This window comes from Primulina eburnea, chromosome 5 (genome assembly GCF_022965805.1).
Source record: "Primulina eburnea isolate SZY01 chromosome 5, ASM2296580v1, whole genome shotgun sequence".
Classification (NCBI taxonomy): domain Eukaryota; kingdom Viridiplantae; phylum Streptophyta; class Magnoliopsida; order Lamiales; family Gesneriaceae; genus Primulina; species Primulina eburnea.
In genome coordinates, this window is record NC_133105.1 from 7,136,021 (window position 1) to 7,199,517 (window position 63,497).

Sequence of the window (63,497 nt, forward strand, 5' to 3'; positions counted from 1 at the left end):
GGATTTGAAATCATATAAATGCTTTAATCTTAGTGCACCCAAAGATTATATGTACTTTGAACATTCATAGTTATAATAAAAAGTAATATTGGTTTCAAATATATTTGAGTTGGTAGAGTATGTAAATGTTTGACAATCTGATCAAAAGTTTGATTCTTTATACCAACAATTTTTTACTAGTCTATCATACCATGCTTGTCTAATGTTGTTTATCTGACTAGTTTAGTTTTTGCGGTTATTACGTTAGTTCGAATATTTATCCAATACACATTGAAAGATAGATATTGTGGATTCATATATCATAAAAAAAATTTAAACACAAATTGTCTTGTGAGGGTCGATCTAGAGTCGAAAATGGTATAGATGGGGGTTTGGTAGATGCTACTCATTTGGGTAGTGCCTTCATCCACTCAGTACATAATATGTGTGATGAGTTATGAATCATAATCATTCATTCATACATCATGATTGAATTAGTAACTATGATTTATTTACACAGTATACACGCATGTCATGTGTTGAGTGAAGAACGACACTATTCATTTGACTAGTATAAACAAAACCATAGAAGGATATAAATATATTTGTTTGCATGCAATGGAATTATGAAGAATTGGAATATCTTTTTTATTGAAATGTTCTTATTCGAATAAACACCATATTATAATATAAAGTTTGCTATCGAAGATCAAACAAAAAAAATAAATAGAATTTCAAATTCATAATAACAAATCTATTTGGTTGTTTGAACAAATTTGACAATGAATTTAAAATCTTAAATAATATTCTTGAATAATTGTGGTGAATTTTAAATTTATTCCAACGGGAAGTCATTTCAATTTTTTTCTCAAATCCAAATTCTCAGTCCAAATATAACATGTTTATGGTCGACCCAATTCATATTTACAAATAATAATAATTTTTTTTTCATATTTAAGTTGAGCTGGAGATCTATATCACAAAATTGGTCAAATTTAAAGGCTATTTTTTGAAGCAAAAACTTGTGTGAGACGATCTCACGGGTCGTATTTTGTGAGACATATGTCTTATTTAGGTCATCCATGAAAAATTATTATTTTTTATTGTGAATATCGGTAGAGTTGATCCGTCTCACAGATAAAGATTTGTGAAACCGTCTCATAAAAGATCTACTCATTTTTTGAACGCTCTCATCCAAAATATGTATAATCGCTGGCCTTAATTTTTGAAATCCTTTGATTATTCATAAACATTAATAAAACCCAATTATTGATTTTAAAACACCCTCACAAGCATTTTAATAATAGAAAATAATATTATTTCATAATATTTAATACTTTTGATATTTTACTTACACAAAATGTATTTATAAATGCTTAATATAAATAAACGCAAATTGCATATAAACGTGTATCTCTATTTAAAGTATAATACTTTGGCAAAAATTTGTGTGAGACGGTCTTACGGGTCATATTATAAGACGAATATCTTATTTGGATCATCGAGGAAAAAATATTACTTTTTATATTAAGAGTATTACTTTTTATTGTGAATACGGGTAGGGTTGACCCGTCTCACAGATTAAGATCCGTGAGACGGTCTCACATGAGACCACTCTAATATTTATTGAATGACGGCTCGGATTCGAAACTCAATTGTAAGAATCTCTTCTCACAGCTCAAAAAACGTGTATCTCTATCTAAAAGTATATGAACATTTCATTTTTCAATGATATATCGAGAGTTAAAGAGTATTAAATTAAGTGAGATTTGAACTCAAAACCCTGTTAATTTTCAAGTCTCATCCTTTTACACTGGGTCAAAGACATTTGCCACAGTTAGCTTAATTAACCATGGTTAAGAGATTTGACGATTGCATTGGTATAAATAAACACCCCTCCGAATCCTCCTTATTCCATCACTTCCCCCTGTGTCACCCGAAACGTTCAAACTCGATCATCGATCGCGTATTTGCATTTGCATGGTCGGAAATCTCCACCGCAGTCGAAGTTTTCGATTCCAGTAAGTCTCCGATCGCCAATTTCTTTTGTAGAGTTCATGATTTTTAGCTGTGAAAATCAAATTTTGCGTAATCGAAGTCGATTTTTATTATTTTATTTATTTTTATGAACAGGTTGTGAAAATGGCGAGTGGAGAATCTAGGTTTAGCAATTGGAGTAACGGATTGCCGAAGATTCAGACTGATAAGAGGAGCGGGGAAGAAATGAAGGAAGATCATGAGATCTGCCACGACGACACCGCCCAGCCGGTGAAGGCTCAGACGATCCAGGAATTACACTCGCTTCAGAAGAAGAAATCCGCCCCCACCACTCCTCTCACGGGGGCGCTGGGCACCTTCGCGGCCGTAGTTCCCGAAGAAGAACGCAACAAACAGCAGCTGCAATCAATCAGGTATCCGTATCGTTATCGTTGTTTTCTTCGAGTCAATTGATCAATCACTCCGAGATTTATGATTTGACATAGATCAAGTTTGTATTCGACCCGTTTAGAATTAGTTTATATGGAATGAATCGTATTCTCCGCGTGTACGTAAGTACTGCAGCGCGTCATTGGCGTCTTTGACTCGGGAAACAGGACCGAAGGTTGTGAAGGGAGATCCGGCGAGAAAGTCGGAGACACCACACGTGCAGCCGGCGAGTCATCATCATCAGCAGCAGCATCATTTCGTCCCCACTTTCAATATCAGCAGTGACAGTGCCCTTAAGTTCACTCACATCCTCTATAATCTCTCGCCCGCGGGTAAATATACACAAACTCTGTATCTTTTTTTACGAAAAAGAGACAATTATATATTGAATGTGTTAAGTTGCAATAATCGCCTCTAGTAAATTCTTGAGCCGGTCGAGTGACACAAAATTCATAATTACGTCTTGAAATTTTGCCTTCTCTGACCATACAACTTCTAGCAAGTATTGAAAACATTATGTCAAAAACTCCAGTTTATAATCGATGGCTTAGTTTGGCACTTAACAAAAAAAATTTGATCGGGAAACAAATCATTAATCGATAGTTTAATGCATGTTTTAACTTTTTTATTTTATAGTCAACAAAAGGATTGAACGACAGATAAAAAAATCGATAGTTTAATATTTGACCAAGGGATTGGACCTCATGTGTAAAATGAAAGTTTAGTCCTATTTTTAATAAGAATAGCTCCTCAAATGTAGGTTTTTATGATTCCCCGAAAAATGTTTTACTTGTATACAAGAAAATTCAGATGTATGAATTTATTGAGTTTTTTTTTTTCCTTTTAATCTGTTCTTATAAAATCTAAAAAAAATAAATCATAATTACATTCAGAGTTATACGAACAAGCCATAAAGTATGAGAAGGGATCATTCATCGCGGCAAGCGGTGCATTGGCTACCTTGTCGGGGGCCAAAACTGGACGCTCTCCTAGAGATAAACGTGTTGTCAAGGATGAAACCACAGCCGAAGAACTTTGGTGGGGAAAGTAAGTGCACGCCCTTTTTTATATTTCTTATATGAAATACTGTATGTTAGGATATAAAATTTTCTAGTTTTTTTTCCTTCTCAGTTGGGTCTTTCATCATAAAAAAACATTTATAATTATTTATATATTATTAAGCAAGAAACCACTGGTCTTCGAAACACACATAATGTCCTTTCCTAATATATTCTTATTTTTTTGGATAAAAAATAATAATATATCCAAGAAAATAAGAATAAACAAAATCAACTATAAAATTTAATTAAAAAAATTTGTTTCAGCATATTATGCTATCCACAAAAAATTTACTATACATAAAGATATATTTATACTAAATTTTAATGTTTATGCACAAATAAATGTGTCCAAGAGTAACTAGTTTACTTGAAGTTGGAATTCAAAATTGAAATGTTTTATACAAAATTCCTTCCCAAAATACCAAATAACAAAATAAAAACTCAATCATAAAATTTGATTAAAAAAATCAAATTATATACTATACGTAAGATCATATGTATTTTATACTATACTGGCCTAAAGTCAAGGGTGTCACGAAATTTTTGTGATGCCCAGGGGATCACCCAACATTGAAATGGACGAGCAAACTTTCATGATCAACAGGGAAAGAGCTGTGGATTACTTGTGTTCCTTGGAAAAGGTATTCACTTTACTTTATGGTCATTTACTACGTGAATCTCATGCTTTCGGAGTTAGTTCTCTGAAAAATCTTCCTTCTTTCCCGTTTTTTTGATGGGGTATATCATCACGTTCAGTTTGTCGACTTTTTCAAGGGAAAGTCCCTACAGTCTCTCAAGTCAACCACTTGATTATTTATATGGGAAAATATATTTTTTTGTCCATTAAAAACTTCTTCAATTTTTAGTTTCGGCCTATTAAATTGCCAGAGTTTGGTTTGATACACTAATTTTTTTATTTTCAGCTATTTTATTCCAATTGTTGATGTGACATCTGACAAATCAACAATTTTCGATGTCATGTAAGATTCTTCCGGTGTCACATCTGCATTTTCAAGTATCATATCAATAATTGAACCAATATAGTCGAAAATTAAAAGTTAGTGAATGATGTAATAAAACCAAAATTTGAAAACTTAATTAACTAAAACCCAAAATTACAAGTAAGTGGAAAAAATTGTTTTCTCTATTTGTATTTATATTATATTTACGGGTTTCCATATTCCATCAGGCATCTCATGCAAAACACCCAATACAATAAACTATATAAATTCTCAAGTAAAAGGCTATTATATTTTTTTATGGATGCCAAAGCATGATTTTGCTCGTATCCTATGCAAATGAAGCCATATTACAATAGCATAAAGTTTTAGATTTGTTGAAGCATAAGGCAGTGGAAGTAAAAAAATTCTATCGATATGGACTTAAAATTATGTAGTTAAAACTACTGTAAACCTGTAATGTTTTTTCGTCATCAAGTTGATAAATTTAGTCACTGGTTTGAGTCAAACAACTCCAACAACTGGTGGTTGCTGTCATTTCTTGGTGTACTGTGATATTGCACTTGCTTGTCAACAACAGACAACCACGTTAAAATGAACTTTTACATCAACTAAAACTTCAACAGATGGGGGCAACTGGTAAAAAAAGTAAAGGTAATTCAGCGTCAATTGGGGAACCTCAGCTTTTTTGCATATTTCAAATTCCATCCGGCTATTTGATACATTAACACGTCTAGTAGGTTCCCTTCCAATACAAGAATACTAATTAATGATCTCCTTGAATGTTCAGGTTTTTGTAAATGATCAGTTCCTTAACTGGGACCCGGAGAATCGCATTAAAGTCAGGATCGTCTCGGCTAGAGCCTATCATTCTCTGTTTATGCACAATATGTGAGTAACTTACAGAAACCAACCTGAATTTTCTATATAAATGAATTTTTATGCCAAAAGATCCAAACTTTCACTCTAGCTTTTTAAAGGTGTTGCCCAAAGTTGTGATATCATGTAATATGAGCCTAAATATAAGGTAAATCGAGGTGGGTGACAGGTGCATCCGACCCAGTCCAGAGGAGCTGGAGAACTTTGGTACTCCAGACTTCACAATATACAATGCAGGGCAGTTTCCTTGTAATCGATTCACACATTATATGACTTCCTCAACTAGCATAGACCTTAATCTTGCTAGAAGGGAAATGGTCATTCTTGGCACGCAGTATGCTGGAGAAATGAAGAAAGGTCTTTTTAGTGTGATGCATTATCTCATGCCTAAGCGCCAAATCCTCTCTTTACACTCCGGCTGTAATATGGGAAAAGATGGAGATGTAGCCCTCTTCTTTGGCTTATCAGGTATAGTTACAGCAGCCACTGTTTCTGCACCTAGCCAAAATGTGAAATCTAATAATATTTTCATGATCGGTATTGGCTACTGGTTAATCTAGCCAACAATGTGTTATAGACCATTAAATTTTTTTATGTTGGTGTTCATATTTTAGGTACTGGAAAGACAACATTGTCTACCGATCACAATAGGTATTTGATAGGGGATGACGAGCATTGCTGGAGTGAGAGTGGTGTATCGAACATTGAGGGAGGCTGCTATGCTAAGTGCATAGACTTGTCTAGAGAAAAGGAGCCTGATATATGGAACGCCATCAAGTTTGGCACAGGTATTCTTTTCATACTTTAAACATATTTTTTAATTTTCCCTCTATTACTTAGACATTGGTTAGTTGACAACACCTTCTATACATGGCAGTTCTTGAAAATGTGGTCTTCGATGAACATACTCGAGAAGTGGAATATACAGATAAATCTGTGACAGGTAAAATTTTGAGTTCTCTATGCTAATTGACATGGTAAAAAGGTGAAGTTAGAATGTCCTCCGTATGAAATTAAACAAAAGAGAAAAAGAGAGAGAGAGAGGAAAAGAGTAGAAAAGCACCGATAAAAAACCAAATGAATTGGCTTATAATAACACAGAATTTTCCATCCTTTTATTTCAGAAAACACTCGGGCTGCGTATCCCATAGAATACATACCGAATGCCAAGATACCATGTGTAGGACCTCATCCGAAAAATGTCATTCTTTTGGCCTGTGATGCCTTTGGTGTGCTTCCCCCTGTCAGCAAACTGAGCTTGGCGCAAACCATGTACCACTTTATAAGTGGCTATACAGCTGTGGTAAGTACCAACAATTTTCTATATGATGATTAGGCTCCTTGTTTCAAATTTGCTAGCACTTATTCGCTAATAAAAATGAGCAACATTAATACTATGCAGATGGCTGGAACCGTGGATGGTATAAAGGAGCCAACCGCAACATTTTCTGCATGCTTCGGTGCGGCATTTATAATGTTTCATCCCACCAAGTATGCAGCCATGTTGGCTGAGAAAATGCAGAAACATGGAGCAACGGGATGGCTTGTAAACACTGGCTGGTCTGGTGGAAGGTATTCATAAAACATTTAGGCATCACTAATCTTAACCCAATACGTTTGAAAGAAATAGAGGTCAAATTTTACTAAGATGTTTCATTTGCAGCTACGAAACAGGCAGTCGTATCAAGTTAGCTTACACGAGAAAAATAATTGATGCGATACACTCGGGAGCCCTCCTCGAAGCAAACTACAGAAAGACAGAAGTTTTCGGGTTTGAGATCCCCGCTGGAATCGAAGGAGTGCCTTCAGAAATCCTTGATCCCGTTAACACTGTAAGTTACAATACAGAATATGGATTACTTTTGGTCATCAATATCATATTATCCTAGGTTCTATACTCACTTGGAATAACATTTTGGTATGACAAATGATTTCAAAATAGCCTCCATTCATGGTTCGCTTATAAGGTAGCCGCCATTTTCTGTCGCAAATCAGTCTCGTATTGTCCCATGCCTTTTCACTTATTTTTTTTAAGAAACAGATTTGTATTTGGGTCACAGTATAGAAAAAAGTCTTCTGTCATCTTTTAAAGATAAATGAAACCATAACTAAAAAAAAATCACTTATAGTGACATCTAATTTTTCTAATTGTATTTTAAAAATTTCTCGATCCATACAACATCTTTTTCTCAGATTTATCTGTACAAACACTAATGATTTTTCTTCGTCTAAACGAACCATAGTTGGACTGAGTAAAGCGCGAAGACTCTATTCGAGCTCGCCTTTAAAATAACAACGTTTCTAAAACCCTACTATTATCATATTTGAAGTTCTAACTATGTCATGTTGTATGATGTGTGCGCTTTTTAACATTTGGTTTCAGTGGAAAGACAAGAATGCACACAAGGAGACACTGCTCAAGCTGGGAGGACTCTTCAAAAAGAATTTTGAGGTGTTCTTGAATCACAATATTGGAACCGATAACAACCTGACACAGGAGATCCTTGCAGCTGGACCAAATTTTTGAGCACCAAATAATTTGAACCGTTTTATTTTATTTTTGAAGTAATTATTTATTATATTTTTATTACAGTTTGTTGTTGTATTGAAGACCTATTTTGTATTTGAATAAGCGTATGTTTCCTCTTTCACATGCACACGATACAATTATGCGGTCTAATTACACCAACTCCTCATGAAAAATATATATAGAACCCTATTAAAAAAATATTAATAGACTTTTACATCCTTCATATTTTTTAAAACAAACATATTCCATTTCCATGTTATAAAAACTCAGACATATTCACCCTCTCTGATATGACCAGGTTTTATTTCTAGTTTTTAAAAACACGTTATATAGAATACTATTTCGTGAATAAGTAAATTTTATATTTACACACTATTTGGAATGTTCCATCTATTTATTTTATGAAATTCAATTCTAAAATTATGTCAAATATTTAGTTGTGATGATTTGAGTTGCGAAAATATTGACTTATGATGTGTATAGATTTTTGAGTTTAGATTTTTACTTTAAAAATCTATTTCTGTGAATTTTGAGAAAAACAATCAATTAATCAATTAATTGAAATAATATTAGAATTTTGGGAAAAATAATCAATTAGTATAAATTTTTTAATAATATCAGATTTTCTAAAAAAGCTTATAAGCATACAAATATTACAAATTCCTAATAAAATTTTATTAGACAATATAATTAGAAATTAAATATTTTTTTAAAATAAATTTAAAATTTATTTAATTCATTTATTACATCAATTTTTTTTTATTAAAACTTGATTTTTTTAAAAAAAAAATCCCAAAAAATTCGGTTGATTCGGTTACCGACCGAAATAACCGATTTTTCCGATTTGGTTCGATTTGTTTTAAAAAAAGTTCGGTTAATCGAATACTCACACAATATCACCGTCTAACACGAAGTTGATGTTAACCATATATATCACGGTGAAATAAACTAACAAATCAAATCATAAAATGAACAAATCATCTGTTCATCCGATAAATGGAGGAAAGGTTCCTGAAATTGCACGAATTTTAACTTTCCAAGCTGGATGTTCCCAACCAAATGAGCCAAATTATGCAATCATCATCATCCACTAGTGTAATCCCTACAGTGACACATATTCAATTCAAACATGGAAAAAAATTATTTGAAACTGACTTCGATTTATCAAATCTACATAATTTTAGCTTCCCACTTGGGTGTCGTCGTTCGTCAATAAATTTATCAATTCCCCAAGAGCCTTCGAACTTGGTCTCGTTATTGCTGCAGCAAACAACAAAATTACAAGTTTAGAACCTCACCCCCCCACCAATTTTCAAAGCCCTAGGAAACCCCCAATTGAAAAGAAACCCCCAATTACCGATTTCTGGGAAGTTACTCTTGATATCCCTTCCGTAGCCCTCAATTGTGACATGGCTGTGGCGCCGGTGCGGGAGCAGGCTCTCCCACTGTTGGCGGCTGCGAATAACCATGGGGATTTGGCTGTGAAGATTTCGTCTTTGAAGCAGGCCAAAGATATTCTTTTGTCCGTTGAGCCTTCTCACGCCGCTGATCTTTATCCATTCTTGCTTGAACTTCAGTTTTCCCCCGAAACCCTTGTTAGAAAGCACCTCATTGAGTAAGATATCGCTATACAGAAGCTAATTTCTTCCGATATCTGGTTCTTTTCGATCTGTTAATTTTTTTTATATCTGTTTTCTTTTTTCACACTGCATTTCCTTTAACATAATTTTCCAATTACTTAATCCTGTTATCATGATTGGAATTATGGTTTCCTTGCTCCGGTTGTGGATGCAAATTACAGGTGTAATTAAGGGTCTGACATGATTTTTTTCAAATCGAAATTTCTATGAATGCAGCCGTTTCTATTTGCTTTTATATGGAACCTGCGAGTACTTATTGAGATTGTGGTTCTCAGTTATCAAATTTAAGCAGAGATGGCTCCCTTATTGACTAGTAGTGCTGTTCATCTACTGTTTTTTTCGGTTTTGGATAAAATTCAAGCCACCAATTCAAACCAAGTTTTTGGTTTGGATAATCAATTTTAGGTTTCGAGTTTCATAGTTAATTAGTGCACGACGTGTTTATTCGGGAAAAATAGAAATTGACACTAGATAGAACTTAGAGGCGGGGTTAAAGTTATATTTTATTATAGATTAAAATGATTATAACTAAGATATCATAAATTAAAGCGCATGTTACAGATTTGTGAAATTTATTACCTAAACTTTTAGTTTTATGATTATTTTTATCTAAATCTTCAACAAATAAATTCTCTATGTAATTGGACTGTTTGCAAGACTAATAATATAAACATAAACAAAAATTTAATAAAATATTTTTATATCCCAAAAACGCATATTAAATTCACAAGAGGGAAAAACAGCAGTTGGACCACTTTTCCGATCATTCTGGTCCACTCGGCACTGTCGGATCATCCACTAAGGCCGACTTTTGTCCCTGCTCGACGGGTGGGTCTTACAGTCAAGCTCTCTTCTGCTTTTGCACTCGAGGGCCAATCTCCGTCCGGCCCGAGGATTGCGAGCCTTTGGCGATTGAGAATACCTTCATAAAGAACATGTTATAAAAGATGATTTTATTTTTTTAACAGTTTGGGGAATAGAAGCTGAATTTCCTTTTTGTTCACCCCGAAAGGCATAATTTTTGTGTTTCGATTAATCCGTTTGATTCGGTTTAGTTTATCTAAAATACTAAAACTTGGTTTGGTTGATTTTATAACAAGTTCACACCGTAATTAACTGAAAAACCGATCCAAACCATGTGGATCCATACCGTGAATGATTGCAAATCAATCCAAACTATTTGGATCCAAATCATGTTTGATTGAAAACCGATTCTCATGTGGTTCGGTTCGGTTTTAAAGTTTGGTTCGATTTCTGAACACCTTTGTTATTGATACATGTAACTTTTATAAGTGAAGAAAGAGCATAGTTGTCAAGGGCGCAAGGCGCGCCGAGGCGCACAAGGGATCTGGAGCCTGAGGCGCAAGGCGCAAGGCGAGGCGTGCGCCTTACCGAAGCAAGGCGCACGTTTTTTAATTTAAAAAAAATATTTATCTTAGATTAATATATATTAAAATATGAAATAATTAAGTTACAATGTCACACAAAGCAACAAATAATTAATAAGTTCATAATAATAAGTAACTTGATTAAAATTCTTCCATCATCCAACTGTCGTCGCGTTGTTGGTTGTAATTCTGTTGCAGTTTGCAAAGCTCTTGTCGCTTATTTAATTTGTTAACTGGGCTGCTAGGGTTTGGTGTTGAGGTCGGCCTTTTACATTTTAAGTTAATACTAAAAAAAAACAGAGAAGTTACATTTTAAGTTAATATTACAAAGGCGTGCCTAAGGCGCGCCTGAGAGCCTTTCCAAGGCGAGCCCAGGCGCGCGCCTGGGCTCGCCTTTGTAAAATGTTGAGCCTGGGATTGCCCCAGGCGCAACACCCGCGCCTGGTGGCGCCTCTCGCCTTGAGGCGAGAGGCGATCGCCTTTGACAACTATGAGAAAGAGTACAAGAAAGAAGAAGATTGCTACTGGTCATGAATTTTGTAATGTTGTTATTGAAAACCGATTCTCATGTGGTTCGGTTTGGTTCGGTTTTACAGTTTGGTTCGATTTTTGAACACCTTTGTTATTGACACATGTTACTTTTATAAGTGTAGAAAGAGTACAAGAAAGAAGAAGCTTGCTACTGGTCATGAATGTTTGTAATGTTGTTACTGTTATTTTGAAATAATTTTAAAGCGCATAAAAAGTTATTTAGGTGATTCATAACATGTGAATCAGTGCGGTTTGAGGACTATCAGGTACTTTTGAATACCAATGTATTTTTGTGGGTGGGACTTACTAAAGAACTTGAAAACTGACCTGAAACACGTTTAGTTTGGCCAAACTTTAGACCCAAAGGGTCCTTGACCTATGAGACCTCCAATGGAGGCGAAACATCTAAATTCTGATCCCAGGATATTAATTTTGCTACTTTGGTTCACCAATGTGCAATGGCTTGTGTTTTTTACCCAATACCCACAAACCTAACATGAACATGTTCAGAGAGGACTTACTTTGTGTGTTTATAATAGGTTAGTTTGTGGTTTATTCATTATTCCTAGCCCGGTGTTGGAAATATGGACCAACTGTTCATTTTGAAATTAAGTCACATTGTATTTTCTTGTGGACTTGACTTTGCACAAGAAGTCAATGTCTCTAGAGAGACAAGCCTCTGGCTGTTATGTGGTTGTTAATACAATTACAAGCAATCATGCACAGTTTTTGTGATTAGAAGTGTTTGGTTTGAAACCCCGATTCAAACAGGAGGACCACGCCATGCTAATAAGCCTTGGATTATCTATACAGCCCCCACCGAACACATTGAACCATTCATGAGGCACAACGATGCAATTTTCAGGGGTGTGCTCTTCCACTGAGCTAATGGCCGCCTAAGAAAAAATTAGTTTCTATTTGTTTTTAGTTTGTTTTAGTTAAAAAGAAAAATTTCCACAAATTTTTAGGGGAAAATCTACTTCCCACTAATTAGTGACCCTATACTTCTAAAATTAATATTTTTTCATATACTTCTAAAATTAATTAAATTTCTTATTGATAAATTTTGTATAGTAATTATTTCCACAATCACCCTTTATACTTTTTATGTTAAGTGTTTTTAACTGAGATTATTTATGGAAACCTATATTTGTATGCTTCTATGTTAAATGGAATTTGGGGTTGTGTTTTTAAAGGTTATGTTTAGATTTTCAAAATTGATTTTAATAATGCCATTTCTCTGAAAATTGAAGAAAAAACGTAGAGAACCTTACAAAATGATCCGTCACAACATTTTGTTTTGGAGGCCCAAATGTGTTTTTGAAAGGTACTCCGTCATAGTATATGCAGGAAGATGTTAAATATTAAATATCTAATTATTTCTGACAAATTTTACGATAAGCTTTGAAGCAGACACCAACCATTTCAAATGCTGAAGCAAGTTATTTTTCGTTATGAGACTTTTCTTTGGTAGGAATAAGCGACGCTATTAGTTTGTGAGTCACTCTGTATGGTTGGGATGTTTATTTTCTTATCTTGTTAATTTTATGCTTATTTACCCTAGAGCGAATTCGGTCTTTGGAATATTCGTTTAAGCAGTAGCGATTTTCTTCAAATCGTATTAATTGAATAACTTACCAAGTGGTATATATCCGGTAGTGGAGGTTTTAAATGAATATTATCTGTTGTTTCCCCTGGATTTTCTAATTTTTTCATCTTATTTTATGTGTTTGTTTTGCAGTTTACACTTAATTGTACGTAATCTTACTTGGTAACTGTCAATGAAGCTGTTTCAGCATTCTTAACGTTGTTGAGCTTGGTTGACAGGGTAATTGACGAGATTGGAGAAAAAACAATGGAGCATCTGTCCGTATTTTTACCCGTGTTATTAACATTCTTGAAAGATAATAATCCCAAGCTTTCAAAGCAAGCTATTATCGCCGGCACAAAATTTTTTTATCGGTCATTGGAGGAATTAGCATTTCAGGTCTATTTCTCACTGTAAATGAGTATGTTGATTTGTGACCACATCTGTTTCTCTCTTCCTGATTGACCTATATGTCACGTGTTACATTAATTTTAGCTCATGATTTCTCTTATTCTAAGTTCATTGCCTTTTCTTCGGAATCTGTGCTGTTGGCAGTGATTGTGAGACATATGAGTAACGTTGATTTCATGTTTTGTTACAAAGATCACATTCATATGAGTTAGTGCAGGAGCATATATCTGACTCGAAAGCGACTCACAAATTTCATTTTGTGTATAGCGTACAATATGAACTGAACATCAAGTTCGACCAACCTCTTTTTTCAATTCTTGCATTTTATTTTCATTGTTTTCCTTGTATTACTGTTATTTCGGGTAATGATTATTTTTGTTTTTATGTATGAAACTTTAAAACTGTGTTTTAAAAATTATAGTTTCAACGGCATGGTATAGTTGAGAGGTGGCTTGAAGAGCTGTGGACCTGGATGATGAAGTTCAAGGATGCTATTTTGGACATTATTTTTGAGGTATTTATCAAGTTGCAGGTGCAATGTAGTTTATGATGCAATAATCACGATCTTTCTTCAACTAGTGCATATGTCTCATTTTCATTTGTTCGGGGTGAGCATTATTGGGGATTTCACCATGCCTAAGATTAAGATTATCCGAAGTAGTACATTGATATCTAGCATCAAGAGTTAGATGGTGGAGATGAATTGTGTTAGTTGGGGGACCTTAATGCGAATGATGATTTCAGGGTGTTCACACTTCACATTGTCATAGCCCTGGTTTACTTGCAAGCTCACATTATATATTGTTTGCTCTATCTGACCTTCTCCGAGGAAATCATCAGAACATTTCACAGCTTCATCAATGGCAAATGAATTGTTCTGTAACCTGCCTTTCATGTTGGATTGTTCTTGAATACATGCTTTACATGAAAATTTTCCTGCATTTTGTTTGTAGGTTGGTACTGTTGGTCCAAAGTTGTTGGCGATAAAGTTTATGGAAAAATATGTTTTACACTTCACATTTCATTCAAATGATCCTGGAACATTCAATCCAGAAGGTAATCCATTTCAACCGATGACTATAAGCATGGTTGTGTTGGACTTTTTGAGGTTAATTTCTGTGTTATCTTTTTAATGGGGCTGTTTTAACCCATCATGCAAAATGCTTTTAAGATTCTGATTAGTAATTGTAATATTTCCATTGATTATTTTCCTGTAGTTATGACAAGACCTGGAAGTGAGTTCAATATCTCATGGATCATTGATGGTCATCCTATTATTGATCCGTCAGTTTTTGTCAAAGATGCAACTAGATATTTGGGCATCTTGTTGGATATGCTACGGTCAGCTAGTAATTTCCTTGGTTCGATGACGATAACTGTCATTAATAGGTGAGCTTTGTAAATAATTATTTAATTCCCTCTCTTTTTGTAAATAGTTCTTTAATTCCCTTGGGCAGTTTAAAAAACTTTGACTTCTAAAATATTTTTTATTCATTATAATCATTATTTTTAAAAATTTATAAGCTCCACCTTAATTGGAATATCTTTTGAAGGACATATTTAACGTGCCAACTGAAGTGGGACTGCTTATGTTAATTGGAGGTTATGAGCATTACTTAACAGATTTGAGTGCCATAATACTTATTGTTTGTTGGTAATAAACATGAGTACATGTTGGCTGGTTTCATCTGGTGCTATGACGGTTACCACGTACCACTGGAAAAGCTTATGTCCTTTAGGAAATTGCTTACTGTGCCTTGTTTGTGAAAGAAGCGTTTGGGTTTTGAGAAAGTGTTTTGTGACTGGATGCTGTAGATAATGTAACCAGAAAATTTTGTTTTCTATATGTACTTAACTACTTATTAATTATTGTATAGGTTGTGATATGCATTTGAGGTTTGTTGAAAACTTTGAACTGTATGCATGGTTGAACTAACTTCTGTGGAATCTGAACACATGATTCTCCTTATTTGAATTTGATTTAATTATCTTCCTGAAGAAAATTGTGGTTTATACTATGAAACCTTGTTTTCTTGCTCAGTAAAATATGAAACAAGCAAATAAGTATGAGACAAAGTTTGTTTTGGATCTTTGAATTCATTGGAAAAGGAGAAGGCATCACGAACAGAATACCATAACACTAATTATGCAATTAAAATTTTTTCTCAGCAAATTGTTTGCGTGTGTATCCCCATGTTTCGTTGGAGGAAAGTTCCAAAGGTGTTTATTTATTGATCCTTTTCATGTTATCTGTTAGTTTTACAACCTTGTTAGGCACATTAATGTTCATTTTGACCTCTGATTTCGCGTGCTTTTTTTATTTCACGGCTGTATTGTCTAATCTGTTGTTTTGGACTGGGTGTCACAGCTTGCATTGTATTTCTATATGATTCATACTGCATTTACCATGACTTCGAACTTTTAAGGGTTGTGGTGTGTATTGAAGATTTGGTTTGATAGCATACACTTGATAAATCATCCAGTATTGATTCGTCACTCGTCTAACGTGTGCTGATTTTGTGATTGTGCAATGCAGATTCAGCGAAAACTGTTCAACCTGCTACCCTTGCACCTCACTAAGTTTTAGCTATTTGTTGCTTATGCTGTTTTGTTGAATAATGAAGGAAATATAAATCTTTGTTCATTTAGAATTTTGTTTGCATTTAAAGCTATGAGATGATCTGCTATCTGGTAATTCCCCTACAATGACCTGTTCTTAGATGTATTTAATTGAGATTTTCACTGAAGCTCGGAAAATTCTTCTGTGATAAAGTTCTACAGCCTATTGTGCTATCAGTGCAGCATGCTGTGCCGCGTTTTAGCAGTGGAGTTAAATAGCAGTTTTCCAGGGACTGCTGAATTGATGGTCCAGATAAGAGAAGTAGGAGTTAGCCGATGTCAACAACATTTGCGGTTGATAGGGTCGATTTAGCACTGGTTGTAAATGTTTTGATACAAAACACTTCATCTTTTTAGCTTGAATTTTGTATGAACATACAGTTGCGGCATGTGGGGCTTGTAAATACTCTTTACTAGATGATTTAAATGCCATGAATTTTTATAATAAGTCATATTCGGCTAGTATTCATTTTGTTGTTGGTTTTCCTCTGTCGTGCATGTTATCTTTCTTTTGTTGTCAGTATTTATATCCCTTATCTAATCCATGTGGAACTAGCACTTGTTCTTGGGCTAAAGAGTTGGCTTGAACAGTTTTTTAAATTCCGCTTGATAGAGCCTGCTTACTTTTCTTATGGGAAGAACACCTATGAGGGTTTTATCTTGATTTTAATTTTTAAAAGTGATATACTTATTGTGTATTGGCAGCATGATATCCCCCAACTGCAAAATTGAGCGAGATGAGCAACTTGTGTGATGCGCATAAAGCCTCTTTTCTCTCCTTGATGATTACCCTGTGACGTGGGGTCTGGAGTGTAGTTAAGTAGTTTTTGCGAGCAGTGCCATTTAATGCCTATAGTAAGTGGAAACGAAAATGATGAACATCAATACTAAGTCGATTGACCACTCAATCTTCAAGGAATTGAAGAAAAGGTGGAACACTCGATGCTAAAAAGTTGTAAGATACAGGATGTTGTTGAGCACTTTTGAATGGGTTGTTATCATGTTAGAGATCAAACTGTTAGTACAATGGAAATGTAAATGACATTAGTGTACTGTCAGGCACATCATTTTAATCAGACTACTTAGTTCAATGCAGCATATCAAGAAAAGGTTTGGAGCTGATGGAGACTCTGAAACCCATTAATCTTTGCTTTAAAATTTTGTTCCGTTATATGACTTTGATTTTGTTTATGATAATTTTTCTCCTTGAAGTTGTAAATTGAAGGCAATATAGTGTCCAGAGTTGGACCCTGGTATAAGTCTGGATACATTTCATAAGTTGGTGTGCATTGACTTAGAAGGATGTAAATCATAAGTGGATACGTTCTCACAAGTCTGTGTCAATTGAATTACAAGGATGTAAATTTTATATTTTGCTTATAATAGAAGCAATTAATTGCATGTTTTTAATGAATTATTACAAATTTGGGGGGTTGGGTGTGGGGGTTGACATTTGTTATCACCATACTCCTGCAAATTATGACCCTGATAATTTGTGTGTTTCCCAACTATTTTTTGGAAATTGTGGATTTGTTGAAAACTTCCATTGTAATATCTTGTGATCCATTTCTTCCTTTTGTATATTTTTCAACCATTTTTTTTCACAAACTGTGGGATTTATAACGCCTTTACAATATCAAGTGATTCATTTCCATGTCTATTGGCCGCCCCATGAATAATGGACATTTCACTATACACTTGGTGACTTGGGCATATTTCTATGATATCTATGGAAGTTCAGTATCCAACTTCAGGTTGTCTGTGCAATTGTATGCACATTAGATGAATGGGCAAGCAACTTATCTGCTTTTGTAACACCATAATTAGTTTTTTTCTTGGTAAATTGTAATTAGTCCATCATATGTTGAATTGAAATTACATGTCATTTAATGTTTACTCTTTGTTACTTGCATTGGAATGACATTCTCTCCGAGTGAGGATTGCATGCTCTTTGTAGTATTTGATCTTATTTGTTGTTCGTCATTGAGGTTTTTTGTTTACTTGATTGTGATAATATCGTTCGTTTCAAGGCATCTATCCCTTTTTTTTTTTTGAGAAAATAGTAAGGCGAGTTTGGTACATTTTTTTCTAGTCATGATTTATCTTCCAGTGAAGGATCTTACTAGTGATGTTTTCAAGCTATTTTTTTTTTTTTTTTGTCTTAGTTCACATGATTTGGGAAGGGGATAATTTTTAATTTTTCAAACTGACAACTTAGTTATGTTTGGGCATTTAATTTCTGACAATTTACTTGTGGTAGGTAGGGTAGTATTCTACTGCAATGTTCTTCTAATTTGGCCATTTGGCTTGATGTTGTGGTTTTATTTCATTTATTTAGTTTCTAGGTTTCTTACTCAAAGTTGCTTCTTACACTTGATGTTGTGGTTTTATTTCATTTATTTAGTTTCTAGGTTTCTTACTCAAGTGTAAGAAGCAACTTAGTATTTTCTGCTGCTCGTTTTCAGTTTTTGTGGGTTTTTTCTTAGTCAATGTCGTGCACAATGTGTTCTATGAAGGCATGTCATGTCTAATCATTAAACATTCTAAGTCAGTAACTCGAGTAACTGTCGCACCAACTGTCATGTCTGGAAGGGGACAAGTGTAACTGCTGCATTCATGCAAACTGTCTGAATGCCACTTGTTTATGCATGCTGCCAAGTGTCCACAACTGAACCCATAACCGTCCAAACTATCAGAACACGCCACATACATGTCTGAAAGAAGCCCAACTCGAGTTGACTTGGTGCACCCAACCAAGCTCAACTTTGCCAACACTTTTTTGCCTTAAACGCATCTTCTCAACGTGCTAACTTGCTTATATACTTAGCCAACGGGCATAAATTTTGACAATTTACTTGCGGTAGGTAATGTAGTAGTATTCTACTGCAGTGTTCTTCTAATTTGGCCATTTGGCTAGACGTTGTGGTTTTATTTCATTTATTTTGTTTCTAGGTTTCTTACTCATGTATAAGAAGCAACTTAGTGTTATCTGCTGCTCGTTTTCAAGTTTCATGGGTTTTTTCTTAGTCAATGTCGTGCACAATGTGTTCTATGAAGGCTAGTCATGTCTAATCATTAAATCAACAACATTCTAAGCCTAAAACTAACTGACGAGGAAACTAACTGACATCCTCGTCAAGTAATTGTTTTTTTAGAAAATGAATTGTATGTTACACCATCGAATTGATGGTCACGCAATTGGAAAGGTTGATGATATTGCACTTGGTCTGGCAGAAAGATAAGATGTAAGTGTTGTGTGTTGGCTGAAAGTGGACGAAGTTCATGATAGGTCCCTTTGAGGAGTCGGTCGCGGCACAAGTGGAATTCTTTTGTGGAGTAATCATGAGGATGAACTTAATATTAACTGATCTATGTGAAGGTCTTCCTGTTGTTTAAGCTCTCTTGGCACCTCATTTGCTGAAGGTGGTGGTAGTGTTACGCACAGTATCCACAATTTTCGGAAAATAAAATATGATTGTCGTTCAGTTTGCAAGGATACAACAGCGTTGGCCTTTCCAGTTGGGCTTTACACTCAAATAGTTTAAGTAACACAACCTCACATTCAACTCAATTGTTCAAAAACCATTAACATTCACATTCACATTCACATTCGTTTTTATTCCTCTTTCAACCATTATTGCACCTTCTTTGCTTTTTCATATACTCGTTTGGAATCATCACTTAATTGAATATTACAACTTTTAAAATCCGTGGCCGAATTTCATTTCCCAAATAGCACAAAATTCTTTTAAATTTTTTTGGGTTGGATTAAGATGAAGACACAACGATTACTACCTTTGCTTCTTATCTAATGTCTTTCTTTTTTTCTTTTTGGTCTGATGGTGAATGTGGTTGTTGAAGTCTCATGGCAACCAGTATGTTGATTTATCAGGTGCCATGATGTCATGCTGGTCGTCTTGGTCGCCATTTGATCAGTTGACAAAAGTGATGTGTTACTTTCTTTATCCATGTGATAGTATGTGTAGGCATTTGCCTTTCCATTGAGATGATTACTTTTTCACATTATCGACTCATACAAACATCTAAAATAAGTGAATCAATTTCTGCTGTCCAAGAGAGTATATCCGGCATTTTTGTTGGGAGAGAGACATGTGTGTTTCACATGTTATGTATGAAACACTTTATTGGATAGTTCAAAATTTTATGTAGATCATTTGGAAAATATTAGAAGTCACGATGATCTGTCCTTTTCTTATAATTGGACCACCAATTTTCTCAGAGAGAAATATGAATAGGACATGATTTTTCTGGGTGGTATTTCAGTTGTGAGATTCAAAATTTGCTTCTTTATCTTGTTTGGTAAAAATCACTTTTTTATGAGCTAGTTGGGCTTCTGCCGTGCTGCTTTTCAATAGTCTTTCTTACTTTTTTAGCTTTTGCTTCATACATTTTTTTCTTTTAAGTTTAGTAAACATAAAAAGATGATGTCAGTCACGTGCTGCCTGTTTTGTGAACTGGAGTTAATTGTCAAAGTGAAGCTTGAGTAGAAGAAGAGAGTTCTTTATAAACAAACAATGATATCTTTTGAAAAATTTACTGAATGGGATAAAAACTGCAGATAATTTCAGCTTCTGTGTTTTGTTGCTATTGCTTTATTCTGATAATAAAATGTCACTATTGTTTTATTTTTCCTGTGTTATGGTCTTATCTTTCATCATGACTCGTTGACCTAGTGATTTCTCTATGTGTATCATCCTCCATTTTTTTCGTTTGTATCTAATTTAATGTTTTGTATTTTTTCTTTGTGCTTCTATGGGTGTTATAATTTTAATTGGTGGATGCTTTCAGTGTTTTTTGATTGTGGCGCTTCTTATTTTCTGTTGGCAAGCGTTAGAAAATTTTTATATTTGCTGCACGTGCTTCAGCTTTATAGATGATCTAACAGTAGATCTTTGTTTTCAGTCTTGCAGCAATTGCACGGAAGAGGCCCGTGTACTACAATTCTATCCTTACTGCACTGCTTGATTTGGATCCAAACTGGGAGATGGTGAAGGGTCGCCATACTGTCAGCATTCAGTTTTCTTTGAGAACTGCATTTTTAGGATTTTTGAGGTGTACACATCCAATCATTGTTGAGGTAAAATATTACTGCTTCAGTGGCTACAGTGAATTTGGATGTACTTCTGTGGATCCTCAATCGAATAATTTTATTTAATGCCAGATTTATCAACCATTAGCTCTTGCATTCATTTACGGTTTTATTTTTTATGCAGCAACATACAGGAAGTAGAAATGAAATTAGTCCTCTATACTGTTGCCTTTTTATATCATGAATGGATACATACGTATCAGGAAATCCATTTCAAAACGTGGGAACTTTTCTGTTTTAACCAACCACAATAATAAATTTGTAGCCCAGAATTTCATGCACCTGTGCCTCATTGATCTAGACAAAAGTGATATTACACAAGTACTTACCTGTTATGCCATCCTTACATTGAATATATAATTTTTATAACAGTCGAGGGAAATGTTGCTGAAGGCTTTGCGAGCTATGAATGCTGGAGAAGCCGCCGATCAAGTTATCCGACAGATGGATAAACTAATGAAAAACAATGAGCGTGCATCACGAGATTTGAGATTGAATAAGGTTATAGCTGTTCAATAAATTGAATGTTGTGGTCTTATCTCACGACTGATGAATTACTGATCCTATATATTTGTTTGCGGTTGTGGTGGTAATCTGGACTTTTTCTCAGGATGATCAGATACCAAATCAGTCGCATATTGCAGGAGATGTGACAAAGAAAAGGTTTGCGCCGATGGAGAATGATGATCAGAATAATTGCCAGGATGTTTCTTCTAAGAGAATTCGATATGGTCCTCGTAACACAACTGCATCAGCAAATGCTGTTCTCAATGATGCTGGACAGGACCCTGTCAATGGGATCTCCCCTAAACTTTCTGTAATAGATGAGAATCTGAGTCCTGTTGAACAAATGATTGCTATGATTAGTGCTCTAATTGCAGAAGGTGAAAGAGGGGTCGACTCTCTGGAAATTCTTATATCCAACATACACCCGGATTTACTCTCGGATATTGTTATAATGAATATGAAGCACTTGCCAAAATCTCCACCTCCTTTGTCTCGATTCAGCGACTTGTCTTACAGTATTAACGATGCTTCAAGCGATCCATCTCAGATATCTCCATCAAATGGTTTGACTACTTCTTTACCAACTTTAGGCCCTTCAGAAGTATCTGCATCTCTATCAAACACGATTAGCCTGCCATTTTCAGATATGTCCACTTCCACCAATCTTTCTGCAGATTCCAAACGTGATCCTCGAAGGGTAAGATTTTTAAAAGTAGAACAGTTTATGGGCCATTTTACTCTTCATGTTTTCTTCATTACTGTAAGTTTGTTCCCAGATATCTTTTAATATTTGATAAATGGTCAGGATCCTCGTCGCCTTGATCCAAGACGCATGATGGTACCTGTAGATGTGACACCGTCATCTCATATGGAAGATAATGTTGATCCTATCCATCATCATGTTGTACAGTCTGATTTAGATGTTCCTAGCTCCTCTTGCCCACTGTCATTGATACCTCCGTCTAATTCTGAAAGTATTTCCATCGCTCTGGTTCCCAAAGTTGAAACTATCTCAAATCCATCTGAAACCCCTTCAATCTCAGAAGCTAATAGATCAGTTTTGAAAGATGAAGTTCCAGATATGGAAGCCATGGAATTTATTACGAGTGGGGAAATAAATAATGCTTCACATCTTTTGCCATCCTCTGCCAGCAAAGTTGATGACACTCATGGGGCTGTACCACTGGATTTTGATCCTCCAGATGGCACTTATTCCCCATCATCAGAAGACACTGACCAGCTTCCACCCAATATTTCGAATGTTGAAATATCTGAAATTGCATCTACAATGTTGCCAGTGCTTCCCCAATTTATTGAACTAACTGAAGAGCAGCAAAGAGAGGTGAAGAAAGTGGCACTGGAACGGATAATTAATCTGTACCCTAGTTTGGAGATAATGGATTCTAAGAATGCACAAATGGCGTTGGTTGCCCGATTGTTTGCCCAGGTAGGGCCTAAGATCCTTTCATTTACTTTTCTATGTCACAAGATTTTTAATGCTTTCGATTTTCGTAGGCTTGGCTTATGTCAAGATTTATACTTCAAACAAGCCTATTGAGATGTGCTGAACGAGAATGTTTGCAGGAATACACCTGTTTTTCTCCAATGATGAAATTTGTTTTGATTTTGTGCTTTTATATTTTTTCAATGGTGAAATTTGTTTTGATTTTATGCGTTGAGAGTTGGGTAATTAGAGAGTTAATTTTGTTCTCTTTTTTTTATGTACACTGATGCCTTGAACAGGAAATTTAGGAGCAATCCTTGTATTCTTTCAAGCCCACCTTGAATCCCAAAGGAGCATGAACTATCATTCTAGACACAGAGGATTCAATCTAGTTTGAAAACATTGGTTTCAGTTGGATTTGGCCAACACTTTTATTTGTAATGTATGCGGATAAGTGAACCAAGAATTATGTTTCATAATCTTTCATATGAAGAATATTTCTGTTTTTATGATGTGTGGGAATGATGAAAACAATAAACTCAATTAAGATATATAATACATACACTCTCATATAAATGCATACATTCTAAGACGGCGGTGGTTTATGCCAAACCGGTCGCCTAAAAAGGCGAAAATTTTAAAGTGTGTCTGCAGAAAATATATTGTTCATGTTCAATGAAATAGAGAACGTGGGATTCCCTTACAATATTGGTGAGGAAAAACTGTTTCAACAAGAGAAATCAATTTGAAATGGTATCATAAATCCAAATGAAATTTAGGTTAAATAGTGGATGTATTTACTACAGTTCAAATATGTGGATATCACTCCAATCATGTAAAATATGTCAGAATCCAATTAGGAACCTTGAAGAAAGAGACGAGACAAAATAAAATTGCCAATAAAATAAACTCATCAATTGGTAGTTGAGACTCACATGAAAAATATCAGATAATAGAGTTAACGATAATGAAAACCAGCAGAGTTTCGACAATTTTGTACGTCTTCTGGGTTGATAGACTGTCATCCATTAGAAGAATGGTTGAGGAAGGAAATTGATTCTATACTTGATGAAAGATACGAAATTTGTGGACGACACTAATGAAAAAAGTATTATCATTGCTCGCTCTCAGGAAGAATACTTCAATATTAAGTGGGTTGCAACTCATTTTGATGCACTTTATGGAATAATATATCTTGTTTAAACCGAAAAATACTTTTTTTTTTGATGAAATACTAGATTATATTAAAATAAGTAGAAATTACAAATTACAAGAGAAAGCGGATGAGTGATCCGCGATAGTTACATAGTTACTCTGCTAAATTGATCTAAAAATTTTACTTGCATGCACTGCCTTACTTTCCGCAATTAGATTTGTATTCCTGGCAACATTACCTTCAAGATAGGGTTACTGAGGAATTGAGCTTAGATTCTTCTAATTTTTTCGGTGGTTATAGTTCTGGAATAAGAATGATGATCTCTCAAAGCCCTTGGCTATGTACAATTGTGTCTGTATGTTATCCATCTTCGAGTCTTAAACTATTGGTTTGCCAATTCCATATTATGACCTGAACCTGCCATGATTTAATTATTTTTTAACATTCAGCATGGATCTGATTTTGGTACAGGATGTTGTTTCTACAGACTGATTGCACGTAATGTTGTATATTGTGCACCAGTGCAGGACTGTTTTCTATTCTATTCTGAATTTTCTTTATCTGGATTTTGTAGACTGATGTCAATGATGTCGCTGGAATGGTGCAAAAATATATTATGTCAGATTATGATCGACAAAAGGTCTCTTTCTTCTTCTGCATGTGTTGTGATTGGTGCAAGCCATAAATTAACTGATATATGCAGTCTTAATCCATCTGTGATTTTTAGTCCCTTTTTCTTTTGAGAAATGAGCCAACTGCTGTTTTCTTTCCAAATGATCTTATTAACTTTTTGTTAGTGTCCTTGCCTTAAAACTCCATGATAGATAAGCATGTTAAACCATTACTTATGTTGTAATGTATAATTATATGTATTACAAAGATGCATAAACTTTCCGACTTCTGAACTTATTTTCATTACTTACGTATTATATTTTGTTTTATTTTATGTACATGTCAGAGTAACTCATTATTTTGCATTATCATAGATGATACGTGATATGTTGTTGCATGTTGATGTATATATTGCCTTTGCTGAAAGCTCTATACTGAATGAGACACCCCGTCAAATTACTTTGAAATCACCGTATTGACCTGGTATGGAGTTTTCATATTTTACTCTAAACCATAGTGGGTTGAAAGTTGAGAGTTATCAATAATTTATGTAAAGATACTTCTGGAAAGAAAGTTATTTTAAAGAATAGAAAATACTATTGTAAAAAAGAAAAAGAAGCATGAATTCATTTTGGGGCAATGTGAGATTTGTGTGTGAGTATATTAATTGCCTAGAAAATCACTATTACCTAACTAACAAATTATCTGTTTTGAAAGATTTACTCTCTTTCATTTTAGCTGCAACCTTATCTAAAGTAATTTCAATTCTCAGTTATGAAGTGTAAGTGGCGTGAGGATCTCATTCAAAATCAGGGTCACAGCCTTTATTTTATGATATGCCTACTGATCATAGATTTTTATTACCTAAATATTGTGTTGGATCTATTTGTTAGCTTGTTGGCATGTTGGTCATTAAAAACTCATATATCTTAATCTTTGAGATTCATCCCATAATAAACTAACTGAAATTTTACTTTATTATAAAATATTCTCCAGTATCATTTCTTTGACACTTGGAGATATTCCAGCTATCTTTTTTTCCAAATTGTCGTTCGACGACTCAAATGACCTCTCGCCTTACAGTAGCGACTTCTTGAAAATAAGTCTTAAAAGTCTCAGTTTCTCCTTGTCCGTTTTTTATTACCTCATCTTTCTCTCTTTGGTTTTTTTTTCTCAGGGACACGAGTTGGTTATGCATATTCTTTATCATCTGCACTCTCTTGTGATATCAGATTCAGCATCATCTGCTGCCATTGCATATGAGAAATTCCTTCTGGGATTGGTACGAAGTTTCTTAACTTTTAACCGTTGCTACAGTGTACAAAGTATTAATATTTGAACTTAAATTACAGGCGAAAGCTTTAGTAGCTAATTTACCAGCATCTGACAAGTCTTTTAGCCGACTTCTTGTTGAAGTTCCTTCTATACCTGATTCTGTGTTGAGGCTGCTGGAGGATCTATGTACTGAGAGTCATTCTGAGGCAGATGGTCGTGATGGTGATCATGTCACTCAGGGTCTTGGTGCAGCATGGAGCTTAATTTTGGTGCGGCCACCCAATCGTCAAGCATGCTTGGATATAGCTTTGAAGGTACTCTCAGTGTGAGATTGCGTTATTAAGCTATTTTGGTATTTTATTTCAATGGCGTTCATACAGATGTGAATTTTTTCTCATCCTTTTTTCTCGTTTGATTTGTTTGGTAATCCTGGATAAAACTGCCTTTCTACTGGAATAGTTGGCACTTGGCATACATTGTATATAGAGCATTCATCCTACAACTGATTTATTCTGTTCAACTATCTGCTTCTGGATGGAATGGAATGAAAATTGCTGTAACTGACTATCCTCACAAAATTGTGGATGATGCTAAGTGGAGGAGTTTGAAATAATTGGAAGGGTAGAAGTTAGTTGGATGATAACCTTTTGCATCAGAATCCCAACTATTTGTAACCTGTGGGGATGCAAAAGAAAATTTAATGATTCAGAAGAATTGTTGTTTTTACGCCTATCTTGTTGATTATGTGATTTGGTCAAAATGAATGCCTTTTTTATTAGACAATGTCTTAGAACAATTCTTGATTCTGTCTCAAATTTGTGACGTTTTTCTTTTTATTCGCTATTTTTTTTGCATGAAATGAATCAAACAAAGAGTAGAACGAATAGAATTTCTTATTATTTTACAACTGATTACAATGGTATATATAAATAAGAGCGTAATCTTCTAAATCTAGTAATAAGATCCCTACAAATCTGAGATAGAATAGTCACAATATAACTAACATAATCTGCATGATTTATCTACTATAATAAAAGATTAAGTCTAATAATATATTATCTACAGAATCTGACACTCCCCCTCAAGCTGGTGAATGGATATCGCCCATTCCAAGCTTGCTAACAATATTTGCGAACGAACTACTGGATAACGCCTTTGTGAATATATCTGCCAACTGATCCTTGGAAGAGACAAATGGAGTGCATATTAATCCACTTTCCAATTTCTCTTTGATGAAGTGTCTATCGACTTCAACGTGTTTCGTACGGTCATGTTGCACTGGATTGTGAGCTATACTAATCGCTGATTTATTGTCACAATATAACTTCATGGGTGTCTTCCACTCAATTCTCAAGTCATTAAGAATTATCTGCAACCATAGCAATTCACATATTCCCAAGGCCATAGCTCGAAATTCTGATTCTGCGCTTGATCTTGCAACCACATTTTGCTTTTTACTTCTCCACGTCACTAGGTTTCCCCCCAAGAATGTGCAATAGCCGGAAGTGGACCTTCGATCGTCCAAGGCGCCCGCATAGTCGGCGTCTGTATAGGCTTCAAGAATCATAGCATCCCCTTTTGTGAATAATAGGCCTTTTCCTGGACTGCCTTTCAGATAATGTAAGATCCTATGGACCGCCTTGAGGTGTTTTTCCTTCGGATTTTGCATATATCTGCTAACTATACTTACCGCATACGAAATGTCTGGTCTAGAATGAGTTAAATACAGTAACCTCCCAACCAGCCTCTGATAAGAACCTCTATCTACCACTGGGTCATTTGGTGCATCACATAGTCCGTGATTGACTTCAATAGGGGTGTCCGCCGGCTTGCACCCCATCTTTCCCGAGTCTTTCAACAAATCCAGCACATAATTTTGTTGGGAAATGAATATCCCATGCCGTGAGTGAGCCACTTCAATTCCTAGAAAGTATTTTAACTTTCCAAGTTCTTTGATATCAAACTCTTTGAGTAGGCGCTGCTTCAGGTCCTGTATTCCTGCTATATCATTCCCGGATAAAATCATATCATCAACATATACCAGCATAATAGTCACTCCCCCTGAAGCCGAGTGCTTCATAAACAAAGAATGATCCCCTTGGCTTTGTCTGTATCCCCAGCTAGTCATTGCTTTACTGAGTCTTCCAAACCAAGCACGTGGTGATTGTTTGAGGCCATAAAGTGCCTTTTTCAACCTACACACCAGCCCGTTTTTAGATTCAAAACCCGGTGGGACATCCATATAAACCTCTTCGGCAAGATCACCATGAAGAAATGCATTCTTAACATCAAATTGGAATAGATGCCATTCGAAATTTGCCGCTAATGACAGAAGGACTCGGACTGTGTTCATCTTTGCAACAGGTGCAAAGGTTTCCCAATAGTCAAGGCCATATGTTTGGGTGTATCCTTTTGCAACTAGCCTCGCCTTATAACGTTCAATTGTCCCATCTGATTTATATTTGATAGTGAATACCCATCGACAACCAACCGGTTTAACATCGTGTGGCAATCTAACCAGTTCCCACGTTTTGTTTCTTTCAAGAGCTTCCATTTCTATTTTCATGGCTTCTTCCCACTTCTTGTCTTTTAATGCCTCTGATAGATTTCTCGGAATGGATATATTGTGGAGATTGGTCAACAAGGCTCTATGGTTGTGGGACAGGTTCTGATAGGTCATAAAATTATGTAAAGGATGTTTAGTACAGGTTCTAATTCCTTTTCTTAATGCGATTGGCAAGTTCACTTCCTGGTCAACAGCATCTAAGGTCTGAGAATCAGTCAAGATTTCGGGTTCAACGAATATTTCACTCTCGGGTATGGCTTGGCCTTTTCCAGCTGATAGCGTGGAAATTTCAGGAACTCGTGCAACATTCAGAGGTGGTGGTGCTACTGTAGAGGCTGGAATTTTTTTTCTGGAATAAGTTTTGAGTGGCTGTGTTGGGGTTTCCTTTTTTTGATCCACAACCAGATCACTTTGTGGGGCTGATTTGGCTGTTTGATCAGGAAGTATAGATGGTGAGTTGTGTAGTAGTGGCAGTGTGCTAGACTCAAAGGGAAGATCAAGTGAAAGGCTTATATCCTCTCCATCCCTATCATTTTTGTTTTCTGGAGATTTTGAGGGAAAATAAGACTCATTTTCGACAAAGGTGACATCAGCAGAGACAAAAGTTTTTCGAGTGGAAGGATGAAAGCACTTATATCCCTTTTGAGTAGAGGAATACCCGATAAATATACATCGAAGAGCTCGAGGATCGAGTTTTCCTCTATTTTGAGAATGTATGTGAACGAATACTACACTTCCAAAAATTCTAGGAACAAGATTATTAGACGCAATACAATTAGGGAAAAAATTTGTGAGAATTTCTATTGGTGTTTTAAAAGCAAGAATACTAGTGGGAAGTCTATTGATGAGGTGTGCAGCGGTAAGGACAGCTTCTCCCCAATAGTGTTTAGGAACATTTTTGTGAAACAATAATGCTCTTGTGATATTTAGGAGGTGGCCGTTCTTTCGTTCAGCCACGCCGTTTTGTTGTGGTGTATTGACACAAGAGGATTCATGCAAAATTCCTTCCTTTTGAAAGAAAGAGGAAAGGGACAAATTGAAGTAATCTTTGGCATTGTCTGACCTAAATCTTTTAATTCTCACATCAAATTGCGTCTTAATCATGTTATAGAATTTTGGAAAAATAGTGCTAACTTCAGATTTATTTTTCAAAAGGTAAATCCATGTCACTCGAGTGCAGTCATCGATAAAAGACACAAACCACTTGGCACCAGAAATATTTTGAACACTAGAGGGACCCCATATATCGCTATGGATCAAAGAGAATGGACTAATAGTTCTTTTATTGCTTGCTGGAAATGAAACACGTTTGTGTTTTGCAAATTCACAGTCATTACAATGGAAAGACTCTAATTTATTTTCTTTAAACCATAAAGGAAACATTAACTTAAGGACCCTAAAGGAAGGATGGCCTAAACGACGATGAAAAAGCCAAATTTTATTCTCAGTTGACAGAACAGACTCAGAAAGGAATGACGTGGGTCTCTCCATCCTACTTTCTCCATTTTGACTTTTCAGATAGAAAAGACCATTCCTCTCATTAGCACGTCCAATCATCCTCTTCATTTTCAGTTCCTGAAACTCACAATGGGAAGAGAAGAAGGTCACACAACAATTGGAGTCCATGGTTAGTTTCTTAATGGAGATTAGGTTTGCAAACAATCTTGGGACATGGAGGACATTTTTAAGAACAAGGGATGGGCTTATATAGATATCACCTTGACCAGCAATGGTAGTGAAAGATCCATCAGCTAAGGTGATTTTCTTGTTGCTAGAGCAAGGTGTGTAGGTAGAGAATGATTTGGAATTATAGGTCATGTGATCAGTGGCTCCGGAATCGATTATCCATAACTTTGGAGAAATCTTTTCAGAGATATTAACATAGCAAGAAGTAGGAGTGATACCTGAAAAAGCTAAGGAGCTAGTACCTGACGAGGAGGGCTTTTCAAGTGACACTAAGAAATTTTTCAGTGCCTTAATCTCCTGCTCACTTAATCCTGCACCAAGGTTTTGGTCGCTGCCTTCATTCTTCGATGGTCCACTTACCATATGTGCCTTGCCTCCTTCATCAATGTTTCGATTAGGCCTACCATTCGATGGTCCACTTACCATATGTGCCTTGCCTCCTTCATCAATGTTTCGATTAGGCCTACCATGCAGATTCCAACACTGATCTTTGGTGTGACCATTCTTTCTGCAGTAGGTGCAATATAGAGATTCACGACTGTTGAATCTTGATTTGTTGTGTTGATTGTTGAACTTGGACTCTTTTATCCCAGCCGTTTTAACAAACTCTTTTATCCCAGCCGTTTTAACAACAAGTGCAGATCCTTCCTCTCCGCGTGTCTCGAGCATCACCCTTCTACGGCCTTCTTCTGCCCGAATGGTAGAGATTGTTTCATTTAAGGAAGGCAGATCTTCCTTCCCTAAAATTTGCACTCTGACTGCATCGAACTCCATGTTGAGGCCAACCAGAAATTCATAGGTTCGTTCCCTTTCAATAAACTGCTTTAAGACTGTAGCATCTGATGCACAAGTCATCTTAATGCACTGGTATTGATCCAGCTCTTGCCACAGTCCTTGTAAGAGATTAGCGTACTCTGTTGTGGTCTGATTTCCTTGCTTTGTTGTTGCGATCTTTGACTTAACTTCGTAAATTTGGGCTGCGTCATTAGCCCTGGAGTAAGTCTGTCGCATGGCCTCCCAAATTTCTTTGGCTGATCCAAGGAACATGCACGTATCGCTGATCTCTGGCAGCATCGAATTCCATAACCATGACATTACCATGGAATCTCGTTCATCCCAAGATGCAAATTTGGGATCTGTCTCCGAAGGTCCGGTACCTGTTAAGTGATCCAGCCGTCCTCGACCTTTCAGGAAAGTCTTGACAAGTTGGGACCATTTCAAGTAATTTTTTCCATTCAATCTATGAGCAGAATGGAGATTTTGTAATTCCCCTGTTGATGCTGTATGTTCGACAGTGGCAGCATCAGATCTAGGGCTCATTACAGTACTATCGGACATTTTGTTGGAGATGGATGAACCTCGCTCTGATACCAAAACAAAGAGTAGAACGAATAGAATTTCTTATTATTTTACAACTGATTACAATGGTATATATAAATAAGAGCGTAATCTTCTAAATCTAGTAATAAGATCCCTACAAATCTGAGATAGAATAGTCACAATATAACTAACATAATCTGCATGATTTATCTACTATAATAAAAGATTAAGTCTAATAATATATTATCTACAGAATCTGACAGAATCTTATGTACATTCAACTGTTTCATTATTTTGTTTAGTTGCCTCTATCTCTGCATAAATGGTTGTGAATATTTATATCAAATAGACTTGATGCATGCAGTAGTTGATAAGAAGCTTAATGTGTACGTCATATCATGCTTGTCTGCTACATGTGCACTTGCAGTTCCTGGAATACATTAACTTTCTATATGTGGAAACTTGTGCCAAATTCTAACTTTTCTTATTGTGAGGTGTAGTGTTCTGTTCATTCGAAGGACGATGTTCGTGCAAAAGCCATTCGCCTGGTAAGGCAGATAGCTACTTTCTTTTCAAGGGCAGAGTGACAATTGGTGTTGGGTTGACCACTAAAGTACTCGCTGTCCATAGAAAAAGTATGGATTGAAGGTGTTATATCTAATTTAAAGTGTCTTCCTCGTGTCAGGTGGCCAACAAACTTTATGCAATTAGCTACATTTCGGGAAACATTGAGCATTTTGCAACCAAAATGTTCCTGGCAGCTGTAGATGAGCGTGTTTCTGATACAGGGATTTTTAATTCTGCTGCAGTACCTGAAAAACAAATTGAAATACAGGTTATTTGATTGTATCTTTCTGTAACTCGTGTATTTTGCCCTCTTGTAATTATTTTTCTAGCAAAGTGATTTCATTTTGATTGTTAATGTGTATTCTGAGTATTTACATTTTATTCTCTTACTGACATATCGTACAAATATTTTCATTTCTTCTTTTTTTTCAAATGCGTCCATTCAGCACGGATTACTCATCCGCATTTTCTTGTAATCTCTAATTATTATAATAAAAATTAGTCTTTTATAAAAAAAAAGTTTCTATTCTTCACCTAGATATTTAAACTTTTTTGGTATTTTGTCATTTCATGTATTTTTTTGGGCATTCCATGCATAAACTGAATTTATTTAGTGTTTGTAGCATGTATGGCTAAAGTGGCTAAAGCTGCACATTTTATTATTCCATTATTGACGCTATTTCAATTTTGTATTAGGTGGAAAGCCAAGATACATCCATAAGCGATTCTCAAGTTTCAGAAGCTGGAAGTTCTCAAAATGACTCTGTTAAGGGCTCACAGGATCAGTTTCCTAATGATTCTTCAATCTCATTTTCTCAAGCACAGAGCCGCATTTCTTTGTTTTTTGCTTTATGCTCAAAGGTTTGTTGGATGCTTCTTTGATAATTGAAGAGAATGACATTTTCTTGTTATTTTGTCTTCATGATTCTTGATTCCGTTGCTTCTGTTTCCTCACAGAAACCAAGTCTTCTTCAACTGGTGTTCGACAATTACACACACTCCCCCAAGGCTGTTAAGCAGGTCTCTATCTGCTATTTTATTAATGGTGGCTTAAAATAACTTTTCTTACGAGGCTGTATGTGCTCTGGAGAGCATAATTATTGCATTCTTTGCATTTTTGTGGGTCGAAATTAATTAGCGGAAATATCGCGGATTACTTATCCGCTGATTGTAATTAAACTTTAAGTATCTTTAATATAATATATTTGTTTCTTATCAAAAAAAAAATATATTAATGGAGTCAGGAATCACACAAACCTAATTTTTTTGGTTTTTTACATAGTGGTGACTCAATATGCATTTGTAATTATTTTATAACGACCACACAATGCTGTTCAATCTCAGAGGGGACATAGTAGGATATAAATCGTCACAACGATATGGCGAATGCTCTGTTGCAAGAGATGCCCAACCGTTTGCATATCCTGCTTCATTTCTTTAATTTGTAATCGTACCAGTGATCTGAAGCATTTAGCAGTTTGTCGAATTTCTATGTGGTGCATCTTCTCTTGTTCTTTTAGGTCATGCATCGCATATAAACTGATCAGGAAGCTTAGCTGTCAGGGGTTTCAAGTCTTTTGATCAATCTAACACTGCTTACTGTTGTTGCGAATTGGCTGCCAAACTGTATCAGTGACATTCCAGTCAAACGAAAAATGCTAAAATTACCCATCCATGAAGAAAAATGGTCTAATGATGTTGGCTTGTGCAAAGAAGCACGTGTTACGATAAGAAAGTAGACAATCAGATTCTAGTGACCCGTGGTTGTTGCTTTCCTTGCCTAAAGTTTGTGTGAATAATTCATTGATTATGTTTAGTTCATTTCCAATAGCTGAATTTCTGTCTTGTTCAGGCTGTGCATCGTCATGTTCCTATTCTTATAAGGGCTCTTGAGTCACCATATTCTGAATTGCTTCAGATAATATCTAACCCACCCCAAGGAAGTGAAGATTTACTGACACAGGTTTTATCCCATTCTACTCTCTAACATCAATTTTTTCTTGAAATGTCTTTCGTAAAATGCTGACCATTATTTTGGTTCTACATGAAGGTGATTCATATATTGTCCGAAGGGACAATACCTTCTCCAGATTTAGTTGCGATTGTCAAACATTTATACGAGACTAGACTAAAGGTAGTATTCTAGCACCTATTTGTGCCTACTTTTGGCATTGCTCATTGTTGATGTTTTGGTCCTCACGCTGTTATTCTTTGCAGGACGCTACTATTCTTATACCAATACTATCAGCTTTTTCGAGAGATGAGGTTTTTGCTTTTATCTATCATGTTTATGAGCCCCATTTGTCTCTTATATATTGGATACAAAAGTATGAATTACTTGGCAGAACCAGTAGAGTTTGACATAGTATGTTGTTTCACAATTCACCAAACATGGAGCGACTTACGAGAGGACGTTGAAATATTAGACTCGGAAACATGATTAACTAGACTTGTGAACAGGAAATTGGGGTTTTGCTCTGCTAAGTTTTGCAAAAAGAATAGGATCAGCAGATGATATGGAAGATTATAGGTTGATTGTGAAAAATATTGACGTTGACTGTATGATATTTCGGTCAATAATGAGAGATACTATCGTAAGTATCTTTCGAACTCTGTGAGGAAAATAATTAAGCTAGAATCTTAACATAAATTGAAGGATTCATAATAACTCAACATGAATAATCTAGAATCTTGGTATAAAAGGCAATACCAAAATGTAAAATAAATAAAAAAAAAAAGCTACAGCTAAAGGTATAATTCCAAGAGAGATGAAAAGATCCATTCACTTTGGTGCGAAACTGCAAACTTTTGAATTCTGCTAGTCTTGTTACTCCTCAAAACTGAGAAACCTAGTTCATTCTTATTTTTCTCCTTATGTTTTCTCAGTTTTCAACGCAAGCAAAAGTCCCCCTGGTATTGTACCATTAGGAGAGTTCTGCAACGAAATGGTTTCAACTTATTGTTGCTATTCTTTTAGTTAGTTTCCCTGTTCTTTCGCTGAAAAACATCATTACTTTTTACGAATTTGAAAAGTAAACTTGTTTGTTATTGTATGAATTCAGGTTTTACCTATTTTCCCTCGACTTGTTCACCTTCCAATGGATGCATTTCAAACAGCACTTGCTCATGTTTTACAGGTATTGGCTGTAGAATCTGTGAATCACCATCTTCTCAGTTTTTTTCCCTTTTTTTTTTTTTTGAGTTTTTGGTGCTTGGATTTCATATAATTTGTCGTAATACAGGAAGAGGTTACCATGGCACCTAAGTTGTGACTTGGACCCTTTAATGTGAAAGAACATGAATCCTCTTGTTGTAATTTTTTTTATTCTGATGTATCCTAGCATAATCATCGCTTTCAAGTCAAGAAAAACATATCGATGATCTGTTATGTTCTGTGAAAGGATGTATTTATCTTCCACCTTGTTGGCTGTTTCGCACGAACGTGTTTGAAATTTTTTTGGGGAAGTTTATTCTTTCAAAAGTTTAGATGGACTTTGACCAGTTTATATGTTTTTTAAGATTACTTTATGTACTTTTGTCTTCAGGGTTCTGCCCATACAGGTCCTGCCTTGACACCTGCTGAAGTCTTGGTTGCAATCCATGACATTTCTCCTGAGAGAGATGGTCTCCCTCTCAAGAAGGTGCTCATCTAAGCGCTACTATCTTTTCATAAGCAGAAAAAATCCTGTGTTTGATACCCAAGGCCATTTGTTTTTTGGAGGCTGCGCAATTTGATATACACTGGTCATTAGCTTTAAACTCGAGTTGGACAATATGGACATAACAAACATGTAACAGATATAAATGCTGGTGCATTTGTCACAGAAGTTTTTATTTAGCATATTCTGATGCACCGTTGTAGTGTTATGTTCTATTTTCCTGTATAATTACCAGACTATTATTTCTAGACATATCTCTGAAAATGATTAAATTCATTTGTCCATGAGGCGTGATCACATTCTAGAGTTCTGTTCTAAGTAATGGAATCTGTTGTCTTCAGATTACAGATGCATGCTCAGCTTGTTTTGAGCAACGAACCGTTTTTACGCAACAAGTGCTTTCAAATGCCCTAAACCAGATGGTATGCCATAGGTTCTTAGAATTAGCATGTATTCGGAGATTTCGTTTAGCACTTTACTAACCTTTCTCATTTTGGATTAGGTTGATCGAACTCCACTTCCTTTGCTCTTCATGAGAACTGTAATCCAAGCAATTGATGCATTTCCAACACTGGTATGTGCAGTTGTATCAACTTCTTATTTGATTATATAATTTTTCCAGTGAACTCGGTTGTAAGGGACAATGCTAGTTTTTTTAATCTGCCATGAGATATTTTACTCGTTTTTGCTCAAGTCACACTTCCATTCTGATGAGATACGTGTTTTGAGTTTGTTTCTTAACTTTTGATTAATGGTTGAAGCTGAATCAGGCTACTTCCTTCGGTGTAAAGACATACATTTGTGCTTTAAAAACGCTTCTGCAGTGGCAGAACTGATAATGTGTTTCACATTATCATTTTATGTCTAGTTCACATAAGAACATCTGAATTTTACACTGAGAATAATATTGACAAAGTTTGGGTGTAATGCCCCAGATTCGACGATTATTCTCACTGTACCAAGACAAGTCTTTCCACCGTGCTTATGTCCTTATTCACACGTACCCTAGGTAACTTTTTGGGGGATCACTTATCCCAAAACTGCCCCAAGTCAAGCATGCTTATCTTTGGAATTCTTATATGATGAGCTAACGAAAAGAAGATGCACTTTCATGATATGAGTTGTACCAATCAGATGTTTTAAGCCTTCTTCAACTGTACAGTCCATACCTGAACAGTTTTGGAATCCCTCTTATTCTGATGTGAGATCGGGTTATCATGTTTCCTTCGCCTAGAAGCCTGCCAGGAGCCGCTCATCCGTGCAACCTCATGGCACCGGCGATAACCCCCGCCCTCTTTGGCCCCGAGCCTCACATGTCCATCAGCTTCCACTTGGTTCGTCCCCGAACAACGTACTGGGAGAGATCAATTGTAACGCTCTAGATTCGACGACTGTCCTCCCTGTTTGAAGATGAGTCTTTCCAGCGTGCTTATGTCCTCAGTCACACGCATCCCAAGAAACTTATCTGGGGTTCACCCATTCCAGAATTGTCCCAACTCAAGCTAACTTAATTTTGGAGTTCTTATGTGATGAGCTTCCTTGGGAGCATGTGAGTAAGGACATAAGCACATTGGAAAGGCTCATCTTGGTACAGTGGAGACAGTCGTCGAATCCGAGACGTTACATTGGGAGTATGTTAAGAAAAAAAGTACTGCAACAAGTTTGAACATATTAAAAACCAATCTAATTCTTGAAAATAAAGGATGTAAGTTATGACTACCACCAGTGCTCGAGTCTATTCTGGTTAGTTGATCTATAAAGCTTTACAGATTATTTTCTCTTTGTTTTAGGTGTTTTTGTGATTCTAACCTTATCCTTTTACGCCGCTGCTAAAATGTCATGGTTTTCCCGTGCATAATTTTACAATTGTCATTCTTTTGCTCAGTATAAACTTGAATTTAAACCCTCTAAAAAACACCGAAAGAGAAACATGAAACGAAGATATGGTTACTTGCCCTAAGTCACATACACCATGCTGCTTTAGAAATGTCTAATTTGTTTGGTCTTCATTTATGTCGGTGTTTTAAATGTTTCTCGAAGTCCTCATCTTTCTGTGGCAAAATTGCTTTTATTGGCTCGTGTCATGTTCTTACTGACGGGTTCCGATCCTAATCCTTCACTTTATTTGTTGGTTCCAATTTTTCCAATACGTGTCACTGAATCAATGTTTAAAATGGCTTCTTTTGTACTGCTTGCCATATTTCAGCATGTTTGAATTTTGTCATGGCTTAATATGCTGATCGGATCCAGTTCGTGCGAGTTCTTTTTTGTGTTATAAGTTGCATTTCGTTATCAACCAAATACTATTCTGTGGTGAGGGAAAATCGTTTGAATAATAATCCATTTCAACAAATTCCAGGTCGATTTTGTCATGGAAATTCTGTCCAAACTAGTGCATCGGCAGGTACAGCAAGTACAAATTAGATTTTTCCGTGAAACTTTCCGTCTCTGTATTATGATGGGATGCATTTTTGGTAGATTATATGGAGTCTACAAAAGAATTTTCTCATTTTATGATTACATTGGCGCAGATATGGAGAATGCCGAAGTTATGGGTTGGATTCTTGAAATGCATCTCACAAACACAGCCACATTCCTTCCGTGTATTATTGCAGGTATTATCTGGTTAATTTGCTTGTGTAAATTGTCTCTCCTTTTTCCTGTTGCCTGGTTTTCTTGCCAACTCAATAAAACTTGCTTGCAGCTACCCACACCTCAGCTTGAAAGTGCTCTGAATAAACATGCAAATCTTCGTGGTCCCCTGATTTCTTTTGCAAATCAGTCAAGTGTTAGAAACTCTATATCTAGGTAATTGATTCTGATCGTTAGCAATTTTTTTGTAAGTGGTTTTTTGTATCTCACACTTACGTGTTTTGGTCTTTGTTATCCTCGACTTGCACAATCACGATTTTCTTTTGTTCAAAACCAGAAGAAATTGGAAATATCATCTGAGAAGTTTGCAAATAGAAATAATAATAGAAACCATGCATAGAACTCCGAAGACATTAAGTCTTAGAGATGCTATATCATGGTTCATAGAAGAAGACTGTTTGGAGTTGGTTTGAAAGTTCTAAAATCTGTTACTTACTTGTGGCATTTTTTTGAGAAAACCTGTTGTGCTGGTCGGGAAAAAGCCAAAAGATATCAAACACGGAATTTTCATTGTTGGGAATGAGTTCCCTGGCTATAAAAATAAGATCTATGAACTGGTTTGCCGATATTTCATGTTCACGTCTACTGGAAATGTTGTCATCTATAAATTAAGATGCTTTCTAGCTGCTTCTTCTTACCCTGTACGCTGATTGATGTGAAACATTGAATGGAAACATGTCCTGTTGTCCAATTTCTGATATCTTCCTTTTGAAGCTAATTATAAGTTCGCAACTGTGACAGGACAACATCACTGTTTCTTGGCCTCGGGGCCGAAACACAAGTGCAACAACCTCATATTACATCATCTTTGCATGGCTTGGATCCAAATTCATGAAATGAAAATCGAGGAAGAAACAAATGTTGATGCCTGCAAATTTGGAGGTTTGTCTCACTCCTGTAAAAACAGCATATAAGTGCACTCAGACGCCTTAGTCAGCATTGCATTTGGGTGCTGACACTTGGAAATCGCCTCGGTATTTGGTTCATGATCCTATCCAGGAGCTCTGGAGCAGCTGATTTAAATAGGAAGGTAGTCTCAAGTCTTCATTTCGCAGTTTTCATCTGCATTTGGTGGGTCTTAAGGTGTGGGTTGTTTCCGATAGAAGAGGGAGGTTATGCGTGGGGTTTGGCGAGTTAGGAATCTCTAATTGGACTGTATCCAATTTTATGTTGTTTTTTCAGCAAGTAGCAGGAGTTGTCTTCTTGGAGTATTACAAATAGTCAATATCTTTATTTTTTTAACTTCACAAAAAGAATTATGATACGCAAAATGCATAGGGGGTAATTATACATCATGTGTTTACTATCAGCAACCTCATTGACTGATCCATTTAGTTCGAACTTTGAAAAAGCTGGGATTTTTTAATCGCCCACCCTCGAAGTAAAAGTTTGATATGTTATAATAGCTAATTTGGAGATCTACTCAAAAAGTTTGTTGTATCTTACAGATATATTTGTTTGTGAATCTTTCCGATGGTAAAACTGTAAAAGAGGTAAGCAAACTTGTATTATTCGTTCGAACGAACATGGGTTTAATTCACGCAATAAATGATTTCAACGAAAACATTTCCACACAAAAGAACAGGAAAATAACTATACTAAAATAATCTAACACAATTTGAAATACAATGAAAGAAGGGAGATGCGACTTTTGCAGATGTCCTTGAACAAGGCAAACAATGCGTGCTCGACTAAGCTGGGTTACACGTTTTGAGAGTGAGGGGTTGCAAAACAATAGGTTTTCTCAACCATTTTCATTTTCGGACAAGAGAAGTAAAATGTCTGTCAAAATACTCAATCTTTCCAAAAAAAATCCAAAATTTAAGTATGGTTCCATCACCATACCCCAACAACAAACTTTTAACTTGCACTAAACACAATTTATGATTTCCTCCAAATGAGTTATCTACTCGAGGGCCAATACCAAATTCATAGACGTGGACGTGCAAAAGCGTAAATCAATTTTCTTGTCTTCAGGTCCTGAAACAGAAGCCTTACAAATGGTTTCCGCGATTGTAGCAGGACTCAAAAGCAGATAAACCTGACTTTTTTCACCAGATACCAAGAAGGTAAACAGCAGATATACTACGGAATGGATTACTTGGAGGAATCATGCTTCCAAATTACAGGTGTCTTAACTATCAACCACGACCAAGATAGGCATAAATTGCAGGAGATTTCCGTGCATAATTGTTGCATCAATAAAAGGCATTAAAGTTCCTAAAAAATTCCATCTGTTTTCCCAGGCATAAATCCCAATAATCTAACCTTGCATTGATGTTATTTTACTTTAAGCTTAGTCATAAGGTAACTTTTACAAGATGTCACAGAAGATGGCTACTGATTCTTTAACCTTATCATCCACAATAGCAAGGGACAACCAACTTTTCCATCCAATATAGTATCTTGCCTTCAAATAACTTCTGGTTCCGGCGGCCAGTCACAATCATATAGCTAACATAAAAGGATTATTGATATATCACATAGTTGATGACTATAAGAAGATCTTTACAGCACTTACTCGACCAATTTCCTAACAGAGGTTGAACAGTAAAGGGGGACGCATCAAAACCAGCAGAGGAAGATGACGTGCATTGTTTTAACCGAAGCTCTTACTGTAACTACTCATAAGTCGTCTCTCTTTAGATGCTCAAAACTCCAATTAACTAACACAAAATTTTGCAGCTTCTTCTAGAAACACTAATTACTAACAGAAAGTGATAAAATACAATCCTTTTGAATGAGATTCTCATATGTGATGCTGCAAAATTTATAAAAACTGTAGACTTGTAATAATGGTCCAGAGTCTTGAGTTGTCCTATCATCACATCATTGCCTTTGTCTGTTAGCAATCCAATAAGAGTCCTGACAAAAACCATAATTCCAAAATATTTCAAGATTAACCACCAGAGGAGGATTTAATAATATAAATGTAATATGATGGTAGGATATGAAAAATGGAAAAAAAAGGTTCATAACAGTGTGTCGCATAAATGAACTTAAAAATTTATTTCACCCCCAAGTAGAATTCTTTCTAGTTGTGTGATTGGCCAAAATGATTATCAGGAACCACCTTAAATTGTGATATTTTACAGGCACCGACCAGTCTCTATGATAGGTCAAAATGGTGCTTACTACATGTCAACACATACAATAAACAATTTTCCAAACTGATAAAACTAATATCAAGTACCTCAAAGTAGCTCCGTATGTAACTAGTCAGATATACAAATAACCAATTTTCCAAACTGATAAGACTAATATCAAGTACCTCAAAGTAGCTCCGTATGAACTAGTCAGATATACAACAGGTGTGGTCGCAATGATGTAAGCGAATTGATAGGTGTCGTTAATTTCTACATGGGACCACTGACCTGTTAGAACCTGTTTGCAGGGGAAAAAAAGATTCATTGCCTTCATACATACCAGATTAAATTACTGAGGATGCATCATTTGAATAAGTGTAACTGATTCACCACAAAACGAACTCATGTAAAGCAAACTCGTGTATCTCTTTTCATTAGAAAAATTTATCCAGTTATATGAGATAATTTCCAATTTAAGATCACTTGAGTCTTGAGATTGTTATATCTCATTCTATATGTAAAGGTTACCAGCACATGGTGGCAGTCGTGCCTACAAAATCACCGATGCGATAGTTTTGGTAAACAATCCAATATATAAGACATATTTGTTGTCTTCCTTCACATGAAGGATAAAAGCGGTAAAACTTGAATAGCCCTGAGTTCGTGAGAGCCGAGAAGCCAAACTTGATAAATCAATAAAAATTTCGGCACTGTTTTTAATTTTTTGGTGTTTCACTAGGTATTTCTGTGAGATCAGTACACAGAATGAAGAGCAAAGACAGGAGAGAGAATATTAGAGACAATCACAGAACCTCAACCTCTGCATTTTATACCGATGCATATATACCTTCAAATATGCGCAAAGGTCAAGATTTATTGCTCTTTACATAGAAAGAAACAATGGCAATGTCACAATGCGAGTCTTAAAAAGATAACAACAGCCATTTTCTACAAAACCTAATTCACAGGAATGGCAATTTAGGACATCCACACCTATCCAATGGTGGCTAAGAAAGAAGCCTCGCATAATATTTTTTATAGATTTCATAAATGGCAACACGACGACTTATTCTAAATGCACCTTCAGCCTTTAGCATCCATCTTAGATCCTATACTTATGCTGGTAATACCCGTAATATCATATTATCATATATGCTACTCCGGAATTCAGAGACTCCTTAATTTCATTTTAGCCAACATATTAATATATCATTCTCATTTCCCAATTAAGAATATTCAGTACCTTAATGGTGGATCCTAGACTTTTCTACCCTTGTTCTAGGAATAGCCAATATGGCTACAAGCCCACCAGCAAATGCACAAATCGAAGCAACAGCAAAAGCTGGAGAGTTGCCACCACCAAAAAGTTGATCCCACGGTCCAGCTCCAATAGATACAATAACCTATTTTCAAAATGAAAAAAAATAAAATTGTGAGTTTATAAAACTTGGCAAGCGTCAAAATATTTCTAATAGGAACCTTGCAATCCTCACTAGTACCCATTAAAGGTAACATTTGTGAAGAAAAAAAGATGTTCCAGATACCAGAATGTGTGAAGATACTTCATGCCATATGTTTGAGATGACCATGAAGATATGAAAACAGAACTTCTAGAAATAAGGGAAATTGGATTCTGATGAGAGACAAAAGTCTCTGACGTTAGCACACCAGAAATGCTTGTCAGGATCATGAAGCTGTTCGCTAATGCGATGCAGATGTAAAGATACATGGTCAAATGATTAAAGCCTCATTCATATACAAGTTCACAAATAAACAATGCATTATGCAGGCTTAATTAAAAGCTTTCTATTTAAACTCACCCCACAAATCCAACAGCCATCAGAGAAGGCAGAAGGCAGATAAAACAAAATTAATCCATAAAAGAAAAAATGTGGAGTAAATCATACCTGTGGAATGACAATGGCCAGATTCAGAACCCCCATGGACAACCCTGCAAGATTGGATCAATTATATGCCTCCAGCCTACAAATTTTAATTTCAAATGCACATTCCAACCAACCTTGGCCCAGGCCTAACCCTTCAACACGAGTAGCGACCAATGCATATGGGACACTATAGGTTATCTGCAAAGATTCAATAACCCAGGTGAGAGCTTGATAGAGGAAATTTAAGTGATTGAGCAGTAAGCTGACCCGAAAGTTAGCATACACAGATCCTTTCCAACCACCCTTCGTAGTAAAAATAAAACAACAATACAAATAACTCCCATACTTATATGTCAACCTGGTTTCCTGAATTCCGTACACCAGAAAGATTACTCGTATGAGATGATGGGAGATCCATATAGCATTGATGCAGGTTGGTGAATTTAGTTTCAGCACTTAATCAAATAATCTTATTTTCTGTTGCATGTAACATGAATAGACAAATAAAGAAGATGAATTTTTTTGACAGATAATGGCTTCTTTCTTCACTAGCTTTCTTTCAATTTTCTCACTGAAGAAATTTTTTGTTTGAAGGTAAAAAATTGAGTAGCTTACAGCTAATGGAATGCCAAGAAATGCAAATACTATTAGAGCAGCTGCAACAATCCCATCTGGAGGAAGATGGCCATCAATGGTCAAACTGCTCTTGCAGGCAGTAATAATAAGCATTGCCAAGAAGCAGAGAGACATAAGAATATTTGAAAGTCCCCACGTACATCCAGCACCCAATTTCCTACATAGCTTCTCCATAAACACTGAGGTAATTCCAAGGATAACTGAATTTAACATCAAACCCAATGAACCCATTCTCACTCCCATGCCATAACTATTCCCTTCATTTGGTTTTCCACCATATATTTCACGACCCATCCAATCAGTATCAAAAAGAAGAAATGGAAACCAGCCAATCCACGTCAGTACAGTGACAAGAAGGATTATCCAAACAGTGCCAGGGAGAGATTTAAAAGTTCCCAACAATTCCCAGAGAAAAGCTTCATGCTCTGGAGAACCTCCAGACATTTCTTCACTAAAACAATGAGAACTGTGCCTGGAATTAAAGGATTGCTCACTGCATGCAGAGAGGCTTAAATAGGTTGTCACTAGAATGAATACAATGTCAATGATGAATGCTGCCTTCAGATTTGCACAGTTAATGTTGCAAGCAGAAGTCCGTGTGAAGGGAAAAATCTTGTACCACATACTGAAGGATCCAGTAGCAAAGCCAAGAACATTACCAACAGCCATAAATAGAGAGAAATATGCATTTGCTACTCGAGTTCGTCTATGATCCTTCCCTAACACAATCAAAAAATTGCAAAAGATTAACGTAAAAACATTTGCAAGCCACGTTCAAAGTAATCAACATATTTCTACAGGCATGCCCCTGATATAAGGAGCACAATGATGTTTGAAACAGCGAACTTTACGATTTTACATAGCAAGAAGCATTTTTTTTTCAGGAGACCCATCATTAACTCAATTTATCTCAGGAGATATCCCTGTAGGACCATTCTGCTCTTATTTATTTCTGAGCTAACAACAAATTTGAATGGAGAATCTTAGTTTCTTATTCTCTGAGCTACTAAAAAATGTTTTGAGCATAGATCAGCAGTTTGTTGTTCTGATTTATACTTGTACGCAATAAGAGTAGTCTAGTAGAAACATTTTGCAAATGCCAACATTTTTCCAGAGTATTAGGTTGGACTTTAATTAGAAGAATGAACTTGCAACAATCACATTGTGGTCAATCAGGTGCATAGGCTGTCAAACACTGATCTCCTTGCACTGAATTTCAACGTGGCTTTCGCGAAGGGAAATTCGGGGAGCAGACAAGGAATTTAAAAACCAGATAAAGTTTTCATGGGTATCAAACATGTGAATTATGATAAATCCAAAAAACCCACGTGAATTATGAAAATATTAGAAAATGCAATATCTTTATCTAATCGAAACATGGAGAAATATGGTGCAAAAAATTGTAGGAGGGGCAGGCCAGTCATGAAATGAACTCAAATCATAACTACACGGGGTTCAGGGCAGTTTAAACAGTCATCAGTAGCATTGAAACATAAATTGGACGTAACTTTAGAAAGCCATTTTAGCGTTATTCAAGATGGCAGCAAAGCAAAACCAATCCAACTTAAATGTAAAAAAGGCAGGAAGCTCAGTAGGCCATTTTACGTAAATGTAACCTGTTCTATTAACATAGAACTCTTCAATCACTATTTTTTTTATTTCCTGCCCAATGAGAATTACAATGAATTATTACAGCTGACAAAGGCAGTAAAGCCTTCTGGCTTCAATTGCTCTAAATTCCCAATAAAAACAGCTCCATCTCCCAACAATTTTAAACTTTTCGCGACAAGTGAAGCACTCTTTAACTCTCTTAGAATGAAACAAAGCAACTTTATAGACTACCCAACAAAATGAAGCAAAAGCATCATGGTTTAGGAATAGCAATACCGCGCGTTCACCTCTTGGTAAAGTCGAGCTAGGGTCGAACTATGCAGACCAGATCATGGATATGATAATTTTGTACAGAGTGATTGAACCAAGCTGATCGGCAACCCAATAGAAAAAGGAATCCTTACGAACCAACCCAAACCATCCAATAATAGCACAGAGACATATTACTTTATGTATGTTATTTTGTAAATTACATATGAAGAGATTGATTTAACAGCATTGTAGGAGTATAAAAGTCAGAATCCTAACTCCTATATATTTTTAAAGGAAAAATAACTTTGTATTTGTCTTGTTTGGTTGAACTCATAAAGTCATGAATCATTAACTCTGTTTGCGAGTCCGCCTTCGTATTGAACCAAGAACTTGTATTTCATCATAAATTTGTTGAAGATAATTCAAAATATTTTGACTTTTCCTTTACTTCTAAACCCAAGGAATGGGGAATGACCAGTAAGTTAGTCAAAGTCGACTCAATATATTTGGATGAAGTTTACAATTTCCGCATGAAAATTTAATTTCATTTATGGGCATTTCAGAGTCCACTCCCCCAAACCGATAGCCAACACTACCATAGCTCCGTTTTGCAGGAAATTATACCAGGCCAACAAATATTAACTAAATTTGATGGATTCCCAAGTACTAACACGATAATATGAACTTAAACATGCACGTGTCAATTTGTACAAATCTAGAATTAGCATGAAAAACAGAAAAAATATTTAGTATGCGTTCGCCAGTCATCTTACCTGTTAGATCAGCGAGTAGAGCCCGACAAGGCCCTTGAGTCATGTTGTTCGCCAAATCGAGAAGCCAGAACCCGATCACGAACACCACCACAGCTCGTGTTTTCTTCCGGCCGTTGTCGCCGAGAATCCGTCCAATGTCTGCAGAGTGACCAATAATAAGGACGGCGACGACGATGGAGGTGGCTCCGGCGAGTATAAACGGGCGCCGCCGCCCGAACCGACTGGTGCATCGGTCGCTCACGTGGCCAACCAAGGGTTGGACCAGTAATCCCGAAAGCGGGCCGCAAAGCCATATTATGCTCGCCCATGCGTGAGGAATGCCAAGCTCTTGCACGTACGGGGTTAACAGAGACAGCTGAAGCGCCCAACCGAATTGGATTCCGCACGCCACCGAAGCTACGCGTAGTAGAGTTCGGAGTTTCACCCTGTTTGACCTCGGCGATGGACCGGGCCCATTTTGAGGCCCTCGGTGTTGGGTCTGTTGCTTATTAAGCGTCGGATCACGCCTCTGGACTTCAGGAACCGCCATGCTCCAACGATTCAAACAGTTGGTGGTTGCAGAAACAGCTCGCTGTTATTTTTAGGAACGTGTGAGGACTGAGGACACTCAGTACTACTGCCCGGAGAGAAGCAAGCGGACGCGCGTCTCCGCTGGAGGAGGGCGGATTATATATAGTTAAGCGGCGGGTGGAGTGGGTAGCATACGCGTACGGCGGAGCAAAAAAGTTAAAGATGTTTTGTCATCGCACACGTTGCATGTCAGTAGTCTTTTACAATCCCAAGAGAGAACATCTTCAAAGATGATGTGTTCCAAATATATTGAATGCCTTTACATAGTGAAACGCCACGTTTAAAATTGAATGATTATCACTAATTACACCAATAAATAAAGCTAAAAATATTTTAGCATCTTAAAATTGAGTGCTTACCATTTTATAAAAACTAAAATCATATAATTAATATCATAAATAAATATATATTTGATTATCAACACAATGATAATATGCAGTGGTAGAGTCAGGATTTGAAATCTATCCGAGCTAATTTTTTTTAACAAAAAACAAAATAATCCATAACAATTAAAATCATAACAATGATACATTTTCATCGTAGTCTCAAAAATTTCTCATTAAATAGATCTTCAATATTTTGGTTGTTGAACTCGTAAGATTCAGAAACTGACTAAACATTGATAATGTAATATTATATCTCCAATATCATGTAAGAAAATTTAATGAAGATCAAATAAAACAAATATCTTTGAAATCATTCATTTAATATGTTAGATGATTAAATTAAATATTTTTAAACTAAAATGTACAAGCTGTGATCTACGATTTTTCGAAGTATAATATTAATCAATTATAGAATCTGAGTCTATATTTGAAGCAAACTCTCTCTTAATGTAGATAATCGTAGAATATGTCAGAAAACAATATCTCATTTTACTATGAAGAACTATTTAACACACTTCATAGCCGAAAACGCACGCTCCGTATTTGTCGTGGAAACAGGCAAAGTTAAAACTAGACAGATCAATTTGTCAATCAAATTATAATGTTGCAACTTTTTTTTTTTCAAATAACCCTCGGCACAATACTGAGATAGTGGACTTTTTCTGAAAATCTTCATGACAAACTATATCGAGCTCAAAATATTGTAGCTGACACCTCAAATGATGCAATTCATGTTCAGTGAAGTCCTCATGATAATACTTCTCAGGGAGAAAACAAATCTTGTCAATGTTGAACCGTTTAAAATTATCTTTTGGATCCAAAGCAGAGCTGAGAATTAGAAGTTCAACTGTCTCATCACTGAATCTAGAGTTTAACTCTTCCAACTGAAAAATCTATAGCAACATTAAATATATCATAATGAAAGTGATGTTCAAATGTGATGGTAACTTTTTTCTGGCATGAACGACTAGAATGCTTATAATGAGAACTCATCTTTGGTATATCGACATCCAATATTGTGCAAAATGATTTTACATACGAAATGAGAATATCAAAACTATCATTTCTCAATCTCGGGAAAGTTATTTAGTCGTAGAGACCAAATCCATTACACTTATGATATCAAGATATTTTCGTTGCAAGGCACGGCAAAGCAAATTTGTGAGCCCCGTCAAATGCAAAATAAAAATGAAATCAAAAGACTTTTCACTATTAATGAACCACCAGCTTCTCCGTGCATTGAAGTAGAGGTGCCATCAATGATAATTTTTTCGAGCACATTAATAGTTGCATCTTACATATTTATCAAGATGCAAATAGAATCAAAATGGGGGCTCCAACGAGTAATACCTGCTCGATGCAAATTACCAATCTAATTATCTCCTCGCCCAATCTCCCGTTCACTGACAATAATAGAACGTGCAATTTCATTAACTTGATAAGATTGTAACTCGGCATTGCGCTTGGAAGAAGATGTAATAAGATTGACAATAGTCGTTAGATTTGAAAAGAAGAACCATATAGAGATCTCCTTTTCAGTTGCTTAATGTTAGTTGGAGTGATGGGCAAAACAATGTACATAATATGCATAGGGGCAATATTTAAGAAATAAAGCTTGCAATCCATTAAAAGCACCACTCATGTTACTAGCACCATCATACCATTGACCTCGCATTTTATGAGTTTCTATATTATATCTAGTGAGAACATCACATATTTCTTTCTTGAGTGTTGCAGCTGTGGTGTCATGAGCATGCACAATTTAAAAATAATGCTCCCGCAAAAAACCATGGGCATCAACAAATCTCAAAATTATAGCCATCTGTTCTTTGTTAGATACATCTTTTGCTTCATCCACTAAAATACAAAACTTAGAATCTCCAATTTCATCACGAATTTTATTTCTGACTCTATTATCAATAATATGCCATATTTCTTTTTGAACTTCTGGTGAGGTATATCTTACATTTCCCGGAGCCTTGTCTAAGATAACATCACCAATACTAGCATTCCATTTCCCCAATAGTTTTAACATATCAATGAAATTACCATGATTTTGGGAATATGAAGATTCATCATGACCTCTCAATCCACATGCTTGCAAACTAAGCCAATGGACGCACTCAATTGTTGATGTAAGCCTTAACCGATTTTTTTGAATCTGTTCAGAAGTTTCTCGATTCATAATTTTATCAATATGCCTAGTGACATTCATCAAATCAACAACAGATTTTGAAAATTTAGTGTGTCTCGAGTTAGAACTTCTCATTGAAAATCACACTTTGCTCTATCATTAACGCATTTCCAACTTCTAAACCCTTCAATTGTAAATGTAGATTGTTGTGCTTTACTTAATTCAAAAAGATAGTACGAAAGACAAATACTGCATCATTCGAAGGAGAATATTTTAACTATGGAAACTTTTTAAACCATGTATATTGAAATCGACGATGCTACTTTCCTGATTCAGACTGTGGGTATTCCGAAAATTTAGGTTGATATGGCTCCATTTTGATATAAGCTCGTCTAATTTCATCACGATGATTAACATGACGTCGCAACATCGAAATACGCAATACAGGATCTCGTTCAAGGAAAGTTTCATCAAACACAACTCTTTGAGATTTAGAAGGAGGTCCGAACTCCTCAATATGAATGGATGCATGAGTCTCGATCCTCTAGGGTGATGAAGGATTATCAGTTCTTGGCTGAAAGAATGATAAAATATTGTTTCTTCTCTTTCTCTCTTGATTTGACATTAAAATAACCTAATATAAACAAAATTATTAAATTTAGATTAGAACCAAATGATATAAAGTACATAGACAAATTTAACGTTACTAACGTGAAAATGCTCGATAAACAAATCATTCAAGAATATGTAAGGATTTCCCGATCAGATTCGTCTATTTCTTGGCATTACAATCAACCCAATCATTCCACACATATTGAAATACCAAGAATTCTCATAAATATCACATGATTAAATCTGAAATAATTTAATCAGAAAATTAAGCACCGCGAATAAAGACATCATAAAGAAAAAGACGGACACTGTGAAGTTTCTCATAGACATAGACCTGAATAATCAGAAAATTAAGCAACAGTTTTGAATGAGGAAAAAAAATGAGTAGGGGTTGATACATGTTGTCACTTATCTGAACAAAAATTTATCAAGCAAAAGCGTTGCTCTGTTGAATAGCAGCCTAATAATGCAAATAAAATTTTAACATTATGACTTGTTTATTGAGATCGAAAGTACTAAAGCCCTCGCTTTCGAAAGACACTGGAACCAACGGAGCCACGACTAGGAAAAAAATTCCAACAAGCATCAAGACATCAAAATAAAATGGTTTTCGATATGTCACATTTTCTATGATTAGCTTTACTAGAATCAAACAGAAGTACCATGAATACTTTCAAGAAAATCAAATCAAAAGCTTCCACAACTCAACTATACAAGGAAATCAAGTCAAAAGAAAAATCATTACCTAAATCGAGCAATAATCGAATGCAAGAATAGAAGCTGAAATCGAGTGGCTTCTTCTTCGATTCGGCACATCTGCAGAGGAAGAACTGAAGAAATTGGCTTGGGGCTGTCGACGGTTGATCTCACGATGGTGGTTGGAACTCCGGGATAAGGTGGTGCGGCAGGCCAGCGGCTCACGGCTGATGCTGGGAGAGGAGATGAGCGACACGATGGTTGGGACTTGGGAGGAGGGTTTGACAATTTTTTTTGTAAAGCTTATGTATGTCTGTGTGTATTCCATTTTTTTTTACTTTTGACAATATCAAACAATATAGTATGGATTTTGAGTAGAGATGTCAATGGGGCGGGTTTGGCTAAACTCAATACCCTCCCCATGAAAAAAACTTTGACTCATTACCCGCCCCACCCCGGTTAAATTTTCTTCGGACCCGCCCCACCTCGAATACGAAATGGGGTCGGGTAGACCCGCGAGACCCGTGAGACCCGAATTTTTTTAAAATAAAAAAGTAATCTTTCTTTTCACATGACTGAATTATGAAACATACAAGCCTCTAAATACAACATTGTGAAAAATTAATTCATGTCTTCGACCACACTTAATAATAACAAACAAAGTATTTTCACGACATAAAGAATTACATAAAAAAAAAGAGTTACTAGCTCTCCAAAAAAATCTTGACATCCCCAAAAAAAATCATAATATTTTTTAAACAGATCAATATAAAATCAGTGATTAGACAATATTTAAGTCTATTAAGATGAAGACCAACTATTCTTCCACTATTGCTAAAAGCAGATTCAAATGCAACATTTGACATAAGAATAGCTAAGATCGTTATAGTTAAGGTGAGCTACTAAAAAAATGAAAATTAATAAAACTAAAACCCTAGAATATTTATATACACATATATATGGGGCGGGTATGAGGAGGGTATTATAGGTACCTATGACCCGCCCCATATCCGGACGAATATGAAAAATTGGACCCGAGACCCACCCAATGACCCATTTAGTATGCCCCAAACCCACCCCATACACGCGGGTCCATTGCGGGTCTGGGTAAAACCCGGACCCATTGACATCCCTAATTTTGGGGATGAGAAATCATGTTTTAAGTTCATTTTGAGAAATATTTATTAGTTGTAATTTGGACCATTGGGCTGGACCAAAAACTAATACAGACTAACTGGCTGGACCAAAACTAATGCATACTAATAAATAAATAAAAATTGGCCACCCGAGCTACAGCTCAGGTGGCCACAAGTCTCGCTCCGTCCCTGATCATATGATAAGAGATATTAAAACAGTGAAAAATGAAAATAAATGTAGAATCTATTAGTTAACTTTTAGAAAACGTGCAACTATTTTTTAAATAAATTAAATAAGAAGTTTGTACGTAAATTTTGGAGTTCCAACGATTTTCTTAATGTATGAGAAAAACAAACAAACTTGTATATTTGGAACTGAAACTATTTTGTCACCAATGACATAATAATTTTCCTCCACTCATAATGAAAACAAAAGATGCTCCCAAATAGTAACTAAAACAAAAACTAAGATCGCAATTAGTTACATTATAACCTTTTCAAACTAAATAAATACATTAAAGATAATATAAAAAAAACTAAATAATACATACTATTCAAAATATTTCTATTATAATTAAATAACAAGATCAAATAAGTCCAAAATGAGCACTATAAAATAATGTCTTACAATTTTAGAGTTAAATTACTAATGAAGTCCGTATAATCAAATTGTTCGATAATTTCAGAGAAGAAACAACTAAATAAAATTAAGCACTAACAATTTCATTATAAATATTACTCTAATCAATATTGATTCCCAACTATTGGGCAGAGACGTCAAAAGTATCACGAAATAAATCTCATCATCAAAATTAATTTCAATGAAAAACAATCGTATTAAAATTGTTCAGATGTGCTGCCCCGAAAGCCCCTTCTATCATCTTCAAATTAAAAAGATTTTTATAAAAAAATACCTTATTATTTCTGAAATGCTTAACCTTCATCAGACCCACAGTCGATTTCTCATTTATAACAGTAAGAGCCATGTTATTCGATAGTGTCAGTGGAATAACATCGAACAAATTTTTTATAGCTGTTCACTCTCGATGTGAAAGATATGTCTATTTTTCACCATTGTAAATTTCCACTATAATGAAACAAAGAAAACAAGACGATTTTATAAGAACATGTCACATCTCATAAAATTTTTAAATAAATAATTAAGCTAAACACAGATAAATTTTACAATATAAATCAGATTATAGCTCGAAGGAAGTATTAATGAAACAAATTAATAAATATTTTTTTTGTCTTCATGGGTTCTTTAATTATTGATTAGTCGTGTAAACTTTTAGCATTCTCTAGTATGAAATTTAAATTTAAATTGTGAAAAAGACAAGGTTGTCACAATATTATTATTATACCGGTCAAAATACCCTAGCAAAATTGCATAATACTTCAAATGAAAATTCAATAGATTAAAAAACATAATGTGTAAAATTAGTTATATTTAAAATCTCGAGTTTTTAAAATCAGCCATAAAACATTTACTAATAAGATAAATGTGTTTAAATGTGCTCGATTTTTTTAGATACATGGCTGCAAAACCCCAATAATTTTATAAAGGGGATTTTGTTAAAAAAAAAACCCATTTTTACAAAGGAGTATGTTATTTATCCCAAAATAATGTGTGTGTGTGTGTGTGTGTGAGTAGAGAGAAATCATAAAAGAGAAGAGAGAATGAGCAAATACTCATGTGCAATTTTCATTGAACACAATCACCATATTTAGAGAAAAAGATTACCGCATACAAATCTTGTAAGCAGACCCGGCTCTAGGGGTAGGCGCCCTAGGCAGCCGCCTAGGACCTCTCTTTTTGTTAGGGCCTCTAATATAATTAGGGCTTTAGTTTTGGGCTTTTAATTATCAGTTTTTATGTGATATTTGTATATTTAATTTTAAAAAAAAATTATATAAAACATTCACCTAAAAAAATAGCCTAGGGCCTCCAAATTTCTGAAGACGGCCCTGCTTGTAAGGCCCGAGAAATTAATCCGGTTAATCTGAAAAGATTTGGAAAGGATTATTATAATCATGAATGATAATTCTTATGATTATAAATGGAACGAATCAGATCTCGAGAGCCGAAAGAAGAAATCACATTATGTGTGAAGAATAGGATTGGCGCACATGCGCGACATATATCGGCGCACATGCGCGAAAATTTTAGAAGCATCGGTGCACATGCGCGAGATAAGGCGTGCATATGCGCGACCCGTCCAGAATGATTGGCGCATATGCGCGACTTAAATGGCGCATATGCGCGAGTTGTTATTATGGTCATGGCCGAGACCAGTAGGTCTCGCGCATATGCGCGGGTGATGTCGCGCATATGCGCGAGACGTGGAATACGTAAGGTGAGCCACTTGCCTTCTTGCATGCTACGGATGTATATATATATATATATATATATATATATATATATATATATATATATATATATATATATATATATATATATATATACACGCGATTCCTTACTCATTTCCTTCAGCAGAAAATCGAGAAATTGAGGGAGGTCTTATTTCTTGATCTTAGAATTCGATTTGCGTGCGAACCGTCTATTCAATTCTGAATCCGAGCACAGTATCGTGTTCCTAGCAACGCGGGCTACAACTGGACGTAAGTTTTGTTACGTTTAGACAAGATTTGAATTTATGATATTGTCAGAATTTAATATGATTCAGATATGGTGTTTCTGCTACCGTAGACATTATAGAATTAAAGTCAGATTAAAGAACAGACTGTTTCTGTAATTGTTATGATTTTCGAAAGATATTGACTGAGATTTTGATATCAGAATTGTATATTATTGATTTTGAATATACCGATATTGAGATTATGAGTTCTGGTATTATATTTGTGATGTTCAGAATTGACGGGGTTATTCAGATTGTATTGTTATACCGTCGAAACATTAGTTGATTTAGATTGATCAGATTCAGTATTGATTTAGATTGATCAGATATGATATTGATTGATATTCATGGTTATACTGTTGATTTTGATCAGATTGTATACCGATTTGAGTATTGATCAGAACAGATTCTGAACTGAGATATATACTGATATTGTATATTTGTGATTTGTCATTATCAGATTGATATGGACGGATTTGACTTCGAGACTTCGTCTTCGTCAGACCGGGACGACAAAAGTATAACTCATGTGATATTTGGGAAGATATAACTCAAATCAGATTTTATTTGAGTTTCCCAACTAAATCACATACTAGACCTATTGTTTATCTTTTGATATGATTATGATTTGTTTATAGAATTGTATTCGAATCTTTTGAGATAATTATGCATTGTTTACATATGGTTATGCATTGCATTTGAGATAGGAAAGTTTGACAGAAACAGTCAGACTTCTAGACGTTTGGTGTATCGTTACATAGGAGCAGACATTGTCCTATTGTAGATTATTCGATACAGCTATGACCGAAGTCTAGGAATAAGACGTACAGTCACCCCGAGTGGGAGGGTAGGTGACAACCATTGACGTCTTATTCACACCGGGATCCCTAGAGTTATAGTTGAATCGAGTCTAGACATGATTTGACTAGAACTGCATGCGTTTATAGATATGGTTTCATAGACTATGAAACCCATTGCTATTGCTTTCAGTCATGATAGCATGTTTTTATGATTTAATTTGAGTAGCATGTTTATGTGATTCGAGTTGAATGCTTATCTTGATTAAATTTCATAGAGTATGAAATCTATTGATTTGAATTTTATTCATGATAGAATATTTCATGATTTACTTTATGTATATGCATGTTTACCATGTTTTATACTGGGATTTATTCTCACCGGAGTTATCCGGCTGTTGTCTTGTTTTGTATGTGTGCATGACAACAGGTGGGGCTGGATCGGGGTCAAGAAGATGATAAGAGAAGACGAGTTAGCGTGGTGATTCCGGACTTACTGTGGAGTTGGTTTATTACTTGAACTTAGTGACCGAACCTTAGACTTAGATTGTACAGTATTGTACTTTTATACTGAAATGTATTTTATACTGAGATGTATATTATTTAGATTCCATTACCTTCCGCATTTACATTGTAAAAAGAAAAATTTTTAGACCCTGTTTATCAGAACTGATAATTAAATCTCAACGATGATTAAGAAGATGATTAGCGTCCGGGTCCCCACAAATCTTTACATATATTATATTGTCGTATTTATCTTGATTACAAATATTTAAAATTTAACTAAATAAGATAATTCATCTACAGATATATTTATAAAACTCCCCCTCGTATGATTATTTGCAGAAACAATTGATTCGTCAAATATCCATTTGGCAAGGTGGATGCTTAGAGACTTCATGGGGACTCGATACTTTATTTGGATGTCTTCCCGATAGATGCGCTTCGCTAAAACCTTGCTAGGAAAAACTCAGTTGGACAAAATCCTAATGAAGGAAAAAGAATACAACATCTCTCGCTAATTGCTAATTGTTAATTGTCTCATTAAAAACCTTATCATAAAAAGTCACGTGGGAAAAATAATAGACGAGGAAAAAAAGCGTACAACTTTGACTGTTCTCCCTTTTTTTAGCATCATTTGAAATGATCGACTCTTTGTATTCTGATCTTGTATACTGATTTGCCAAAAGTTGATGCTGATGATAATTCTGTAAAAAGATCGGTCACATTATCTTCAGTTGTTGATAATCTTTTTATGTAAATCAATAGTCTGTATGATTTTGAAAAGAAACCCAGTCATGTGTCTTTCTGGTTTTCACCGTCTTCTTTGGATAAAAGATATACATCACTAGTGTAATTTATGAGATATAATCACATATAAATTCCCATATATGGTATTTCATGACCAAATATCTTTTTTTCATCTTTCAAGTTGGAGAAAAGGAGAGCATCAAATAGTCGAACAACCACAAATTGATGCAACTTATAAAAGTGCTTTCATACATTTTCTTTGTACTATAACTTATGTACATATATTCTTCTAGAAAATGTTAATTCATTCTATAATCGTAAATAGAATGTCGTCTTTTCCAAGTATTCTATCACAAATTTATATTTTTATTACTTGTCCATTTTAGTAAACTTTTCAAGAGTACTAAGCTGAAAGTATCACATATACCATGATCATTTTAATTTGTTTAATGACATGTTTTATTGAAGTAAGAGTTTTAGATGTTGAATCTAAATCCATTTCACACATCAAATCCTAAGAGGATTTTTTATATATATGACTATCAAATCAACTCATTCATGACAACTGAAAGTATTTTCTCATAACCTACTTTGGATTAGAAAATCTGAGCTAAAGTGTGTTCATATTGCACATGTCATTTTTCAATCATTTTTATTGATAATCACTACAAATTGTATTTCAAAATAATCATCATTTTGCATTATAGCAAAAACATATTAATAATTATATCATTTTGATTCCAAATAATATGTGAAATCTCATCTTTTAATATACTTATTATTCTTTATGAATAACACAATCCAAATTGGATTCAATAAAATTTTTTGTCGATCATGCTTTTAGCGTTTTTTATGTTTACTTGCAAGTAATATAAGATATGTCTCGTAGGACATCAATTCTTTAATAACGATTAGCTTTCATTATTCTTTTGGCATTGAGATATCTATCATTTTCTTTAAAGGGGTTCTTCATCGCTTCAGACGAGTTGTATACATTGTTTAACTAGAACATTAATGAAGCTATAGTATAATCGATCTTATACACAAGATCAAATAACATATTGCGAGATTTAAACTTGAAACTTCATGTTCACATCAACTTACATTGGGATCGATCTGAAAATATTCTTTTAGCTTCTATTTCCTCCTCCTTAATATTGGAAATATCGTTTTACATTAATAACAAAGGAGAAATTATGTCATAAAAATCTCATTACTCAAAATATTTGATCATAAGATTCAAAGTAATTACGAAGCTTTAAATTATTTGATCATATATATAAATACACAAATATACTAAATTTGTAAGAAAACTTAATTATTATTTTTTCAAAAAAGGGTTGGATTGTTTTCCATAAAAATGTGAAGTTTTCGGCACTGATTTTGTGTGTGTGTCTACATGTATGTGACTAAAATAAGAAGAGTATGTCTTTGGTGAAACGGTCTCTCGAAAGGCAAAAACTTGTGTGAGACGGTCTCACGGCTCATATTTGTGAGACGGATCTCTTATTTGGGTCATCCATGAAAAAGTACTATTTTTTATGTTAAGAGTATTACTTTTTATTGTGAATATGGGAAGGGTTGACCCGTCTCACAGACTAAGATCCGCGAGACGGTCTCACATGAGACCCACTCCTCACGAAAATACGATCCGTGAGACTGTCTCACACAAGTTGTTGCTCTAAAAACAAAGTGTAAAGTTTTTTTTTATGATAGAATATTTGCATTTTTGAAATGAGTAGGTCTCATGTGAGACCGTCTCACGGATCATAATCTGTGAGACGGGTCAACCCTACCCATATTCAAAATAAAAAGTAATACTTTTAGCATAAAAAGTAATACTTTTGCATGGGTGACCCAAATAGGAGATCCGTCTCACAGATACGACCCGTGAGACCGTCTCACACAAGTTTTTGTCTTTTGAAATAGCTTCAATTTCTAGCTACCCTCACTTGCATTAAAGTTGTTATTTTATATTTCGTGTATAACATTCTTTAGTTAATCGATTACAAAGTTTTTTAAAATATAATTATTGTAAAAAAACACATTTTAAAGTGACGCGAAAGCTATTTATTGAAAAAGTGGGTACTTTTATGGCAATTATTTTACTTTATTTGTCCTTCCACATTTATTAAAACTAGAGGAATATAAGTGATTTTTGGTCTTCAATTAATAATTAAAAAAATATTACAAATGAATTATGGTACAATGCTCGATGAATTTCCTTCAATTGGAAAATTGTTTTTAGAAAATTGAAAAATAGCAAACCATATCATAAAATATGTGACAGTTCATGTAGGTGAATTAAAAATTTAATTGAATATATAATTGTATAATATTTATTACGAAATAAAATAACAAATCTGTTTCGGTCCAAATAAATGACCGATAAGAAATCAATGTTTGACACACTCCCCAAAAGTATAGTTAATGTTATCATGTCACTCGAATATTTTAAATTGTTTCGTTTCGATCGTTTTTTGATAAAGACAATTATTATTTTTCAATAATTTTTATGACAAAAACTTATGTGAGACGGTTTCACGGGTCGTATTTTGTGAGACAAATCTTTTATTTGAGTTATTCATGAAAAAATATTATTATTTTTATGTTAAGAGTATTATTTTTTATTGTGAATACCGATAGAGTTGACCCGTCTCACAGATAAATATTCGTGAGATCGTCTCACAAAAAACCTACTCAATTTTTATTTATATAACATGTCAATCGATCTGTTTGTACCAAAAATTAAATTGGGCCCAATTCATTGTCTAAGCCCAAAAATTTAAATTAATAGAGAAAAACAAGAGGCTCATTAGTGTATTTAAATAAGAAGATAACGTCCAAGCAAGGAGATCGTGGAAAGAGAAGGAAATCTTGGGAGAAAATGGGAGAAGATCGTGGGTCATGGGGGAGTGGAGAGAACTTCTCACATTCAGAAGAAAATGATCGGCAAAGAACTCTAAACACACACAACTCAACTCTACAGACAAATCTGCAAATACTCTCTGCAAAAAAATTCAATCTTCAAGTTTTAGTTTTTCAAGCGTTTCAATATATTTCTAGCATTTTACGTCTTCTCATTCTAGATTTCAGCAAGAATTTATTATATTTTTTATGTCTTTGATGAATTCCTACAGTTTTGTAAATTCAAAATCATGTCAGGGGTTTATTTGCATCAATTTCCAATAGTTTTCTTTATTTTTGGCATTGCATTTGTTTTAGGAGACTATAACTGACGGTCGAATTTAGAATTCACGTCGTTTGAATTTTTAGAAGTTAGATTTTTTTTTTCATTTTCACACATCGGTGCATTTTCGCACCTGACACGCCCGCAACACCAAATATTGTGCAAACATATTTTTGGCACGCCCAGTGGGACACGCACTATGGCGCCAAGGAGAAAAGAGAACGTCAACCAGGAGAGTGGGGAGTCTCTGGCTAATCAAGAGGGAACTCAGGTTCCACAGCCAGAGCAACCTACTGTTGAACCGCATATTGAAGAAGTAGATCTGCAGATTCCTACTACATACGATCAAGTTTCAAACAAGGTGATGGAAGAGTTAACTGCTATAAAGATTGAGGAAATCTCACTGGCCCTGTCCAAGGCAATGGCCGACTGTTTGAAGACTTTACTAAGTAGACCGAATCAATCTACCAGAGGGGAGCAAAATACCACTGTCAAAGAGACTGGTCAAGGAAGCAACCAAGTCCAGGAATTCGACCAGGGAGTTGGAAACTCAAGGGCTGGCGATCCTCGCCGCCCGGAGTTCACTCTCCCAAATCATCCAGAGAGAAGGTACACACCACCTCACAAGAGAGAAGAAACTTTAGGTGGAAGATCACAGCCATATCCACGTGCTCACGGAGTGGGGAGCTCGAAACAACCAGTTACTCAAGTGTACAGTGTGACCAATCCTCTGTACCAACCGGGAGCTTATGATGACATGTCCCACATGGATCATCAAGGAGTGGATGGGGGCGTACCAGGAGGTAATTTTGGTTTAAATGCAGGGTTCCAAGCTCGGGGGGCAAATTACTACCATCACCAACTCCCCGCTCGGAACATGCACGGAATTGATCCAGAAATGGTGAGAGAAGCTGTTCAAGAGTTATATGGGCCGGCCTTGAAACAGATTGGCCGCCCAGAGTTCCACAAACCCTATCCAGACTACATTGACGTGAATAACCCATACCCAAGGGGTTATAGAGTTCATGATTTCAGTTTATTCTCCGGGGAGGATGGCCAGTCCAGCATGGAACACATAGCCAGATTCACTATCCAGTGCGGGGAATTAGCCAACTTGGAGAACTTCAACAATCTAAAGTTGCGGCTATTCCCGAATTCCCTCACTGCGACTGCATTCGCCTGGTATGCTTCACTCCCCAGAAATTCAGTAATGAGTTGGCAAGAGATGGAAAGGCAATTTCACATCCAATTCTATAGAACAGAGCCTGAAGTGTGCATTGCGGACTTATCCAGAGTCACTCAAAAGAAAGGAGAGTCTGTGGAATATTTCATAGACAGGTTCAAGAAGATGAAGAATAGGTGCAAGATGTTCCTACCGGAGACCGAGTTCGTGAAAATGGCACAAAAGGGGCTAGATTTTGAATTGAGGAAGAAATTCCAGGGAATGGAGTTCAGAGATTTCTTCGAGCTAGCTGCCAAAGTGGCTGAATACGAAGAACTATTGCGTGAAGAGTCGTACAAGAAGAAAACTACTATGGGGTCTTATTATCAGGAGGTGGAAGAGGTGGCATTGGCAGAGATGCAATCGGCCGGGTCTTGCACAGTTCCCCTGCTAAAAAAGAAGCCAACAGAGAAGAACAGCTCCCAACTCCCCAAAGACATGCAGTACACATTCGATGTATCAAAGACCGAAGAAGTTTTCGACTTCTTGGTGAAAGAAAAGTTCATCACGTTCCCGCCTGATCACAAGATGCCACCTACAGAAGAGCTGAAGGGACGAGAGTATTGTAAATACCACAACTCCTATAATCATGCCACCAAATCTTGTTGGGCGTTCAAGAACATTTTGCAAGATAGGATTAACAAGGGAGTTGTGAAATTCCCCAACAAACAAGAGTCTATGGCGGTGGATGATGATCCTTTCCCCCCGGTAGCTTTGGTTAATGTGAATGTGACAGATTTGAGGGATCTTCTCAATGAGAAAAGAAGCCGATCCTTTGCAGTGAAAGACCGAGTAATCAAGAAATACTGGATTCCAAAGGGTCAAATGTTTGAAGCATCTGGATGGCATAGTGCCGATCGAATGCGCACAATTCAACCACGTTTCCCCATAAATGTTGGTGAATCCGCGGCCTTTAGGCCGAGGAATCAACATTTCCTTGAAAGACCAGTGGTGGAGAAACAATGGTTTAGAGGGGAGTCATCTTGCAATCATCGTCAAAGGTATTCGGACATGGGAAATGCATATGCATTTGAGTCACGAATGGTGGAAACTAGAAAATTATCAGCTGATCAAGGCAGAGAACGGTGTTCATACGAAATCACAAAAGGAAAAATGATTGAGAACAGTGGAGTAAAGCCGAGATACGTCCTTCCAGCCAGAGGGGAGTTCAGTGAGTCTTGGAGAGTGGCCCAACACAAAAAGTTCCCTAGGCCACCGACTAGGACACAAAAGAGACGACTGTTGAGAGAAAGAGCTATTGCAAGAAGAGAGGAGTCCGCTAAGCTGAGGAATGAATCCAAAATTGATGTTCCAGTCTCCAATGAGCCAGTGGGGAGTAAATCTAAGTTTGGAAGATCGGCTACTGAGGACAAGTTTGTTGAAGACGATGATGATTTATTAAGCGAAGAGGATGATCAAGCAAGGAAATCAATTAATTTTCGCGTTGGGGAATTTCACATCACTGTGGATTGTGCCACTGGAGTGGTGATACTACCCGAGAGATTTAAAATGGTAGAAGAAGGGAACGGGGAGTTGATACCCCATGAATCGTCGCAAAAAGAAGATCAGGCAAGTAAACTCCCTGAAGGGAGTTCAAAAGTGATTATCAAGGAGGGTCACCGAAACAAGCCTCAGCAGGTGATACTTGAAAAGCCTACACCGACCATGACCAAGCACATAAGGCCGTTGTACATCAAAGCCCACTTGAATGGGAAGCCAGTGTCCAGGGTGTTGATTGACAATGGTTCAGCAGTGAATGTTCTTCCGGTAAGAATGCTGAAAAGTCTGGGCAAAAATGAAGAAGACTTGATTCCTTCAGAAGTTTCGGTTGCTGCATTTACTGGGGAAACTACCAAAACCATTGGGGTATTCCCCGCTGATGTTACTGTGGGGAGTATGTCATCTTTATGTGCATTTTTCGTGGTAAACTCCTCCGCCAACTTCCAAGCGTTGTTAGGCAGAGATTATTAATATACATGCAAACCAGTGCATCCCATCCTCAATACACCAACTGTTGTTATTTTGGAAAAGAGATGATGTGGAGGTGGTAGAAG

General features: G+C 35.7%; 3 protein-coding genes across 4 annotated transcripts; 2 read left to right on the plus strand and 1 right to left on the minus strand.

Annotated features, from left to right (window-relative positions):
- Positions 1 to 1,816: 1,816 nt before the first annotated feature.
- LOC140832800 (phosphoenolpyruvate carboxykinase (ATP) 1-like) lies at positions 1,817 to 7,937 on the plus strand. Its single transcript, XM_073197000.1, has 13 exons — positions 1,817 to 2,000; positions 2,113 to 2,390; positions 2,542 to 2,738; positions 3,300 to 3,453; positions 4,024 to 4,108; positions 5,217 to 5,317; positions 5,475 to 5,773; positions 5,920 to 6,093; positions 6,183 to 6,248; positions 6,430 to 6,608; positions 6,708 to 6,877; positions 6,969 to 7,137; positions 7,689 to 7,937. The coding sequence occupies exons 2-13, from the start codon at positions 2,122 to 2,124 to the stop codon at positions 7,830 to 7,832; spliced, it is 2,007 nt and encodes a 668-aa protein (XP_073053101.1). The 5' UTR covers positions 1,817 to 2,000; positions 2,113 to 2,121; the 3' UTR covers positions 7,833 to 7,937.
- A 1,037-nt stretch (positions 7,938 to 8,974) lies between these two features.
- On the plus strand, positions 8,975 to 39,875 carry LOC140832801 (uncharacterized). Of its 2 annotated transcripts, XM_073197001.1 has the most exons (27): positions 8,975 to 9,450; positions 13,222 to 13,381; positions 13,815 to 13,907; positions 14,347 to 14,449; positions 14,611 to 14,782; positions 20,936 to 21,110; positions 21,495 to 21,623; positions 21,733 to 22,326; positions 22,435 to 23,076; positions 24,804 to 24,869; positions 26,019 to 26,123; positions 26,194 to 26,430; positions 32,189 to 32,236; positions 32,374 to 32,523; positions 32,952 to 33,116; positions 33,213 to 33,275; positions 34,108 to 34,218; positions 34,306 to 34,389; positions 34,473 to 34,520; positions 35,318 to 35,392; positions 35,801 to 35,896; positions 36,256 to 36,336; positions 36,417 to 36,488; positions 38,274 to 38,318; positions 38,446 to 38,529; positions 38,619 to 38,722; positions 39,308 to 39,875. In XM_073197001.1, exons 1-27 carry the CDS (start codon positions 9,245 to 9,247, stop codon positions 39,399 to 39,401), a joined length of 4,002 nt encoding a protein of 1,333 aa, XP_073053102.1. In that variant the 5' UTR covers positions 8,975 to 9,244; the 3' UTR covers positions 39,402 to 39,875. The 2 variants fall into 2 exon arrangements, with proteins under 2 accessions (XP_073053102.1, XP_073053103.1); XM_073197002.1 differs by lacking the exon at positions 8,975 to 9,450 and having other exon boundaries at positions 13,241 to 13,381; positions 13,834 to 13,907.
- Positions 39,876 to 40,815: 940 nt separating this feature from the next.
- LOC140832802 (sucrose transport protein SUC4) lies at positions 40,816 to 47,600 on the minus strand. The gene is made up of 7 exons (XM_073197004.1): positions 46,811 to 47,600; positions 44,154 to 44,893; positions 43,673 to 43,736; positions 43,560 to 43,603; positions 42,896 to 43,055; positions 41,838 to 41,950; positions 40,816 to 41,431 (listed from the first exon to the last, which is right to left on the minus strand). The coding sequence occupies exons 1-5, from the start codon at positions 47,337 to 47,339 to the stop codon at positions 42,897 to 42,899; spliced, it is 1,536 nt and encodes a 511-aa protein (XP_073053105.1). The 5' UTR covers positions 47,340 to 47,600; the 3' UTR covers positions 40,816 to 41,431; positions 41,838 to 41,950; position 42,896.
- Between the last annotated feature and the right edge of the window lie 15,897 nt (positions 47,601 to 63,497).

Coding starts and splice junctions, on each gene's coding strand:
- LOC140832800 (XM_073197000.1), top strand. CDS start 2,122: ATGGCGAGTGGAGAATCTAGGTTTAGCAATTGGAGTAACGGATTGCCG. Junction 3,454..4,023: donor GAAGAACTTTGGTGGGGAAA/GTAAGTGCACGC, acceptor TGTGATGCCCAG/GGGATCACCCAACATTGAAA. Junction 6,878..6,968: donor ACTGGCTGGTCTGGTGGAAG/GTATTCATAAAA, acceptor TTTCATTTGCAG/CTACGAAACAGGCAGTCGTA.
- LOC140832801 (XM_073197001.1), top strand. CDS start 9,245: ATGGCTGTGGCGCCGGTGCGGGAGCAGGCTCTCCCACTGTTGGCGGCT. Junction 34,390..34,472: donor TATACGAGACTAGACTAAAG/GTAGTATTCTAG, acceptor TATTCTTTGCAG/GACGCTACTATTCTTATACC. Junction 38,723..39,307: donor GTTAGAAACTCTATATCTAG/GTAATTGATTCT, acceptor CAACTGTGACAG/GACAACATCACTGTTTCTTG.
- LOC140832802 (XM_073197004.1), bottom strand. CDS start 47,339: ATGGCGGTTCCTGAAGTCCAGAGGCGTGATCCGACGCTTAATAAGCAA. Junction 43,737..44,153: donor TTCTTGGCATTCCATTAGCT/GTAAGCTACTCA, acceptor GAATCTTTGCAG/ATAACCTATAGTGTCCCATA. Junction 43,604..43,672: donor AGGGTTAGGCCTGGGCCAAG/GTTGGTTGGAAT, acceptor CCAATCTTGCAG/GGTTGTCCATGGGGGTTCTG.